This window comes from Culex pipiens, chromosome 2 (assembly GCF_016801865.2).
Source record: "Culex pipiens pallens isolate TS chromosome 2, TS_CPP_V2, whole genome shotgun sequence".
NCBI classification, from domain to species: domain Eukaryota; kingdom Metazoa; phylum Arthropoda; class Insecta; order Diptera; family Culicidae; genus Culex; species Culex pipiens.
Genome location: NC_068938.1, coordinates 124,628,563 through 124,685,014, shown reverse-complemented (window position 1 = coordinate 124,685,014; position 56,452 = coordinate 124,628,563). Strand labels below are relative to the sequence as shown.

General features: G+C 37.4%; 2 protein-coding genes across 4 annotated transcripts; one reads left to right on the top strand and one right to left on the bottom strand.

Moving 5' to 3' along the window:
* Positions 1 to 5,609: 5,609 nt before the first annotated feature.
* LOC120414990 (synaptic vesicle glycoprotein 2B-like) lies at positions 5,610 to 48,985 on the bottom strand. 3 transcript variants are annotated; one of them, XM_052707551.1, is made up of 5 exons: positions 48,963 to 48,985; positions 7,929 to 8,085; positions 7,338 to 7,866; positions 6,306 to 7,274; positions 5,610 to 6,188 (listed from the first exon to the last, which is right to left on the bottom strand). In XM_052707551.1, the coding sequence occupies exons 2-5, from the start codon at positions 7,963 to 7,965 to the stop codon at positions 6,005 to 6,007; spliced, it is 1,719 nt and encodes a 572-aa protein (XP_052563511.1). In that variant the 5' UTR covers positions 7,966 to 8,085; positions 48,963 to 48,985; the 3' UTR covers positions 5,610 to 6,004. The 3 variants fall into 3 exon arrangements, with proteins under 3 accessions (XP_052563511.1, XP_039432281.1, XP_039432282.1); XM_039576347.2 differs by lacking the exon at positions 48,963 to 48,985 and adding an exon at positions 39,081 to 39,239; XM_039576348.2 differs by lacking the exon at positions 48,963 to 48,985 and adding an exon at positions 30,398 to 31,156.
* On the top strand, positions 17,240 to 24,716 carry LOC120414991 (uncharacterized). The gene is made up of 4 exons (XM_039576349.2): positions 17,240 to 18,132; positions 18,194 to 18,397; positions 22,522 to 23,678; positions 23,793 to 24,716. Exons 1-4 carry the CDS (start codon positions 18,036 to 18,038, stop codon positions 23,877 to 23,879), a joined length of 1,545 nt encoding a protein of 514 aa, XP_039432283.1. The 5' UTR covers positions 17,240 to 18,035; the 3' UTR covers positions 23,880 to 24,716.
* Positions 48,986 to 56,452: the final 7,467 nt, after the last annotated feature.

The following is a 56,452-nucleotide window of genomic DNA, read 5'->3' as shown; positions in this document are numbered from 1 at the left end:
AACGGGGTCACGATTTAGTTTGACACCCCTTTTACACGGAGTTCACATACACTACCAAACGTTTGTTTTGATAGTGTGCGTGAGCGCCGTGTAAAAAGTGACAGTTCGTCACTTTTTAGTTTGACTTTGACCAACCAACGGGGTACAAACTAAAAAAGTGTCAAACGAAAAAGTGACCAACCACCGGGGGTTGAGTGTACAACCACGGACGAACGGACATGACACGGGGTTTCAAAAAGTGAAGCAGGTTTTTTTTACTTCTTCTTGGCTTAAACCAGCGCAAGCGAGATCGCTTATGTCAAAATCATCGCGCCACGTGGTTTAAAACGTAAACAAAGCAAACTCATGTACATTTTTTAAAATGGTCGTATGAATTTATATTAAAAATACCTATAAATGATTTTTTCGGCAATTTTAGGGTCCATGATAAATCACATAGAATCATAAAGACAAACTTAAGGCCAAAAAACTGTTTCTAGCACTATACTAATGCTAAATGTTTTAAATAATTATTGCATAAGACATTTTGAGAAATCATGCTTAATCGCTCGATGCTACTTCGACAACTTGAATATAGATGGCGCAAATGATAGTTTGCTTCAGAAATTTGAAGAAAATTTGTTCCTGGTGTCATGTCCGTTCGTCCGTGGTACAACTTAAAAGCTTCTTGATTCAACTTTTCAAACAATCTCTAGAAACAGTATTGCGCCCACGATTGCGCTTATCAAAAAGCCTAATAGCTTCCCTGGAAATTTGTTGAAAAAATACCGTTTCACGGAATTGTTGTAGGTTTAAATTGAACTTCATGATTCTTTTTATTTTTTTCGATTTTGATTTTGAATATTCTCGCTTTTGCAATAATTGTAAAAATAAATTAACTAGAAATTTGTTTTCGAATAAATAACCAACAAAAAATGTCTTCACCTTTTCGATTGTAATCGCCATGGCTCTGCGATGTTTCCCAATTCCACGTTTTTTCCACAGAAAAATTTACTCGATTCAAGGTAGAACGAATTTATATTCAGATGTCAAGTGTAATGCGCATGTATAGAGTTATTTACGTGCGCATGTATTGCGTGTACGTACACGAAAAAAAGTGAGGTTAAATTTTGTCCGGCCAGCAAAATCAAATGATGCGCTAGTGTGCGTACGCGAAACGTCATAAAGCTCTATTGCGCGTATAATAATAATACTAGGGACTTACATAGGGAAATGAAATGTTCTGCGAGAAATTTCAAACACCCAAAGTAGCGATGGAATAATCATCATCAAAAGAAAATCAATGGACGTTCATCAAGAGAAAAATCCGAAGGGAGCATGGCTCTTTTCTCTCGCGCACGAAAGATCGGCAAAAGGAATCTAAAAAAACATCATCTTGATTATTCGGTGGAACATCTTTGTCACTACTACATTTGCAAGTGTAACGTCACACGTTAAAATCTGACCTGTCACATTTTGTAGATGTTGATTTTTTGCGATTATTCCATCCCTGACCCAAAGTCATATAAATTTAAGGTTGAAAAACTTGTTGTTTTGTGTTGGCACTTTGCTTGTACCGAACAAGCACAAACATAATAAAAACTACCAGATTATTATCAACAATAGTTTTACAATACTTTTAATTGTTATAAGTCTCGTATTTTCACAGAATTATTTTAAATTGATTCCAACCTTGTTCTTGCATGATCTTGTTGCTCGATTGAAACGCCGATTTGACAGTTCGATTGGAACCCTGAGAGTGACATTTCGCCTCTCCATATAGGCTCTCTAGAGTATCCAGCGTTTTAAGCGAAAATGGCGTTCGAATGGTGAACGCCCGAAATGTCAAAATCGCGCAGTCACAGAGAACAGATGTACATCTTGGTTCTCACTTGTGTGTAAACCGTGTAAACTTAAAAAAATGCGTTGCATACAATCTTGCATCAAAGAAATTAGAATGTGCAGGATACGCTTGGCGGCGCCACCGTCGCGGCTGAGAATACTTGACTTAACAATGAAAAAGGCTCAATAATTTCGAAAGAAAATAAATGTTGCTAAAATTATTTTTCAAGCGACAACTTAAAATAGTCCCTTTACACATGTTCTCTGTGGTACATGGTAGTTGGCACAGTTTACAAATTTGAAACAAATATTCGTAGAAAAAACGTAAAACTCAAAAACGGTGCATTTTACATCAAAATCTTAAAATTTCTAAACAAATGCAAACTATAGATTTATCATTCAAATTAAAAAAAAACAATTCGCCCGTAATTCACTGCACCTTAATTTTTTGCTTCAAATCAATTTGTTATTTTTTTTTTGTCTCGATATTTTTGTTTGGGACAAATGTTCGCCATTACGGGGGTTTTCTTCCGGACCCCCTGAGACCGCTCTTGGTACCCCCAGGGGTACATGTACCCCCCAAGGTCCCCAGGTTGAGAAACGCTGGTAAAGCAAACATTATGCTTTATTTTAAAAAAAAACGCCAAGTAAAAATATCCTAGGATAAAACAGAAAAAAAAACATCCATAGCCATGAAGCACGAGTCTATTACACAAATTCAAACATAGTTTTCGCGAATTCTTCATTTAGAATAACAGGAATAACGATGAGAAACGATCATTTTGAATACATGAAAAAGGCTTTTGTCAAATTTTAACTTAACTTAAATTAATTTCCCGGTTTGTCAGTCGAATTCCCGAGTTTTTCCCGGTTTTCTCCCGGTGGATAAAAATCCCGTTTTTTTCCCGATTTTCCCAGTTTTTTCCCGAGGTGGCCACCCTGTTTTAGTAATATGCTCCAAATACACTCAAACCCCGATGGTTTGACACCAACTGTTGTCAAACGAACGGGGTCACGATTTAGTTTGACACCCCTTTTACACGGAGTTCACATACACTACCAAACGTTTGTTTTGATAGTGTGCGTGAGCGCCGTGTAAAAAGTGACAGTTCGTCACTTTTTAGTTTGACTTTGACCAACCAACGGGGTACAAACTAAAAAAGTGTCAAACGAAAAAGTGACCAACCACCGGGGGTTGAGTGTAGTAGTTTATGCAACAAGTTGCAAAAAGAAGATTTTTTCAACACGAGTCATACATTTATCCAACGAGGTTCACCGAGTTGGATAAATATGACAAGTGCTGAAAAAAATCAATTTTTGCAGAGAGTTTCATACAACATTTTTTGCAATTCCAAAAAACACCCTTTGAGTGGAATTATAAATCAAATGTTCATGTATTTTGTCAATTAACCGTGTAAAACAAAATAATGTTGAAAAGTATTACTTTTCGAAACAAGTGCTGAAAAGTTTAACTTTTCAGCATCCGTTTCAGTGCTGAAAAGTACAACTTTTCAGCATTTATTTTGAAAAGTTTTGCTATTCGATTCTGTTATTTTTGGTACAGAAAAGTAGGCTTTTTCGTCGTTCAAGAATGACAGGAAAAGTAAGGAGTTTCACGACGGAATTGCAAAAATGTTATTTTTTAAACAGTTAATAAACCAAGCACTTTTATCACAATCGCACACTTGCTTATTAAAATTTTGTTTGAACCACCAAAAACTAAAAAAAATCTGTCACAAAAATCCTGCCAAAGTCAAACCATCCACTTTAATGACCCCCAGGTCTATTGTGGTCTCGGTTGCAAGTTTCTGCTCGAACCTAGGAGTCCAAAAGGCTTGAATGGGGAGAGCACCCAAACCTATTTTTACTCCAAGGAACCTTCCACACAAGGGTTTGAACTGCCGACCTTTGGATTGCGAGTCCAACCGCTGCCAGCGATTCCACCGGAGCAGGCTTGGTTTGATGTTTAGTTTGTCTTTATAGCAGGGAGACGAATCCCACACCTGGAATGACTAACGGCCTAACAACAACCAAGGTCGGGACCGAGATGAGAATCGATTATCCGCTTACAAAGCGGACAGCATAATCATTCGGCCAAGCCTGCTGCCCACAAGAATCCTGCCTACACGAATTGAATCAAATCAAATAGGCATCATTCCCGATTGACCAATTGGCGGCCATCTTTGTTTTAGAAAAACATTCAAAATTTTAATCTTGATTCAGAATGTTTCAATAAAACAATGGTTTTCTTTGTGTTGTTTGTAGAAGCATTTTACATATACAGCAATTCCATTTGAAAAGAGCCTAAACCAAAAAAAAAGTTCTCCGATCGGGCTCAAAATTTTTCTGGGGGTTCCTTGGCCAAAATAATTAGACCCGTATTTTTTTGTTTGGCCATTAGGGTGGCCTACATCGTGCTAGGGTGGTTCAAAAAATGGCAATTTTCGTCATTTTTCGCAAAAACCATTTTTTTCTAAAAATCATATCTCCGCGCCATTTCATCCGATTTTAGCTGTCTTAGACGCAAAAGAAAGGTGATGAGTTTGGCTATTTGGGAAAAATAGTAAAAAGTTCCAAAAATCTAGCTTAACTATTGAAAAAGTCGTATGAAAACTTAAAATGGCGTTTTGACCGTGTCTGGACCAAAGAGCCTATGTCTGAAAATATTTTTATCGGATTCCTCGGAAAATTTCACATAACATATCAAAAAATTGGCGATGTCGAACCGTACGTTTTGGAGATACGATTTTTTGAAAATAAAAACTGCGTTTTTCGACGCGCCACGCGCAAAAACGGGAAAATGACGAAATCGGCAAAAAATCAACTTTTTCCACTAAAACTGCGATAACTTTAAAATTTCAGCGATGACCTATAGATGTTATGGTACCAAAAGTTGCGTCTCTCAATTACGAAAATTTTGGTACCCAGACATGTATAGGTCATCGCTGAAATTTTAAAGTTATCGCAGTTTTAGTGAAAAAAGTTGATTTTTTGCCGATTTCGTCATTTTTCCGTTTTTGCGCGTGGCGCGTCGAAAAACGCAGTTTTTATTTTCAAAAAATCGTATCTCCAAAACGTACGGTTCGACATCGCCAATTTTTTGATATGTTATGTGAAATTTTCCGAGGAATCCGATAAAAATATTTTCAGACATAGGCTCTTTGGTCCAGACACGGTCAAAACGCCATTTTAAGTTTTCATACGACTTTTTCAATAGTTAAGCTAGATTTTTGGAACTTTTTACTATTTTTCCCAAATAGCCAAACTCATCACCTTTCTTTTGCGTCTAAGACAGCTAAAATCGGATGAAATGGCGCGGAGATATGATTTTTAGAAAAAAGTGGTTTTTGCGAAAAATGACGAAAATTGCCATTTTTTGAACCACCCTAGCACGATGTAGGCCACCCTAATGGCCAAACAAAAAAATACGGGTCTAATTATTTTGGCCAAGGAACCCCCAGAAAAATTTTGAGCCCGATCGGAGAACTTTTTTTTTGGTTTAGGCTCTTTTCAAATGGAATTGCTGTATAGTGATATTTTTTTTATTTTAATTTACTATTTCTGGACCCTGAATTCAGAACCATCATCGAGACCATCATTGACAGTCATTGCCCCAAGAGTGAAAGACACCATCACCTAAAGCGACTCCGAATTCTAGGGTTGTGCAAAAGACCCGTCTCGAAGGAGACTCCAACTTAAAAATCAATGCAGATAGAAAGTGGCTCAGGCAATGATTTAAAATTTTGTTAAGATGTGATATTTTTGTTGACAGAAAACAATACTCCAAGTACAACTTTTAATGCATGACTTTATTGTTTAATAATCTTCCTCGATGTGTTTAAGTCAACTTGTATACATATATAATGTTCTATTATAAAAACCTAGATTTCAGGTCAATTTTTTGCACGCCTGGATGTTGTTACCACTATTCATTGTACAAATGGTTTTCTTTTTTCAAAGTTGTATATCCTAATCCTAGTTTAAATTCTTTGATTGCAAGATCTGTTTTGAGAAAATTGGAGATTGCAAAAGAGAAAGATGATACAAGTTGTGGAAAATATAAGATAGATTTTGAGGAAAGATGAAGGAATAGCGATAGAAGTTAGAAATTGGAAAGAAAAGCTGTGTTGTTGGTTTTCCCTAAGTTAGTTTTTCATTATTCGCTGCCTTATCCGTGGTGCGGTTAGGAAAGTGCCGTCCGGGTGGTGTTGGGCAAGAACAGGCACATCAGGCCACCGCCAGCCAGCAGAATCGCCACGATGAAGGTCGGCGCCGGACAGTACAGATCTAGGAGCGTTGCTATCACTACGTTTCCGATGATACCACCGAGACGGGCCGCCACCATCGAAATGGCCACTCCAGTTGCTCTGTTGGGAGAAGAATTTTAGTTTGTAACGGGGTAGGATAGTGTAGTGCGGACATGAGACCGATGGGCAGTGGGGAGGTTATTGATTGGCATGGATGGTGCTTCGTCGGGAACCTACCTGAGATTCGTTGGAAAGACTTCCGTAATGAGACAATCGAGGGAAGCATTTCCCATCGAGATTACGCCACTGAAGATAGCTGAGACGGCCAGGTTCTGGTGTTTGTTCGTGACGAGATACATCGAGGCAGAGCAGAGACCAGCGGACATTGTGCTGAACACGAGGAAGAACTTTCTGCCCAGCTTGTCCATGAACAGAACGGCGATAACGTTTGCTGGCAAGGCGGCCGCTACCGTGATCAGTGATTCGAGGAAAACTGTGCTTGGAATGGTTGCGGAGCAGACGCCGGTGTCCGAATGGGAGCCCATTTTGACCACGTAGTCTGTGACCTGACACACGGAAGCCTCTTCCACGTCCGGATGGGCTCGAGTGTACTCGTCGAAGCGGTTAAACAACTCAGGGAACCACATCATCAGCCCGTAGTAGCCAATGTGGAATGTAAAATTGATCGTGATCGAGATTGTGGTGAATTTCACAATCGGCGACATGAAAAGTTGCTTGCTGTTGTCCATGATGTTGAACAGCATTCGTTTGTACTTGTTCTTGATCGGTTTCTTCACGTCTTCAAGCTCACTCTTGAGCTTTTCGTCGATAATCAGCTCCTTTACCGGGTAGTTGTCCGCCGATTTGCCAGTGTTGGTGACGTAGATACCGCGGAAGATGGCCAGGGCGTCCTCCATTTTGCCTTGGGAAAGCAAAAACTTGGGAGATTCTGGTAGATAGAGGAGCAGGCCGGCCACGATGAAGGAAGGTATCGAGCAAACCATCAGGAAAATACGCCACGAGTTGAAGGTGAAGGCTGCGGTGGTGAAACCAATGTTCGCTGGAATGATCAACCAGGCCAGCCCGGCTACCAACAGGTTACCAATGGTCCAGAAGGCAGCCATGAAGCTAAGCATGGAGCCACGCTTGGCTTTCGGTTGGAACTCGGCAAAGTAGGACCAAATGACCGGTCCACTACCTCCCAAGCTGTAAAAGGGTAAAATTCTTTAATAAACTGATCTTTGGTTGAACAGAGCAAGACCAACTTACGCGGCACCGTTGAGGAAGCGAAACACCATAAACGTTTCGTAGTTCTGCGAGAATGAGGAAGCGACAATGCAGAGGGCATTCATGATCGAGATGACGATGAGGACCTTCTTTCTACCCAGCGAGTCGGCAACGCTTCCCCAGACATAAGCTCCAACCATCATGCCAATGAAGATAATCGAATTTAGCCATCCTTTCGATTGAGTATTCAGGTCGAGGTCGCACTGCGCCGACGGCAGGATGAAGGACATCGAAATGACGTCCATCTCCTCGCTGGTGCTTACGAGACCACATATTGCTAGTAGGATGTAGTGAAATCTGCCATAACCAGTGAGCTCTATCGCATGCTCGAAGTCAGCCTTGCTGGCGAAGCCCCGCTCGGGATCGAGCGACGCTTTGTCCTGCTGTTGCTTCGAGGGGACGATCTGCAGGCCAGTTTGCTTGCTGCCACCGTTCAAGTCCACCGGAATCGCAACCGGGAGCTCCTTTGTGCCGACGCCGTTTGCTACTCGATCGTCTCTTACATTGGTATCTGAAGGCATTGTTTACAAAATTAGTTTCTAAAAGTTTATACCATTGAACCTTTGAACTTACACTTTGAATTGTTGGTATCGGTTTCACTTTCTACCATCCTATGTAGAAAAGGGCTGGTTTTTGTGCGCTGTCCTTCCGGTAAGAATATGAAAAAGGTCAATCAGAAAAGAAAGCTCCTAACCACGCTACTCCACACACGAGAGTTTTTGACGAGAGTCTATAAAAGAGAGAGAAATATAAATTATTACTTTTTTTGTTAGTACCTGTGATGATGATGGAGGTTGTTTTAATCTAGTTTGATCCTTTTTGATAAAAAAAAATTTAGTTCGATTAGGCAGGTCCTACCTAGTCAATTAGATTTCAAAAACACTCTTTGGAACAAATCTTTTAGGAAATTTCAGACCACCCTTCTGCTTCCCCCTTGTGAACAATTCTACAGTTTTGCCTTCCTCACCTCAATGAGGAAAGGCTATAAAGTCACTCGAAAAATGAACTTCTTAATTCGACCTCGTAGACCCACCTTCACGTATACCTACCGACTCAGAATCAAATTCTGAACAAATGTCTGTGCGTGTGTCTGGATGTAAGTCCGTGCACCGAATAATATGTACACGATTATCTCCGGACTGGCCGAACCGATTTTGGCCGTTCTGGTCTCATTCGATCCATCTTGGACTCCCACAAAACCCTAGTTAATATTATGAAGTTTAGAAAAGTACTTCAAAAGTTATGCTAAAAAATCGATTTTAGCTAAGCTTCGGAAAATTGTAAAAAGTATGGTTTTTGTAAGAAAACCCGTCATGCTATATATTGTTAGAAATGTATTTGAAAGAACGTTCCAACGCGTTCAAAAGATTGAAGATCTGACAACCCCATCAAAAATTATGAGCACTTAAGTGGTATTTATACACTTTTTTTTAACCGGATCTTAAATATCTTGATGAAAAAGGTGTCCGTATCTATCATGCGACCCATCTTTGGATAGGTAACCAAAAGACCTTTCTAACGAAAAAGATTGAAGATTTGACAACCCTATCAAAAGTTATAAGTACTTTAGTTTTTTTAATACACTTTTTTTGGCCGGATCTCAGATATTGATAAAAATAAGTGTTATTTATACACTTTTTTGAGGCTGTGTAGTGTATTCACTTTATGAATGCGAGGAAGGCGCCAACCACCTGAAGGTAGATTAAGTAACGTTTTTTTAATAGGTCATATAAACATATAAAACACAATAGTTATAGGACATTTTCAAAAAAAAAAAAAAAGAATTGTATAGAGCGTATCGCCAACAACTTGAACATTAAATTTTGAAAATGTTATCATCAGAAAGATCAGAAAATAGTTGTTGAGATGTTGGATACTTTTTCACATGAAAAAATTAAACATACAGTGGTTATTTCACCCCAACTGTACACAAAAAAACTACATATTCACTTTTCTGACCACAAATTGACTTTCTCCGGTCAAGCCCTCGTGGCGCAGTGATTAGCGTTGCTATGGGGCGCGGGTTCGATTCCCGCCTTATCCTCCTGGCCTTCTATCGGATGGGGAAGTAAAACGTCGGTCCATTTGCGTAAAAGAGGTGACTCACCACACATAACCTTCGGACGCCTAGAAATGAACAGAAACTTGCAACAGAGACCACAAAACTTTTTTTCAGATGGCCATATCTTTGAAACAAAAAAAGATTTTGAGTGTTGTTTTTAATTTAAAGTGAAAAAAAACAAGACGTTTTCTTTTGAACCAAACTTGACACTATCGCGTGCTTTGGCGCAAAAGATGACCTATTGAGTTTTGCAACGAGTTTCATACAACATTATTTTCAACTCTGAAAAACACTTTTGGAGTTGCTGTTAAACGTTTGCTTCCCCGCCTTACTTTTCGAAATATGTACAAAAAAGTTGAGCTTTTCATCGATTTCACTATTATCCTCTGTTTGAATTACACAAACCTTGTCTATTTGTAAAAAAAAATCGTTTTACAATTACGTTACGTGACGTAAGTCTAATGAATTTTCATGATCGGAAAACTACAGCAATTAATTGAGATTATCTGTTTGGCGAAGCAAATCGAATGAATAATCCATCATTTGAAATCTAGCTTGATGTAGTTACTGAAACTTCAATTAAAATCAAATTAAATCTAATAATTCCTGAGCAAACAACGAAGTAAACTAGTGGATAAATGAACCTGGGATCCGACCTTCGAGAGGGCATCGGCACCACCCTTTGCAACGGTAATCGACCATGCTTCTCCATCAAAGTTACCTGTCAGCATGGCTTCGCCATCTATGATGGAAAATCTTCCCCTGATGGCGCCCCACCTCAGACAGAGCGTCGCGACGCTTCCGAATCGGCTCGGGCTGCTGGGATTCGATTTGTTTTATTGTTTTTTTATTGGGTGTTTAAAATGGCGGGAAATGTTGAACCGGTGTGAATCTTTAGCGTTGAACTCAGCCGAATCAACGTTTTGCGTGATAAAAACTAGATTTTACAACTTTGTTTGGCCGAGCACGGAAATGGTTAGAATTACGCTGTATTTTTGTAGATTAGAGGTTGAGTTGACTTAGTGTTCTACGTAACATTCCGTGAAGACAAACCAGCTGGAACGAAGCAAGGGTCACGTATTGTGTGTTCCAGCCAGAAGTCCCGAAGGGTAAACAGGTGGCGCGAATCGATGAATGAATTTTTGCAGTGACCGATTGTGCGCACCACTTGTTTGAATGACGCGTCAAGCTTAGATTTGTTGCGCCATATTTTGTGCCCATTATTCTGAGCCGTCGACCGGCAACGTTGGCAGTTCACGTGTCCGCTGAAAGTCATGGGGAGTGTTGTTTATGAAAGTTAAGTCAATTAACCAGTATTTATTGTAGTTATTTTCCTTTCTTGTAATTTTTCGATTTTTTGATGACAATTTAAAACATTTTTAATAGTTATTACATATTTTTTTTTCGAAACTCCCCCACCTTCAACCATGACTTCGAACTGCAGGGTGTAACAATTGATTTTCTTCGGTGGCATGCTCGCAATGTTCTGCTGCTGCAGTCCCGGTCATAATAGACGAGACGTGGCGTCGCATGGTGAGCTGAACTCGCTGACAGCGTCGGCGTCGTAGGGCTGTTTAATGGATTTCAATGAACGTACAAGCGGGGGCGCGGTGGTGATGGGCAATGCATTTCGTGCATTGTTCCGCTATTTGTTGTTGCTGATTTTGTTGTGGTTGGTCGGTATCGAGAACGCGCAGCTATCGTTTGGAATTTCAGCTGCGAGATTTTTCACATCAACTCTGGTTTCCTAGATGGTGTGTGTACTGGTGGAAACGTGAAACAGATTTGTTTATATTTTTGAAACAAATTCCAATGGTTAGGAGAGTTGATCATCGTGGTGCAGTTGGATGAGTGTTACAAATATTTTTGTTCATATTGTGATAAACACCCCCTTCAAAGTCGGCCCGAAAAATCAGGAGGTACAAACAATATTTTTTTGAAAAAAGTTCAACTTTTCAATGGAAATTTAGATGCAAAAATCAATGTAAAATGCATTTCCCTTCTTTAGAAATATTTTTAGCATGTTTGGGTTAATTCAAAAATCTTTTTAATTTTAGTGAATTAACCATGTGCAAACCGCATAAAGATTTTTTCGCTATAACGTTTTTTTGTCAAATCTTAGATTTTTTGAAAACTTTTGATAGCACATTCCAGATTTTTTAAAAGGTCCTATAAAAATATGCAATTAGCGAGTTGTGGCGCTATAACCACGGCAAATAGTGTCCAGGGCATTCGTGGAAATACAATGTTCCATTGTAGAGGTTCCTGGAGTACAGAACCTTCTTAGCATGGTGCTCCCAACGAATAAACCAAATCTCGAAGCGTATGGTGGTGTGTCCCACGCTTCCTTGAGAGAACCTTAGGCGTCATCCATAAAGTATGCAACGCAAAAATCGGCCAAAATTAACCCCCCTCCCCCATACGTCACACTTTGTCACGCAAGGTTGAACCCCCCCTCAAAAAGTACGTCACATTTTGCCAGACCCTCCCCCCTTCTTTTCGATGGGATTTTTTACAGTTTTTATTTCTTTAAACTCTCATAATTTTGGCATGTTTGCCAATTTTTAATATGAAAAAAAAAATAAGTTGTCTAATTATCCTTTTTTTTTTAAATTAACATTGCGATATAAAAAAAAACTTTGTATCTTTTAAAAATTAGAAGACCTGGTATAAAATTCAAATATTGAAAAATCTAGAAAACTGTTTTTCACAGCTTTGAATCTTATAAATTCAAACCATTTATAGCAGTTTTGTTGTAAACACCCTGCCTTCCAAGCATTTGTTTTTATCGAGCAAGAATTTGCAAAATATTGAAGTTCCAGCTGAATAAAAAAAAAGTGACTATATAATCAATTAAAATGTGATACTTCTTAATAATACTAAGCAAAAAAAATTTTGAAAAGAGGATTTAATTCAATTGTGTATATTTTGAATTCATATTATGCAATCATAAAAAAAAACCGAGCGTGACGTCACAGTCTCGCAAACCCCCTTCGTCACATCTTGTCACACCTACGATAATCCCCCCCCCCCTCCCCTCCTAATAGCGTACGTACTTTATGGATGACGCCTTATTTGATTTTATTCATTTCAACCGACTGTTCATATTGAACTTATCAGCTTGTCTGTAAATTGCATGTAAAGGTTTAATTCAGATAGTATTTATTTCTGAAGCATATTCAACTAAGAATAGATCTTGCTTATTTGGAGCCTAACATTTCAAAAGGGCACACAACTTTTGTAAACAATAGTGTATCCCTTTCACTCGTATGACAGTTTGCATAAGGTGTGAGAGGGATACACTCTTGTTTACAAAAGAGCAATTCCAGCTCAAACCAAGAATTTTCCTGGTACTTTTGTACCCGACCCTCTCCGATTTCAATGAAACTTTGTAGACATGTTATCCTAGGCTTACATAAGCCATTTTTGTGTATATGGAGCCAATAGTACTCGAAAATAACATTTGAGGAGGGCTTAAGGTATTTAAATATTTTTGTATTTCGTAATTTAAAAATTACTGTATCTCGAAGCCGTTGCGTCGTATCACAAAGTGGTCAAAGACAAACTTGTGGGAAATTGGACGGATTTTCTGAAAAAAAAATACACTGAAACAAAAATACACGCCACATCTATGAGATTTTTTGGTTTTTAAGTCTGAAACTTAAATTTAAAGGTGATGTCACGATTTTTCTTCGCTCAAAATTTTTGAGGAAATAGTCTAAAATGTTACCAAAAGACTGACGAAAAATGCAGGATGGTATGTCTCTCCTAAAAAATACAAAAATCATTTACTAAAACTGTTCTTTTGAAAAAAAAAACGTAAAACGTAAACGTAAAATTTTTTTTAAATCAGTAGTGGGAATCCATTCTTCAGACAATTTTACATAAAAGTCTCCATATTGACCATTGTCCTATGTTCAATCCGTGGGAAGATACAGCAGTTTTAAAAATAAAAATGTTGAAAAATGGGTTTTTTGGTGGTTTTTGGCAATTTCTATATGACAGACTTGGTTTTTCAGACTCGTAAATATTTTTACTGGAAAGCTCGTCCAATTTCCCATAAGTTTGCCTCTGACAGCATTTCAATTGGATGTAAGGGCTTACAGATATAAGCTTAATTGCATTGCTAATAACTGAAAATAGAATATTTTTTTCAGTGTGGTAGAAACTAGGATAGTAAATTTGCTTACGTAAATATAAAAACGATATGAATCAAAAAGCTGTCAAAGGCAAACTTATGGGAAATTGGACGAGCTTTCCGGTAAAAATATTTACGAGACTGAAAAACCAAGTCTTTCATATAGAAATTTCCAAAAACCACAAAAACCCCTTTTTTCAACATTTTTATTTTTAAAACCGATGTATCTTCCCACGGATTGGACATAGGACAATGGTCAATATGGAGACTTTTATGTAAAGTTGTCTGGAGAATCGATTCCCACTACTGATTTTTAAAAAAAATTAGGTTTTGATCACTTTTCAAAAAAACAGTTTTAGTAAATGATTTTTGTATTTTTTTAGGAGAGACATACCATCCTGCATTTTTCGTCAGTCTTTTAGTAACATTTTAGGCTATTTCCTCAAACATTTTGAACGAAAAAAAATCATGACATCACCTTTAAATTTATGTTTTAGACTTAAAAATCAAAAAAATTCATAGATGTGGCGTGTATTTTTTTCAGTGTATTTTTTTCAGAAAGCCCGTCCAATTTCCTACAAGTTTGTCTTTGACAACTTTTTGATACGACGCAACGGCTTTGAGATACAGTAATTTTTAAATTACGAAATACAAAAATATTTAAATACCTTTCGCCATTCTTAAATGTTGTTTTCGAGTACTATTGGCTTCATATACACAAAAATGGCTTATATAGGCCTAGGATAACATGTCTACAAAGTTTCATTGAAATCGGAAAGGGTCGGGTACAAAAGTACCAGGAAAATTCCTGATTTGAGCTGGAATTGCTCAAAAGTTTTGTGCTCTAATGAAATGGAAAGCACGATTTGTTGGGCAACAAAAAAAAAACGCTATTAGGTATTTCATCACACACAGCATTACAACATTATTTCTGCATGATTTTTTTCCATTTCAGCTTTATAGAAACCAAGACTAAATTTGTCTTTAGAGCAATTTTATTGTTACCATTAATTGATCCTTACACTCATTTTGACAATAAAGTTGCTGTTCTATACAATTCTGTTGAAAAATATTAATCAGAAACAAGATCAGAATAGTTTACGTTAAATTTCAAATTTCGTTTTCCAAGAATTTTGTGACCCCGGGATATTGGACGTTCTAACCAGGAAGAATTTCATCACAGTCATTAGTTTCTGCTTTGAGACGGTTTATGACAAAACCAGACCCATTAGGAGGTAAAAGAATTTCACTTGACCTGGTTTGCCGTTAGAATTTATAGCTTCTGGGGCGTTGCCGGAATTGCACTCATGCAAATTTATAGCTCAACAATGTTTCAACTTTATCATATCACTGCCTCCAAGAACGGGTTTACATTACAGTACACGCAAAAAAAAACACACACACAAAATTAGCATTGTTGTATGAAAGTTTTGCTGTCTTTTATCACACACTAAAAAAATATTAATTTTACATCTAACTGAATCTAAAATATGATGTAAAAAGAAAGCACGTAACCTAATAATCAACTTAATATTACATCTAACGAAACGCAATTACAACACGGGACGAAAAATAATCCCTCAGTTTGAATTGGCATAAAATTCTAGCTCATGTGATGTAATTTCCTGTCTCGTTTAATGCACATAACTGGAGCATTCAACCTTATTTAAAATTCAAGCAAGACGCGCAATTTTACATCAAACGACACAACATTCTACACGTTTTAAGCTGAAAGTACCGCTTTGTTTCGCAGCGTGTACAGTCGTGTGGTAGCCATCTTGCTCGAAGGAGGGAAAATTCAGCGGTGTAGAATTCGAGATAAAATCGGTAATTTTTAAAGTGAAAATGCCCCAAATAAAATGTCCAGCGTGCGATGTGTCGTTCAGTGATGTTGACGAGTGCTTCCGGCACGTGAAAGTACACCGAGCCCGAGTGATTAGTTGTCCGGAATGTGGTGTGAACTTTCGATCCCTGGAATCGTTCAAAAAGCACTTCCGGCAGCGACATTTTACGAAGCCGGTTGGTCCGGAATTACGGTGTCACGTAGATGGTTGTGGATTCTCCGACCAGAACTTTTTAAAAATATCCAAACACGCCTCGGTCCATATTCTCTCCGGACAACCGGTTTTCTGTCCTTTAGGTTGTCGGACATCGAAACCGTTCGCAACGGTGAACGCTCTACGTATTCATCAAATGTATTATCATCGGAACCAACCAAAACTACCCACGCCAACTGACGAGACCAGAGGCTTACCGGAAGTAGGCCAATCAAGGCAGGAAGAATGCATGGAAGTGGACACTGTGGTTCCTGAAACACAAGAATCTTCACAGTCTGGTGATCTGCGTCGCATGGAAATGATTTTTGGAAGTTTATTTTTAAAGTTGCTGTCAAAGAACCATGTTCCGGATGCGGCTATCCAAGAAATAGTATTAGCGCTAGGGGAGGTTGTGCTGGTCCAGTCCAATAATGTGCGAAAAACGACCAGAGCAGAAACTAGTTCATTGGACACCGACGAGACAAACCGGAAATGCGTGGAACCATGCCGAGATACGAGTGTTCTGGGTCGATGTTTCGGTCCAACCGGTTTATTCCGCTCTGCATACATGAGGAAAAAGTTTTTTCGTACAAATTTTAGATTCGTGGAACCGGTTCAAGTTCATCTACAGCGGGACAAGGAGCACAACGAGTGCTTCTACTACTACGTTCCGATTCTTGAAACTCTAAAATCGATGCTAGAAGATGAAAAACTGTTTGACGTAGCGTTCCGGGACCGGAACACACGACCAGGGTACCTGTCGGATTACTGTGATGGCCTGAAGTTTGCCAAGAGTGATTTCTTCGGTAACAACACATTGAACGTATTCATTTACCAAGACGCGGCCGAAGTGGTCAATCCCCTTGGTAATGCAGCTGGCCGCCACAAACTACTTTGTGTTTACATGGTCCTGGGAAATTTGCCACCGCATCTGAGGAGCCTGACTGAAAATGTCCAATTAGTGCTAATTTGTAGAAACAAAGACTTCATGTATTTTGGACCAAATCGAATCTTCCGGCGCCTCATTGAGGATGTAAAAGTACTCGAAACCGAGGGGATCGAGGTTAGCCGCGGATCGGAGAATGTTCGTGTTAGAGGATCGATTTTCACCACCCTCAACGATAACCTTGGTGCGCACCAAATCTGTGGACTAACTGAAAACTTCTCGAGAAGCCCTCATTTCTGTCGATTTTGTTATATAAATCATTCTCAATTTGATGCAGACTGCTTGCACCAAGCAGCACCAAGGACACCGGAAACACACTCGCAGGATCTACAAGTAATTGAAGCAAACCAAGCCGCTGTACCGTACCAAGGAGTAAAAAGGAACACAATTTTCAACGAGCTGATCCACTTCAACTTATTCGATTTTGGAGCGCCACCTTGTGTTGCACACGACCTTTTCGAAGGATGGGCAAATTTCGATCTTTTCCTTATCTTGCGAAAACTGGTAGCGGATCGTGTAGTTAAATTGAACTATCTGCAAGCTCGAGCTAATTTCATTTTCCAAAAACTGAAAATCAAGACAAAAATTGACCTGGATTTGACGCGCAAAACAAAGACAATCAAAGCTAAAGCTTGCGATATTTGGCATTTTATTCAAATCTTACCGTTAGTTTTGCTGAAAAGTAGTATTGATAGCACAAATCCGTTGTGTAGAATGGTGCTATTGATTAAGAACATCACAGACGTGGTAACATCACCGATAATCTCAACTGATCAAGTGTATCTTCTCGCTGCCCTGATAAGAGAATATCTGGAACTGAGAGTTGGTGTGTTCAATGACCCACTCAGGCCGAAACACCACTACACCACCCACTACCCGAAGATGATTCGCTGGCTCGGGCCGTTGATGTCATACTGCACATTGTTTTGTGAACGGAAACATTGTTTTTTCAAACGGGCCGTTCGCAGCACGCTAAACTACAAAAATGTGCTGAAATTTTGCACGGAGCACCACCAATACTACCAAGGTGTACTAAACGAACAGGGTCTGCGATTTGAAGACAAATTTGCCCTTCAAACGTTTCTGGAAAATTACAACGACTTGCCATCGACAACTAAAGAGGAATTGAGCGCTTTTGGGTTGCTGAAACCAGAACTTATCTATGTTGAAAGCGGAAGTTATCAAGGCTACAATTATAGAAAGGATAGCTTTTTGTTCGTGAAACATGATGATTACTCCGAGTCGATAGTATTTCTCAAATTGAAATTAATGATTTATGACAATGAACAAAACAGCATCTACATGTTTGGCGAGAAGTGGTCAGTCGTGGACATACACGAACGAGGAATCTTACAAGCGAACCAAAACGAGGAAGAGATAATCTGCCAACCGATTGAGAATTTCATTGATAAAACGCCCATTCAATCGTTTATTGAAAACAACACAGAATATCTATTTATTACCCACGCACTTCCTCTGCAGTAACAGCAGCCGAACCATGGAGCAAATAACAATCTTCAAGATCTGCGATCTGCACATGAACAACCGCCAAATGATTGCCTGCCAACCGAATAGAGAAAGTGTTCTTGATCATGGTAAATATTTTCTTTTGATCTACATTTTGAATTATCTAAATTTTCCTTTTGTTTTCCACAGGATCTTCAGCTCTACAAAAGCAAGTGAACCGAATCCTTCTCGCCGCGGACGGTTGCGAAATTACCACCGATTTGGTCTTAACAGCGTGTCAAAGTCAGCTGCTGATGTTGCTGAGCCAGGGCGAAGCATGGATGTCGTTCGGTTCTAACACCGTTCCGGTAGAGGAAACGGCAAATTCGCCATTCCGCGTCGAAGTACCAATTGGTAAGTTTGTCAAAAAACCTTCAAACGATAAAAAAATATCTTCCATTTTTGCTGTTCGTTTAAATATTTGAGTATTAACAGTCTTACCTGAGATCAGATCTCTAAAGTAGCAGATGATAACAATGTGCGAAATAAATTTAAGTAACGTTAGCTGAAATGGTATTTTTTATGAATTAATCAATCTTCGTTTGTTTACTTTACCTACCTGCACGGTAAACATAAAAAAAATACGGCGCTCACAGATTAATATACCCAGTCATGAAATATTCTAGCAGAGCTGCTTCTGCCAGAATCCTGCTAGATTTGTTCTAACGTTTCAGCTAGAATGCTGTTAAAATATCCAGCTCTGTTAGGACTCTGCTAGAATTCTGTCAGAATGCCGCGACTGGGTTTCATCAGGCAAATCAAACAAAAATACGTACACGCTTACTTGAAGCTTCTCAAATATGACTGTTATTTTACACATCTTGTTTGGCTTATTTATTAAGCGCGCTGCGCCAAACCGAAGTGCGCATCACTCCTGTTTAGCCATGCCAGATATACAGATAAATCTGTATTTTACTGATTTTTTGATCCCAAAAATTGACTTTGAGTGTGATGATTAAAAAACTTAAATCTGCTCTAAAAATCAAGCATAACATTGTAATAGGCCGGAGCCGAAGTGTAAACAAAGAGTCTATCCTGCTCGTTCCTAATGTAAACATCAACTGACGTGAGCAGGATATACTCTTTGTTTACACTTCGGCTCCGGCCCTATTACAATGTTTTGCTTGATTTTTAAATATTTTACTGCAGTTTTAAGCCTATTAATCATAACACTCAAAGTCCTAACAAAGCTGGATACAATGTTTTGTCACAATTCGTCTTGATACAGATAAAATACAGATTTATTTTTAGGAAAATACAGTTCTCCCATAAAATAATCTGGCATCGTTGCTTCTGTTGCGTGGAACAAAAAATTAGTGGTTTGTCGTTAGCGTGTACATCAGCCTGTGGCGCCTGGGCGCAACAGCTTTGACAGATTGTGCCGGTATTTTGATTTTTGTTTGCTTTCATAATATTTACTAAAGACAAGAGTGTGCCACTTAAAGGAACATTTTTTTTTTTATTTCGTAACGTGTGCCGGAGTTTTTGCAGTTTTTGTTCTGGTGTACGACCGCCCAGACCGTCCATCTATAGCTGATTAAGCAACTGTTGTTCAAATCGTCCGATCAGTCCATCAGTTTGGTGATTTGTTTCCTCAGGTGATTATAATTACGGCCGAAAGTAACGACGAACAGGGCCATTAGACGCTGATTAAGTTGTTGATTGACATTGCCGAATATGTCCCACGGTTTCTGCGGCCGCAGCCTCAGACAATCTTCGAAATGCCACGGTGCGCAATCGTTCGGAAAAGTACATGTCCTGGTTAGTTACGCTAGGGATGATCGACTTGAAGGACGACGAGAGGTGGTCCGCGTCGGCGTTGGATCGCTTGACGTGTGGTCTTGGCGGAGGGGTCATTCAGCCGCACATAGTCGCAAACATTTGTAAACATGTTAAACAGTCCGGACTGGAAGCAACGGCACGCCGCTCTGATAGTCGTCCCGGCCGCACGCTGAGCTGGAGAACATCATGCAGGATGTTATGGACATGCTGCTGAAAACCCACACCGAGGATGATCTACCGGACAATGATCCGCAAACGTTATATCTGGACGTGGAATCTGTAAAATCTTGGTCAAACAGCTTGAGCAGTACCAGTGGTGATGGAACCGGTCGTAATGACGGCCTCGATGGAACTGGATGTGGCCCTGCTCGACAAAGACGAGGGTAGTACGTGAATGGAGACAACGACTCAGTTTTTGAATCCAGGATCCTCGGCGGCCTGGATTCGATCCCAGAAGGTCCCGGTGGCATGTTTCGAGACGAGTTTTTTTCTGATCACGCCTTTCGTCGGACAGGAAGTAAATGTTGGCCCCCGTCAAACCTAGAGGTTAGGTCGTTTGCTCAGTCCAGGTGTAGGAGTCGTCTCCATGAGTCCTGTCTCGGTGGAGTCGCTGATAGGCAGTTGGACTAACAATTCAAAGGTCGTCAGTTCGAATCCCCGGGGAAGATGGAAGCTAAGGTTAAAATGAGGTTTGCAATTGCCTCCACAATCAAGCCTTCGGACACCTAGTTTCGAGTAGGAATATCTCAATCGAGAACGCCAAGGCAATGCTGTACAGCGAACAATTAGTATTTTTTTGTGAACAGCAGGAATTTGACCAAACAAACGCACCAAATGTTTTATGTTTTGATCTTGACGCTACTAAGGTTATTTTTCAAAAGGAAATGAAAAGCCAAGGTTATATCTTTTTGTGAAGTTACCTTCGAATAGTCTAGCAAAAAAATATAATAGGGCCATTTGTCGAAGTGTTAATAAAGAGTCCATCCTGCTCATTCCTAATGTAAACATCAACTGACGTGAGCAGGATATACTCTTTGTTTACCTTTCGACACTGGCCCATTTACATTGCACAGTGGTCCAGATCGCAAAATTAAGTGGAAAATGGATTTTCCGAAAAATGGTTAAGTTTTGGAGCTTTGGTGTCTTCAGAAGAGTTGTTGCATATGGAAAGGGGCAACTTTTGGTTTGGTTGAAAATTAGGGTGGTTAACGATTAGGGTGATTTTAAAAATCTAACTTTACAGGAATATTTTTGGGAATTTTTTCGTCTTCTAGAAAGTTGATGGGCTTGCCAATCCAAGCAACTTTGTCGAAGACACCAAAATTTTATCTCGTAATCTACGCCTTCTACGACCAAATTTATAGAAAGCATCTGAGCAAACCTTCAAAAATCAGTTTTTTTAACGTGGCAATTCAGGGTTAAGTTTTAGAGAAAAGTGGTATTCGGGACACTTCTAGAGCTCTAAAAAACAAACATTTTTATAATCTGACAAGTCAATTTGGACTTAAGGGTCAAAAGTTACAGCGATTTTAAGGTAAAAAAGATGCAAATTTAAAACTTAAATATCTCAAAAAGGCGCAAGCCAAATTTTAAGCACTAGGTTGCATTTGAAAGAGGAGATCCAGCACTACAAACGCTGAAAAAATCTCAGGGGTGTTTTTCTTTAAACTCGAGATATCTTCATTTGAAAAAGTCTAATTTTCAAGGGAAAACCTTATGGGACCACCCTAACGAATTTCGAAAATTTTCCAATTATATGTTTTTACATGTAATTTTGCCCGCTGAATCTGAATCTGCCCTCAGAATTTACTTAAAGTGTCGAAAAATCGATTTTTGGTCATATTTTGGGTTTAAATGATAATTTTACATGGAAACCCAAAATATGACCAAAAATCGATTTTTCGACACTTTGGTTCAATTCTGAGGGCAGATTCAGATTCAGCGAGCAAAATTACATGTAAAAACATTTATTTGGAAAATTTTCGAAATTCGTTAGGGTGGTCCCATAAGGTTTTCCCTTGAAAATTAGACTTTTTCAAATGAAGATATCTCGAGTTTAAAGAAAAACACCCCTGAGATTTTTTCAGCGTTTGTAGTGCTGGATCTCCTTTTTCAAATGCAACCTAGTGCTTAAAATTTGGCTTGCGCCTTTTCGAGATATTTAAGTTTTAAATTTGCAGTGTCCCGAATACCACTTTTCTCTAAAACTTAACCCTGAATTGCCACGTTGAAAAAACTGATTTTTGAAGGTTTGCTCAGATGCTTTCTATAAATTTGGTCGTAGAAGGCGTAGATTACGAGATAAAATTTTGGTGTCTTCGACAAAGTTGCTTGGATTAGCAAGCCCATCAACTTTTGAGAAGACGAAAAAATTCCCAAAAATATTCCTGTAAAGATAGATTTCCAAAATCACCCAAATCGTGAACCACCCTAATTTTCAACCAAACCAAAAGTTGCCCCTTTCCATATGCAACAACTCTTCTGAAGACACCAAAGCTCCAAAACTTAACCATTTTTCGGAAAATCCATTTTCCACTTAATTTTACGATCTGGACCACTGTGCATTGTTTTGCTTGATAGTAGCATCCTAAAGATGAAAATTCTGTTTTAATAAAAAATAATGTGATTTAAGCAGATTGAGATATTATTTGCAGATAGTAGTACTATTTTTTCTCAAAATTTATTTTCCATTACAGGTGACAGCAACACGATCGGCGAAGATTACAATCTCGAGCTAGCTGATGAAATCATTCTTCTGGAAGGAGGACACACTCAAGATGCTACGGAAATGAAATCCTTTAATTTGAGTGACCTACACGTGAAGAATCCGGGGTTTGACGCGCCGATCGGAGAATTTCCGGTGGCTCTAACATCACCATCTACGTCTACGTCCACCGTCCAGAAGGCCGCCGTCACTGCTCGTGCTGCCGACGAATGTGAACCCAGCAAAACCGATGAAAACCGATCGCCCAACGTCCCGACGAAGCGGCCGGTTGAGCAGATTAGCATCGTGAAGCCAAAGAGGAAGCTTACTACAGATATGAAGTTTCATAGTTTCCAAATAGATTGGACAAAAGTGAGCGACCGGCTTTTGAACAAGTTCAAAGATCATCAAGAATTCGTAGACAAAAATCCCGATAAACCCGTTCCGCGAGAAGTCCGAATCACCAACGATGACATCAATGATTTGATCCCAGTTGTCGTTGAACAGCTCCGAGCGATCGATACGGACATTTCAGCCGACGTTATGAAGTCTGTAGCGCTACAAATCACGGGAAAATTCCCTTGCCTCGATTTTCCCGACGACGACGGTTTTAAGGACGGCAAGGGTTTCGTGATGATCAAGTCGAAGTTAATCAACAGGAACAGTTATTGCAAACGATTCAAGGAGGGAAAAGTAGTCTCGTCGTCGCGATCCGATCGATCAAAACAATTGAACGCAAAGTCCGGTACGCTAAAGGAGTATTGGGAAAACACGGCAGCTGAATGTCCCAAAGCCGCACACTCGATCCTGCTGCGCGATGAACCGGATTTGCTGACTGATTCTGTTCTGGAAGAAACGCAGCCTTTCGTGCGAGTTCTACTGAACAGTCAAGACACGCATAAAATGCTGTCGAAGTGGCCTGTTCTGCGACGAGCAAATCTTCTTAAATTTCATTTCGAGAAAGCAACCGGCCGAAACCTCAACGATCTGTCCAAGTATTGGAATGCAAAAAAAACTAAAATGATTGATTACTCTCGAACTGTAAAAAAAACTGTTCCACTCGGCGGCGAGGCAACGACACTTCAAATCTGCACATTTTTGGCGTTTCTTGTGGGAGAAGAGATCAACAAGCTGATCATCAACAAAGAGGTAATCATGCGTAAATTAAGAATAAAATGCCTTGTTTTTGTCGCATTGCTTCGGAATACTGCATTAAACATTGAATGCAACAAAAAACTAAATACTTTTTACTATATATTTCAGATGGGCACAAGCATCGACGATATTTTCACGAATGAGGCCAGTCCAGTGATAGTGGGAATCGGTGAGTCCAGCCATATTTTTAATTGATTAATTATTAACAAAACACAGCTCTATAACTAGGTTCAGAACTTCCTCCAACGTTTAATGCACTTTGTGTTTTTGCTCGACTTTCATGTCTGTTTGTCTGTGGTACAAAGGTTTTGAACTAATAAATCGCCCTGATCTTATTTTGGGCTACATCCCAATTCAAATTGATGGTTTTAGATATTACACCGACCAACAAAATTTCTGCGCAGGCTCAACTGAGGAGAAGTATGAAGTTTGAGTTCCTCAGAAACAAGTTCACTTTGATTTTTTCAAAAATATTTTGGGCAGGGCCGAATGGTTTTTCTCCAAAGTTTGTTTGCCGGGTCCGGTGCTGTAGTGGCTAGCGTGGTAGTCTCTCACCACAGTAAGGCCTGGGTTCAATCCCAGACGGACCCGGTGGCATTATCGAGACGAGATTTGTCTGATCACGCCTTCTATCGGATGGGGAAGTAAAACGTCGGTCCACTTGCGTAAAAGAGGTTTTGGATGACTCACCACACATAACCTTCGGACGCCTAGAAATGAGCAGAAACTTGCAACAGAGACCACAAAAGACCCGGGGGTCGTTAAAGTGGATTGCTTTGCTTTGTTTCTGGGGACCTCAAGCTTCATGCTTCCCCTCGAGTTTAGCCTACACAGACATTTTTGTCAATTTTTGTTGGTCAGTGTTATGTTATGCTCCATTTAAATGTTCTAATACACTCAACCCCCGTTGGTTGGTCACTTTTTCGTTTGACCAACGAGGTATCCGTTCCTTGGCCAAAGTCAAACTAAAAAGTGACGAACTGTCACTTTTTATACGGGACACACACTTACTATCAAACCAATCATTTGATAGTGTGTGTGAGCTCCGTGTAAAGAGGGTGTCAAACTAAAAAGTGACCCCGTTCGTTTGATAACAGTTGATGTCAAACCAGCGGGGTTTGAGTGTATATTAGTTTGCAAACCGACAGCAGAAAAAACGCGATTAACTGAAGGCACCTTTGATGTTCTGGAAGCGGTCGAGCAGTTGATGGCGGTGTATTACGTGTATAATTTTATGTACTTAACCGAAAGTTCTAAGTTTCTAGAACTCATTCAGGAATATTTCCTAAAAATAATCCCCCTTCGAGGCTCCAAAAGCCAAGCGACTCGCGTCGGTGGAAGACAGCGAATCGTCAAGCGTGTGATTCAGGCGCTTTCCACACACGAACTAGATGCCGCTGCCACTGACGAATAACACGACTCACACTTAACTGGACTACGTGGCTCGGTCACTACTTTTACTTTTTTTACACTTTATTTTCTTTACCGTTACGGGTCTGCCTAACCATAATTAGTGATAAATAGTCAGGATGAGAAAATATTACTAGCTTCAAAAGCAAAGTCACCACCGCTAAACATTGAACTCAATCGAATACAACTACTTAAGAAATAAACAGTTTAAATGTATAATGCATTCACCTTATATTTCATGATATTGATTTGGGAAATTATGAGAAACAAGATAATTATGTCACTCAAGCTTGAATTGACACGTATTTTATTTGATTTGACTAGCAAGAAGTTGAGCAAAAAATGTAAACAATCCACCAAGAAAAGATACATTTTTGACTCGCTTCTTTCTTGATGTACCGTAAACTGGGGTCAATCGGGACACATGGGGCGAATTGGGACAGCAGTTTTAACCATGTTGGAGCACAATATTTTGATTCTTCTAGTTGGTTTCGGTTAGAACAGACTCAGACCAACAAAATGTGTACATCCATTTCCAAATTTAAAAGCTTTAAGTGCTCTAAAAACTGCTGTCCCTATTCAGACTGTAGTCCCGATTCGCCCCAGATTACGGTAGATCAAACTATATTTCACTTAACTTTTTACACATTTTTAAAATTCTAGGATTTAAAGTAGCCCAGTCAACTCAATCGGAATTCTGAAACGGAATTCGGTTCGAATCGTTTACGTATTCCGTTTAAAACGCAACAACCGATTACCGGTTGTTGCGTTTGAAACGGAATACGTAAACGATTCGAATTGAATTCCGTTTAAGAATTCCGATTGAGTTGCAATTTTATTTTTGACGTAAAATTACATTTGCATCCAAATTATGTTAGATGTAAAATTACATTAGCTTTATAATTATGTTCGATGTAATATTACATCTAGAGAAAAGATCTCTTTTTATGTCGTGTAATTTTCAATTCGATGTAATATTGTGGGTAATTTGACGCTCCAGTTATGTGCATCAAATTAACAGAAAATTACACGATTATTTTTTGGTGTGTTGCAACAACGACCCAGCAACAAAAAAAAAAACAATATCAAGTGCAATGAAGTAGTAAAATAGTAGTTCCGCTGCGCAAACTTGACCTTGTCGCGCCGACAGCATGCAGATTTGCCCCGCGTTGATTAGGTTGTATGCTAGTTTTAGCCGGTTCGTTTGAGCTGCTGCCGCCGCCTACGCACTCAATTTGTCGATGAAAGCTTGCTACAAATGCTCATTCATAGGATATAATTAAACCATTGAATTAGCCATCTTTGCGTGATTGGATGAGCATTGCGGAGCATCTTTTGTACAGGGAAGCTCTCGCGGAACAATCGAGAGAAATTCTGGGCATTGTTTGGTGGGGTAATTTGCCAATTGAGATTGAGTGGAAGTACAGGCGCAATTCATTTCGTTAGAGAATCTAAGGAGCCCGTGCAATAACTGGCGAGCTACTCTGCACAAGGTACGATCGAATCACAAGATTGTCAGAGAAAGCAAGCAATTGCCGGAAATGATAATTGGTAATTTTCTACAAATGAAGACTAAACAGTGATTAGTCTGGACCGAATGATCGTCGCAAATTGTTCTTTTCATTTCTAGATATTTACGTCGCAACAGTGATTTAATCCACAAAACTCATGTAAAGGCCAGATCAGATTAAATTGATCTTCTGTATATAAATTCATTCAAATTTTGTCAAAATTAAATTGATTGGAAAATATTCCATTGCTGGTACTTTCTAAATATATGTCTTGGTCATAAATTTAACTTTAGTTATCACGAGCGTTAGTCATCTGACAATTTGCAATTGGTCACATGCTGCCATGGCCAATATTTGCAATAGACAAGAGAAAAAACAGAAAGACGTGAGCTTTGCTCGTGTGAAACATTGCCAGCAGGGTGTTAATCGATCAGCGTGACTTGCTATCGTTTGTTTTCCAATTTTTGATGAGTCAAAAGTATCACTGTAAAACAATTGATTTGTTGAAATATCCAATATATTAAAAAAAACAATAAAAAAAGTAATTAGTGCAATATTTTTATAGCATTGGTTTTTTTTTTAAGTTCCCCAAAACGGAAATATTAAGATACAGTCATCCCACATATTTGGAACACCCACAAACTCGAAAGATTTTGGCGGTAATTTGTCAATAGGGTGCAAAATCCAACTTTTCAGTCAAACCTGTAATTTTTAGTTTTTTTAGTCCATATTTCACTAGTAAAAGTAATTTTTTAATCAATATGCTGCATTTCAAGACAATTTAACATGCGCAAGGATCTGTTTTACACGCCAAAGATGATGCAAATAAACACTTCAGTGGCCAAAGTGACTAAAAAATATACATTTTTGGAACAAAAAGTTTTTTACGGGTTAAATCCCATCAAAAAATCAAATGCAAAGCACCAGCCCCTGTTAAGTTCAATCAAGCTTATAGTATGCCCACCGTTACCAGCCCCTGAATGACCGCCAAAATGTATTTTTTTTACATCCTACTGAGTATGATCATAGTAGCTGCTTATAACAGAAATGAGTTAAATATCGAAGAATTTTGAAAGTTGGCAGCTATTTTCCCACTAAAATAGGCATACTTTTTTCTGCAAAATTGTTCTTCATTTTGTTTGCAACAATGCTACAACATTAGTTTTTGAATTCCGAAATGACAGTTTATTTACCAAAAAAATTGAAAATATTTTTTTAAATAACACTATTTTACACCTCATGATGGCGCTGGGACTCAAGTAATGGATCGGTTTAATGGCCTATCTATAATCACTTAAATTTCACTTAGCTTAGGAGTTTGAATCAATGGAAATGAATCTGATCTTCTACAATGAAAAGGAATAAAATTAGAAACTTGACGTATGGTTTGGAAAATTTCAAAATCTACGGTAAGTTGACGTTTCCATATCAAAGGTAAACAAACAACTGCATAGCAACGTATATCAGCCCAGCAAATTTTCTAAGTTGATTGTGGATGACGGCCGTAAGTTGTGTACATTTTCTAAGTTTTACTTTACTTAACTATTCTAAGCTAAGTGATTGTAGATAGGCCATAAGGAGTACTGTGTCTGGAATATATTTTGGGAACTAAGAATTGATATCTTGATGAAAATTTACATCTTTGTTCAGAGTTAGACCGAGATTTTAGACGTATTTTTGAGATTTTAGGTGATATATTAAGTTTTTTAACTTCAAATCGAGATAAAATCAGTTTTCACCGACAGAATATTTCGGGAATCGATTTTTCTGACTAAGAATAGTCCCCCCAACAACCTCCAGAAAGAATTTCCGAGGTGCATGCAAGTTGCATAATAATCCCCTTCTTACCCACCGTGATTTCATTTTGCAAAATCTCCAACACCCAACAGCTTTCAATTCCACCCCTGTTTACGGTGCCACGGAAAAGCAAATAATAAAATAATAGGTACTCATAACATTAAACATTGAAACCGTTCATCATTTACAAGATAAGTTGATCATTACTCCTAAAGGCTCTGTATTATTTTTTTCACGATTTTTTTGTGTCTTATCTTGTTTTATTTTTCTTTGTTTAATTTTTTGTATTTAAATATGCATTTGTCTTGTTTAGTTTATTTTTTTTTATAGTATTTGGCTTATTCTACCTGTAAAATTACTTTGTTTTTTTGTGCCGGAGGAACAGATTTTTTTTTATTTTATCAGTTAATACATTTTCTAATAGAATTATCGATGTGGCAAGTTATCCGGATATCCGAAATCCCAGCTCTATTGTAAAATCACAACCAATGTTGAAAAAAAAATTTAAAACCATACATAAAGTCACATAAAATTACAAATTCCAACTCAAAATTTTTCAAAATTTTGAGAGTTCTTCTTTTAATGCTTTTTGAAGATTTAAAAATAGTTTAAAAATTGATTTTTGCCGAATTTTTAGATCGAAGCCAGTCTAGAGGCGAAGTTTGGTTGTAGAGAGTTAAATTCAGTTTATGAAATATCAGCATGTGCCAGTTGTACTCTTCTAGAAAGTGCTGAAGGATTTTTTGTTTGAAATCATATCTGTCTCGAAATTTATAAAATGTTTTGTACAATCATTCATAAGTTTAATAGCAATAGGAAAATCGTTACCATTAAGTATCAACACCTGCAGGATTCTTTTCAAAACTACTTGTAGAAGAAATTTTTTCAAAATGTTGTTAGGGAAATAACATTTAGATATCTTCGAACGTTGACGATGATAATAAATTTTATTAAAATAATTTGGGAATACCATGTTTTTAATAGAAAATAAAAAAAGGCTGCAAAACACAAAAGAGGGATCTTGGAGTATTTAACTCACTACACCCAAAGGAAATACATAGCTTAAAATCTGCAACAGTGGATTTGCTACAGAAAATGTTATATTTTATAACAGTTTTTGCAGCAAGCTCATAGCTCATTTTTGCCCGCGCGTAAACATGTCAGCGATCTGCAGTTCTCACCAACACATATAAAGCTGGCGCGTCTCCGAGCAACACTCCAGAGAGAAGAATATGTTGGTGCTCGGTCCCTCTCAATTCATCAAGCGTCCATGGCGCGGTGGTAGCGTGTCGGATCATCATCTAAGAAGTTGATGGTTCAATCCTCGTTCTGTTAGGATTTTTTTATCAATACAATCATTCTGCCGTCGGTAATGTCGATTATTGTCGGTAACGGGCAAAAAGGTCATACCCCTATAGCGCAAAAAATGCATGAGGACAGATTTCATGCAGATTCTGATATACTTCTCATGCCGCCATGCATCACAATCTTGCGACCGCCGTTTGGGTGTACAGATTATTTTGTTCCAAAACATCATAACCACCTATCAAAAGAGAGGGGGAACTTTAGCAAATCCAATTAGGGACCATCCATAAACCACGTGGACACTTTTTTGGTAATCTCTTACCCCCCCCCCCCCCTCGTGGGCAATTGTCCATACAAAAAAAAACTTTTTTGTATGAATCGTGGACAATCGCCATACCCCCCCCCCCCCCTAAAGTGTCCACGTGGTTTATGGATGGTCCCTTACTACTCTCACCTGATCTATTCTAGTTCATTTTCTAGTTCATTCATTTCACTGTCACTGTTTGAAGACAAAGTAACCTCACTTGATTACAATGTAGTGAACTATTTTCTAAATTTAAACGACACATCAGCTGTTTGAGGCGCCGTAAATCAGTGTCAATGAACTTATTTGAAGCATTCGTGATACCCAGAACCATTTTTTACACTCCTTTGACTTGCTCCTTCATAATCGCCTCGAAACTCACTTACCCTAAATGCGCAAACCAGCTATTCGCCAACAGTGACAGTGACCACTTTGTGAGTCACTATCTGCAAAATTTTAGCAAGTTATGTTTGCCCTTTTTCTTCCAAATCTGCTGCTTGGGGAGGTTTGCCGCGTGCTACTTTTTAAAAAAGACTCACTTTCACCACTTAACACTATTATGGCGGTGCAGCTTATTAGTCCTAATCGATTCCAAAGTCCGCAACAACGTGACTGCCGACGACGACGGTTGACGGTTCGGTTTGGACGTTAACATTAACACTGAGCCTCTCGAATTTGGGATTCGGATTTGGGTGGGCTTGTGCTGGCTTGTTGTCTCTCTGTCTGATAGGGATGGAGGGATGGTTGGCAAATATTTTCCTTCCTCGGATGCTGTAATCTCTCGTACAGACAAACACTAACTGCTTTTCTTAGTCATTTGCATAGGTGATCGCATAGGTCAGATAACAGGGTGAAGCCACATAAACGTCCCAAGGGTGAAGGTTCTCCGATGCGATTTGTATCTTTATCACTTGGCGAAGACGATGCACACAATTCACACGATCAATCAAACGTTCGTTTTCACTGGAATACTCTCAGTTGCAGAAGGTATCAGCTATAGTAAGCGACAACAACAATGTAGTAAAGAGGAAGAAGCTTTCCGAAATAATAATAAAAAAAATAACTAACTCATCTACTAAACACTGCTAAGCTTCTTATCCTTGAACCTAGTGCCGAGAGCTGAGCTACTACTGCTGCCGAGATGTTGGCTCGATGAATGGATCTACTAAACTGAACTGAATCAATAATAACAACAAACATATGAATTGCCATTCTCTCCTATACTACACTCCTACCCAACCGTTTTCCAGTTCTGTGTTATTATTTTTTCTCTTTATTATCACATTATCATAACCGTCGGAGGGACTTGCACCTTACTGGACGACGATCAACGGCTGCGCTCTGTGTGTACAAGAATATCGAGCAGATTGTACTCTACTCCGAGAGAGGAGAGTGAACAAGATCGAGGGAGAGAAAAACGCTGCTGAGATAAGCCGGAGGAACAGATTTTCCCGGCTAGCTAGACTACAAATACGGAAGAGATGTTTTCACCAGAGCACGCGATCGCGCCAAGTAAAGTACGCGATCGACTAGTAGTAGAAGTAAGAAGATAGTTCTGACACCCCGAACTGTGGGATGTACGGCAATAAACCCATTTTAATCATATTTCTATGTGCAGCTCATCAGAACTTTGACTCTCAGAAGGCGTTTTGCATATTTTGTGAAGCAGTAAATATTGCTTTCATGGAATATTATAACTTAAGTTAGCGAGTAATTTCCGTTTGACAAACATTAAGAAAAAAACTTGTTTTGATTGTAAAAGACTTTATTATTTATAAAAAGCTTGGCACACTTTGTAGGCATAAAACAAAAATATATTTCCCCTATTAAATAATGTTGATTTTTTTTAAACAAGACCTATAAGTTAATTACCAAAGATCTCGATTTTGTCAAAAATGGAAAAAGCCAGCGCAAGTTTTATTTGGAATCTTTGCTTGCTGATATTAAAAAGAAATGTTGGCCGCTCGAATTGATCAGAGCCAAGGTACAAAGATTTTACAGAAAATAAAGACGAACATTGTTATTTTTATTTCAAAATAAGTCTGTAATTTTTTTAAAGGTCCAATATTTTCAGTTTTTTTCGGGTGTTTTTTAATACCCCTGACTCAAGGCAGTTTCAAAAACTCCCAATAAGCAAAAACTGGAAATTTGGTTTATTGGACCCTTTCAGAAAAAAACTCCAGAAGTGTTATTTTTCAATACAAAATCGTAAAATCTGCACTGATTTTACTGAAAGGGCTTTGTTTTGACCGCAAAGGCGCCTACTTTGATTGAATTTTGATTACTGATTTTTTTCTATCGATTTTCATACAAGCTCAAATATTTCAATTTCTTAGGCCAGTGGTTCTCAAACTGTTTCGACTAATTCCCCCTTCGATTTTTTATTTAGTATCAATTCACATGAAAATTTGTGCACAATGATTGAATTTTTCACTACAAAATTAAAAATTCTTGTGATGAAAAACAAATTCTTAGCGATTTGTTTTAACAGTTTTTCATTATTTGGTTATGTTGGAATACAAAACCTGATTTAAAATATTAAATAAATCTTAAAAAAAGATCTCCTTAAAAAAATAAAGAGCACCTCATATTCGAAAAAATCCCAGAACTCGAGAGAATTATTTAAAAAAAAATTAAAGCCCTGCTCATGTTTGAAACATTTAAGACAGGTTATTTTTGAAAACTAGAACAAAAATATTCATGACTTGTTCATGTATTTAATAATAAGGAAATTCAGAGACATCGATTTTTTCAATAAACATTAATAAATTTTTATTTTGCGCCGAATATAGGGGAAGGTGGGGCAAGACGACCATATGGGGCACGAGGAACAATCGCTAATACGGCCGTAATTTAACAATTTTGATTATTTCCAGTATGAGGAATTGTTGCTAGCAATGCAATTAGCTGATTCTACTACCACATAACCTCTAAAACGAAGTAAACGCCACGGAGCATAAGATTAAATTAAGTTTTTTTTCAAAACCTTTGTTTTCCTATAATATTTGGAAAGTACAAAATAAAGCAAAATGTTATTTTTCCTAGATCAGTAGTGTTCATTCCAATGACTTGCACCTATTGTAAAGTATGATTTAACTTTTGATTATTTTTGTTGATAGCATTTAAAAAATCTTGTTCAGGTGGGGCAAGTGTACCATACGGATTTTTAGTATGGAAAAAAATACGAATTGCTGCTTTTATTGGGAAATAAAAACATTAAAATACTTAAAAATTGATAAACAATTGTCACAAAAAATTGTCCATGCAAAATGTAGTGATATTAAGAAAATTTACTATTTATTATCGAGGCAATATTTTCTTTTTCTTAAAATTGATCAAATTTTTAGTAAAATATTATTATTTAATCAAAAATTGAAAGAAACGTTCCAAAACATTCTAATCTGATGTATTTAAGTGATAACAGTTCAATTGTTAGCAAATTAACATGTGTTTTCATGCATTGTTCCTCTTGCCCCAACGGGTTGTTCGTCTTGCCCCACTAGTAGAGTAGAACGCACAGAAAATCAAAAATTTTAAAATCAATTTTTTACATTAAAAAACAGGAATTTTTAAACACTTGTTCTATCAAAGCCTAGAATAAGATGATAATAATAAAATCCGACAGATTTTTGATCTTTTTTAATGGGTCATAGCGAGCATTTCCTTCGCTTGTTACACTTGCCCCACTTTCCCCTATCCAATATATAAATATTTTATACATTTTAAATGAAGAAATCGGAAGGAAAAAATAAATTGTCAAATGAATTCACACATTTCACGAGAAATAAAAAAAACATAGTTAAAAAAAGATTAAGGATTTTAGAAAAACGTTCAAAAACAAAAAAATCAATTGCATCCTCATTCCCCACCAAGAATGACCAAATTCCTCACCCCCAAGAAAGACCATATTCCTCACCGGTTGAGAAACACTGTCTTCGGCCGTTGATTTTCTTGCATGGATTTGACTTGAGTTTAGGCCGTTGCATGCAGAATCGACCACCAAATGTTCAAAACGATTGCTATTCCTTACTCCAAAATGACAGTAAAACATGTGCAAACAATGTTTTTTTCGACAGTTTTTGTTGGAAAATGTTTGTTAAGTGTTCATTTGACAGTAAAAACAATTTTGTAAAAATAGTTGTTTGAAATACTCATGTTTCGTACAGTTTTACATAAATAAGGTAATTTGTACTAAATTTCCATGTAAACATTTTTAACAAGGTTATAAAAAATGATGAACTAGCAACATTTAATTGAATGCTTTATCAAAAATTAATCAAATTTTGTAGTAAATTTGTTAGGTTTAAATTTGGGAAATTTTTTGATACACTGTGTATGGATGCTTTGATTGCATTGCTATTTTCATAACAATTTGAAGTTTTTAGAAGAAAAAGTTTAAAACACATTTACAACGGCACCACTGACCATAAAAAAGCAAGGGAAATATTCAGTAATATGGTCATATTTTTACAACAATGACTGGAAAACATCCTCATTAGGTTGGTTCAAATCCGAGCTTTCTCGGGGCTACCCCCTGTAATCAGAGATTGACACATCACTAGGCTAAATTCAAAATTTTCTCGCGGGGTTCCCGTGGTCAAAATGAGCTTAAGTTTGGAATTTAGCCTAGTGATGGGTCAATCTTTGATTTCAGGGGGTAGCCCCGAGAAAGCTTGGATTTGGACCACCACCCTAATCCGCATTTTTAGATACAAAATTCACTGAGGAAATGAAAATCTTCACAGAAATTTCGATAACATGCGCCGTTTAAGATATCACAGCCTTAAACCTATGTCTGAAACTGTTCTAAAAGTTTAGCAAATTTTCTATTAGTTCGCCAAGAAAGATAGAAGATTGAACCTCAAATTACTTAGAAGATTGTATACCTACTCAAATTACATAGCTCCAACACGAAAAAGAAACAGAAATTGAGTTTGTTTTATCATCAATTTGCAAATGCCAATCTCACCAACTTTACGTTCGATTTTCAAGGTAAAAAAGAATAAAACGTGATTTGTTCTTAGCTAACTGAGAAATTAGGGACTAAGCGTAAGAAAAAAAATCCACTTTGGTGGAAACAGATTATAATGTTGAAGATTAGGCAAAAAAATACAAAATAAAAATAATTACTTAACTTCATAGAATAACAATTAAAACTAGAAAATTACAAGTTTTTCTTGTTCAAATTGGCTTCCTGATCATTGAAAAATAAAAATAATGTTTTTAAACATGTTTTATAACCTAAAGTTTACAAGTCGTTCATCCATCTAATTTAGCTTGAAAAAAATATGTAATGAGAGATAATATCTAGTAAAAGTCACGTTTTGAACGTCATGAACTTTAAACAATCAGAGCGATGAATGAACTGTCCGATTGCGTTCAATTATAAAGTTGTTTCTGTGCACTAGGAAAGTGCGTGTCCGACAGCAAAAACATTGGTATTGTTTCAGTTTTCATCGGGTGTTAATTTTTTCTCACCTGTTGCGAAGATTTGTGTAAAAAAGAATTTAACACAATTATTGATATTGACGCATTAGAAATAACATGGCTGTTTACGTGAGTTTCGACTTATTATTATAGTTATGAAAATGGAAGTATAATTGAAGGCGGTTTAAGGTCAAACTATAAGGTTCAATTACCAATCCAGTTTTATTAGGTATTAAAGATACTTAGGTAATCAAAATATTGAGTTTTTGATGTTAGTGATGAAGTTATTTTCGAACGACACAGATGAATCATCTAACGCCAAACATCAAACGTCCTTCTCAAAGCTAAAATGTGACAAAACCCATTAGCAGGGGGGCCTCGTAGTAAGTTGTACACTCTACCAATTACGACCCTATTCTTGTATAACTCTCACTCGGATGATTCAAACCCCGGACAAAAATTCATCAAAAATGAAAATCCCCTCACTTATTCACGCGAAAAAAAGAGCCTTGAACAGAGCAAAGTAAACAAACAAATTTTGACCTGCGATTTATCTCCGCGCGTTTTTTAAGCTTCCGCCGTGCGCCACTAGATTTTATGGAAGTGGTATGAAAATGGCACTGTTTGTTGGCCCAATTAGAGCTGTTAAGTGTGTAAATTGGACAGATTATATCTAATGTGAGGTATAAACATCGCGATTGATTAGTCACACAATCACTCACAGTCTTCGCTCTGGGACTGCGCTTGACGACGTAGATGATTTCCAAGGAATTCTGTCGTTTTGACACGGTTTCTGGAACAGGACTTGAAACCTCACAGTTTGCTATCAACTCGAACTATCAACTATAAATCTTGCAACAACGTTTTCAGAAATGTGAAATATGTTCTTGATTTTTTGTTGCTTCTTTCCGAAGTTAAAAAAAAAACTTAATTCATCTTAAGGCGCTTTGGAAGGATGGCGAAATTTTTGCCTTCCTCATCTTACTGAGGAAGGGCTATAAAATCACTCAAAAAAAGAACTTCTTGATTTGACCATCTATACCCACCTTCACGTATACATATCTACTCAGAATCATGTTCTGAGCAAATGCCCGTGTGGATGTGTGTAGGTGGGTGGACAAAAAATTGTCACTCGATTATCTCCGGATTGACTTAACGGATTTTGACCGTTTTAGTCTCATTCGATCCATCTTGGGGTCCCATAAGTATCTATTTAAAATCAGCAAGTTTAGTTAAGTGCTTCAAAAGTTATGCTAAAAAACGATCTTTACTACATTTCAGAAGACCCGTCGTAGATTTTCTATCATACCTTACCGATGTGTTAGAAAGATTGAAGTTTGAAACTCCTATAAAAAAATTGAGTATTAATGTTGATTTGTCTAACATGTTAAAGGCTAGTACGCAGATCGGAAGGGAAGGGGTCAAGAAACTGCTTTACGAACAGCAGAACAAAGGAGAGGGAGAGATTTATTGGGGCGTTTTTTGACCCTCTCTGGCTTGCTCTCGCCGCCGCTGCTGCCATTTGATTTTTTCTTGACCGGTTCCTTCCGAAGTGCATATAGGGGAACGATACCCTTTCTCAGCCTATTTCTATTATCGGCCTATCAGCACTTTGATCATGAATTACAGCTTAAATAAAATGTTTTTGACTGTTCCAAAGTAATAAATAGCTCAAATAAAAGTGAGCAAGCAACTCATCATTGTTGATACATCTGAAAATGTTGATTTAATAGCGGAAAACGGCAAAAGTGATGAGAATTGGTCGAACGGCTTAGTGTGATTAAAATGGGTATATTTCCGATACCGCTTAAGGGGGAATGTTTCTATTTTGACTAAATGTATTGACTTTATGAATGTGAGGAAGGTACCAACCACCTAAAGGTGGACTAAGTATCGTATTTATAGTATTATTTATCACATCATAATTTTGAAAGAATGAAAATGAGAATGTCTCAGATTATTCAATGTGCACATTTTCTTTATTTCAAATATTCACATTGAAAATCATTTCTAAAGATTTTGAAGGTCGAAGATTTTTTTTATTGATTTCACTTAGGCCGTTGCAAATATTTTTCAAAGTTTATGACATCCCTCCCGCCACTCCCCTTCAAAATTGGTCAAAAAATCAGGTATGAGAAACACACATTTTTAAGTATAACTTTTGAACTATTTATCGAAACTTAAATTTTATTGAAACTCGGTCTATGACATTATTGGTACACGGATAGAAATCCTGTAAGCTAATCTAGTAACTCTGTGTTGTTGAATTCGACAACATGGAAATGTTTCCAAAATCGTCAACATTTTGTTCGATTTTTAAAAAAAGTTATCAATTTCGAAAAATTGCAGCGAAATCGAGAAAAATGTTGACGATTTTGAAAACATTTCCATGTTGCCGAATTCAACAACACAGAGTTACCGGATTTGCTTACATGATTTCTATCCTTGTAACACACATACAACACAAACGGACAGACAATTGTTCAGTTTTTGATTCTGAGTCGATAGGTATACATGATGGTGGGTCTGCGAGCTTTCTTAAAAAAAGTTCATTTTTTTCATCATAGCCTTACCTCAGTGAGGAAGGCAAAATATTGTAGTGGTGCACCAGGGCACCATCAGGAAAAAATATCTTTTCCAAAAACTCGTTTTCTTGTAATTTTGTTATTTAGTTGTTCGAAAATGTTTCGAAATATGTTTAAAACTACTTTTTCTGTCCTTGAGGACATATTTCTGTGCCTAAGTTATAACATAAACATTATTTAATTTACAAAAAGGTGGTTAGCTGGGATCTGTTTGATTTTTTTATGTCTCTTGAAAGTGTGTTGTTTGTGACAAAATTCAAGAGAGATTTTTTTTCGGTAAACGTTGCTAAATATTAGCCTAAAATTGTTCTCTAGATACAACTGCAGAATAAAACCTTTCAAAAATACGACCATTTGGTCAATTTACAGCCTAGAGACAAGTAACATGTGGAGGTGTTTGGGCCCAACCACGTCAGCAAAATGTTTTATCTAAGCTGATTTATGGAACAATATGCAAAAAATACTACCAACTAACGTAAAAGCATTCATTATAATAAATCTGATCGCTAATTTATCACATCTAGACGTGCAGACTTTAGATAAGCCGCAAATCCTAGAGTACAGCAAACTTGCCCAACTGCATTCCCTTGTTTGATGATTAAAATTTCTAATTTCAGCTGAACCCGTTTGCTGAACCTGAACCTTGCCGTACTACGGCGTGAATATTCAAATTTATCGTACAAAGTGAAGTGGCGCTCCGGGCGATTATTCATTCTAAATCACTTCTTGATATGATTTAAATCTGCGCAGCAGCAATGTACCACCCCTTGACTAAATTACCCCTTGTACTATCGAGAGATAATTGCAGCAGGCTGCGGCCGACTGGGCTGGGCAGGGCACCCGCCAAACCTGCCTCGAATATGTCAACGCCTGCTACTCAGCACCACAAAGTAGTGGAATTTTTTCCCTCCGAGTACTTGATTTTGCACAAATAAAAAATACTAAATAATGCAATACTCCAACAGGACCTGCCTGGATCAAACTAGGAAAAAGCTGAAAAATCCCGCAAGTTGCACGTGTTCAAATCCGGGTTTAGAATCGCGGTCTGGAAACTCACCTGGCTGTCTTTACGCTCCCACTGGTTATGGCAGATTATCACTACTTCCGCTAGAGATTCGTTACACTTGTGACTACCGCTCAACTTGGGGACAACACCACTAGGGGTATTTGAGGTTTGCAAGCAAACCACAAAAAGTAAGACGGTAACCGGGATGGTCATGCGCTTTTATAGTCACAATCACGAAGCAGTTTGCCACGGGGATTCGGGATGCTGGCTGCCGCGCACGCTACCGGCGGCGGCCAACATCACAATAAATCTGCTCCCCCATCAAGATAATGGCGTTATCACTGTGCAAACGGTTCAAATCTTGCAGAAGCTGGTATTTTTTACCCGCTGTTTTTGAGAATATCTGACTTGATAAGTTTAGGGAAGAGGGGGCAATTGAAGAAATTTTAAAGTATCTGATAACGATCATACCATAATATAGACGATTATCTCCTATTGGCTGTGACGTAGTCGCTTATCTTTAAACTCATTGAATAAAGAGCTATTTTCGCAAACTTTTTGGGTGAGTAATATATTTGCCAGGATTGTAAACGATGTAAAAAAATAACATCATATATCACGTGCCCGGAATATAAATACTAAAGCTCTGAAAATAGTTTTTTATATGGATTTGAACTGTTAAGTGAGAAAAATTACACATTGAAATAAACTTACTTCTCGCAAAACAAAGTAAATTTCAAAGTGAACAATACGGTGAAATAAATTTATAAATATTCCACGACACGAATAATAAAACTAATAATAATAATAATACATGTTCCAATAAAGACAGCTAAAAGTTCAATCCCATTCCCCAGAATTCCATTCCCCAGAAATCCATTCCATTGTATTTTATTTCATAACAGTGATCAGTTTAAAATTGTGAAGTATTCAGATTTCGCCTTATTGTGATAACTGCTGACAAAAGTTGAGTTCTTTAAAGAAGGGACAACTCTCTTCACTGTCGTATCCGTGGACAAAAGTCAAAATTCCCCTTTAAAGTTGAATTTTCCCCTTAAAGTTGAGTTTGTTTCTTTAAAGATGGGAAAAACTCTCTTGTCTGTCAGTACTGCTGACAGTAGTTTAATTTTCCCTTTTAAGTTGAATTTCACCTTCTTTAAAGAAAAGAAAACTCTCTTGACTGTCGTAACTGCAGACAAAAGTTGAAAATTCCCTTTAAAGTTGATTTTTGCCTCCCATGACTTGTGATAATTGCAGCATGCTGGCAAAAGTTGAATTTTCCTTAGCAGTTATCCTTAGTAAAGAGAGTTATCCCTTCCTTCAGAATGAAAAAAAAAAATCAATCAGTGTCAGTAGTTATCACAAGTCACGATGTCTTAAAGCGATTCTAACAATGAATTAATGTTGAAAATTTAATATCATTATGCCAATTGACCATTATGCCAAATTACATTACGCAAAACGGCGTTATGCTAAATGGCATTATGCCAAATGGAAAACTTAACATGTTTTTCATGGTCCTGAACATTTCTGGGTAATGGATCATTCTGGGGAATGGGATTCTGGGGAATGGGATAGAACCGCTAAAAGTTGTTTAAACAAAGTGCCATTGCGCTCAGAAAATGTGCGTGTTAAGTGAAAAGAGCAATAATTTAAATTAAATTAATTTAAATCTCTAAGTTAAGACTTTTAAGATAAAGTTTGATAGTGAAGCCATGAAATTCAATTCAGTAAGATTTCTGTTTACTGTAAATAATATTTATTTACCGTGGTACGGTTATTTTTCATTGATTTTACTGAACTTCAGTCACGGTGTGTTTCCTAGAATAAACTTAAGATAAAAAATTCGGCAAGTCTGATATTTGGCACCATGAAAGAAGGGCTCTTTCCCGACATTTTGCGGGGTCTGGCAAAATATTTCATCGGGGGGTCTAGAGCAACTTTTTTTTCGATTTCATAGGATTTTTCTTCAGAAAAGTCGATGGAAATCGATGGGTTCATGTTCATATCCATAATTTTTTTATGAATGTGCCGACGAAATATTTCGCCGGACCCCGCAAAATGTCGGGATAAGAGCCCTTCTTTCATGGTGCCAAGTATCAGACTTGCCAAATTTTTTATGTTAATGTTCTCGGAAAAATACACCGTGCAGTAGTTATTTTACCATAGCTCAATATGTTTGATAAAAAAACAACTGACAGCTCAGCAGTTAAATCTCGGTGGAAAAAAAATACCTAGTAATGAGTTCCTGATTTATTCTGAGGAGTAGAACGAGGTTAAAGTACGTATCAGGCAATGCAAGCCATTTTGATACTTAAATTTTACCTTTTAAGCTCATGAAACTGTGTTTAAAAATAATAAAGTGACACATTAAAGCTTGTGTATGTTACGGACAATGGTCACTTTTGGCCATTTTTATTTAATATTTGAAGTTTACAAAATAAGGTTTAATTAATAGATTAACGAATTCTTTGAAACCTTTTAACAAATGTTTACACAGCAAAAAATTCGATGGTAAAATCGCATTCAAAAGCATGCACATCACCTTCAATATGCATGCATAATGCAATATTTATTTTACACCCAGCACTTTTACGCGCAGCTGGATTACTACTTTTTTAGCTGTGAGCTTTAGCCGGGTAAAGGTATGTTAAAATGTTCATACAATTACTTTACTGCCGCTCAAAGCAAGTCCGTGCCATATGGGTCATATGCCCATTGGGTCATTCCATCTGAAGCGGAACAGCATTTCAAAATTACCCTCTCCGATCCTGCTCAAATTTGCCAGAGCTGTTGATACTATCAAAACATGCAAGAATCCCGAATTTCATCCAAATCGGACCACCCCCTCCAATTTTGTACCTCCCCAAAAAACGACTTTTTGGCGATTTTTGACCAAACCTCCTAGTTTCAAACGACGATAACTCAGGAACCACAAATCTTAGAGGGTCGGTCTTAGACTCAATTTTGAAGGAAATTGGACGTAGAATCCATTTCCGTGATCAAAATTTTGATTAATTTATGTTTTCTACCTGTATTGCGCAATTGAAAACTTGAAACGGCCGTATCTCAAAACACCTTAACTTATTTTTTTATTTGACCTCACCATCGTGTTCCCCGGACAATTTTACATAAGAATCACTTATCGACAGAAATGAATATGTTTCATTCCAGAGATATCGAATTTTAAAATTTTGTGTTTTCGAGATTACCTACATCAGCTTCATTCGCCGCATCTGCTAGAAGCACACAGGCGGGCTGATCAATAACTGCTACCTGGCCATTTATTGAAAAAATCTTTCATCATAAATAATCTTTATCAAATTGGGCAAAAATTGACTGTATAACACTGTAGGAAACTGGAGTTGATTCACTAATGTTTATCTGCTAAAAAAAAAATGAATGAAGTGAATTTCTGTGCTAACCCACAGGACAGAGCAATAACGACACACAGTAAAGGGCAGAATTGGATTCCGACGGAGCGAGCAGGAAAATGCAATTAATCTTGTTAGTAACACTGAACAATAAGTGCACGATACATTACTGAGTAAAAAATATGACCTAAAATTAATAAAATTTGTTGATACGTTGTACTCTAGTGAAGGACGATCACAAGGAGTAGGAAAAGGATTTCTGGAAAGTATAAAACTGAAAAATGTAAGAAAATCACAAAGATTGATCTGCTGCAAAGCGGCTAATTCCCCAAATTTAGTTGCGATGATTTCGACACCGTCCGAACAACAGTATTATTTTTTTTCTTACATCATTTTTGGATTCTTTTAATCAAATGGAGCTGGCTCACAATATAAAAATTGATTTAATATGATCAATCTTTTAAACCATAAATCGGATTTGCCAAATTGTGGTAAAGTGTCAATAATAAACTATAATAATAATAATAATAATAATAAAGCAGGTTTTGGGGTTTTTGCTGAATGGCACTATTTTGCTACCGCCCATGATGAAGGCCCTAGTCATTGCCTCGGAGGTACTCTAAAACGGTTAGCAACACGTAAAATAACCCAATAAATATTTCTTTCACAAAAATAGATTGATCAAGGTAGGTATTAGCCATTTGAATAAATATTTGCGTAAAATTATAGAAATATAAATTAAATTAATCATCTTCCATAACACCAGGTAGCAGTTATTGATCAGCCCGCCTGTGTGATTCTAGCAGATGTGGTGAATGAAGTTGATGTAGGTTATCTCGAAAACACAAAAGTTTAAAATTCGATATCTCTGGAACGAAACATATTCATTTCTGTCGATAAGTGATTCTTATGTAAAATTGGCCGGGGAACACGATGGTGAGGTCAAATAAAAAAAATATGTTGGGGTGTTTTGAGATACGGCCGTTTCAAGTTTTCAATTGCGCAATACAGGTAGACAAAATAAATTAATCAAAATTTTGATCACGGAAATGGATTCTACGTCCAATTTCCTTCAAAATTGAGTCTAAGACCGACCCTCTAAGATTTGTGGTTCCTGAGTTATCGTCGTTTGAAACTAGGAGGTTTGGTCAAAAATCGCCAAAAAGTCGATTTTTTTGGGAGGTACAACATTGGAGGGGGTGGTCCGATTTGGATGAAATTCGGGATTCTTTCATGTTTTGATAGTATCAACAGCTCTGCCAAATTTGAGCAGGATCGGAGAGGGTAATTTTCAAATTTGCACTTTTTCGTGCACAGTTGAGATGGAATGACCCATATGTGATTTCATCAATTTTGAAGTAATGATGCGGTTTAGTTCAAAATCATATGAACTATCAGAAAAACCAATAAAATTGTGTACCGTCAGTGGGGGTGACTATGGGTCAAAAAACGATACACCTCTCGTAATTTCTTAATAACAAAACAATTTAAACAACATCGAAAATCTTTCAACGTAGATTTGTTCTTAGATAGTTTACTGACATTTTCCCAAAATATGGTGGATTTTGATGAACACTACCTTAAATGCCAATAGTTTGAAAATTGACCCAATCTCACCCCTTAGAGGGGGTGACATTAGGCCAAATGAAACTAAAATGATGCTCAAATACAACGATATGGTAAAAACAAGTCATCCAACAGTGTTTCTTGTTCGAGGGAATCGTATTGACATGCTACACCCAAAGGAAAAATATTGCTCAAAATCTGCAACAGTGGATTTGCTGCAGAAAATGTCACAATTTATAACATTTTTTGCAGCAAGCCCGTAGATCATTTTTGTCCGCGTGTACACATTACAGCGATCTCCAGTTCTCACCAACACATATAATGCTGGCCCGTCCCCGAGCAACACTCCAAAGAGAAGAATATGTTGATGCTCTTTCACTCTCATTCCATCAAGCGTTCATGGCGCGGTGGTAGCGTGTCGGATCATTAATCAAGAAGTGTGTGGTTCAATCCTCGTTCTGATAAGGGTTTTTTTTGTAAAATACAACCGAAAAGCCGTCGGTAATGTCGATAATTGTCGGTAACGGGCAAAAATGTCATACCCTTATATCGCAAAAAATGCATGAGGACAGATTTCATGCAGAATCTGATATACTTTCATGCCGCCATGCATCACAATCATGCGACTGCCAGTTGGGTGCAGTTCGGGCAGAAAAATCGGGGGTCATTTTTTTTAAAAAAGCCCTCCATATTTCAATGGAAGACGTGCAAACAGCTGAAAACATTCCAATTTACTTCCCCGTCCGACGGAAGGCGTAATCAGATAAACTCGTCTCGAAAAATTTTACCGGGACCCTCTGGGATCGAACCCAGGCCGACTGGGTGAAAGGCACGCTTACCCCTACACCACGGATCCCAGTCATACCATACCATTCCGTACGTATTTAATTTGTACTCTTCAGTTTGCGGAAAAATCTCAAACCTATCAAAGTCACCCCGTTTTACGGTACTACTTAGTTCAAAGAAGTCAGCTTAGCATAAATTCATCTTTATTTGGGGTAAAAAACAACCCCCAATTGAAATCTTGGGGAAATATACCCTTCTCTCGGCCCATTGTAACACCCAAAGTTAAAGACCGAGCGGATAGTCCTCCCGAAAAGAAACGTAAGGAAAGTACTATTTTGCGAGAGAGCCGAAGGTCTTGGGTTCGAGTCTCAGAACCGGCTCTTTTTTTTTAATGGATGAACATTTTTGGAAAACCCATGAGTAAAGTACTCTCGGTAATTTCGGGATTTATGCTCTACGTCCGCACACAGTACCATTTTACTACCGAACCGTGCTCTTTATCCTCTCATATGCCGATGCCTAGTTCTGGGTGCATGAATTACAGCTTTCATAATGTGAGTGTTTTTGACTTTTTCAATGTAATAAAAGCGACTCTCTATTGTTGATGAATTTGTATTTAAAAGGTTGTCTAAATAGTGGCAAACATAAAAAGTGTATTCAACTAAAATCGAATGATAAATAGCTCAATAAGAAATGAGCAAGCAAGTTTCTTTCAACAGTTTTACAAAATAGGTTGTGTAAATAGTAAAATCAGCAGATTGGATGGAGTTAAGAGCGAGTGCTTAATATGCAAAACACGCGAGAATTTCCCCACGTTTAGCTTGTACGGGTTAATCTTCGTACAAATCTCAAACTAATGGAGAAGCATGGTGTTCTGCAACCATTTCTCATGAATAAAATACGCTTGCGTTTTCCAAATCACGTCGTCAAAACAAAACGCCACAAGAACCCGCGTATTTCAGCAGCAGCTCATAAATCCACATAATCAAATAAGAACTGTACAAATACAGCCAACATCTAAATTTGTCATAAAGCTTCTAATTCAATTTGACTCAATTGATAAAAAGGATCGCGAGATTATTCATTGTTTAAGATCTCCGCTCTCTTTTTCTCTCGTCTGTACAACCGACGTCATAAATCTGAGTCTGGCTGAAAGCCACTGCAGAGTGAAGAGATATTGTACCTTTACAACTGCGTTTTCGAGTTGAGATATATGTGTTGCAATGGAGTGCCGAGCACACACGTTTTGCCACTCTCGACGGACTTGGTCGATCCGGACACTATCGCTAACGAACGCTCTTGGATGCTGGATCGAAAGTGTTGCTTCAAGTTTATACAACCGCTTAAATCCAGATCAGACGATGTATCGCGAATAGTTTCGTTGAAACGAATAAAACATCGCTGAAATCTGCTTGAGGTGCAAATTTTTGATTGTGGATGATTTAATTATCACATTATACATAAGAACAATCGTGGTGAACATCTCAAAATTTAAACCATTAAAGAAACAAAATTTCTTTAAAGCGATTTCAGGCAAAAACACAATCTACTGGAACACGTGCTGTTGCTTGCTGCTTGTTGCCACATGGTCATGTATCCAAGTCATGGCCAACGATTTATTGTGGCTTTGCAGAAGAGACACAGACTCAGAAAAAGAGAGAAGCTTCTGGCCACAATAGTGCACACAATGAGCAATTCTTATCAATGTGCGCGCAGACAACGGCGAGGACTAAACCGGGAAACGTGGGTATAGCGTAGTAGGCTTTGCAGGAACCAGTAAGAACTAGATAAAACCAATTTGAGAGTACGTTTAAGTTTAAGCCGTCAATCTGAAAATCTGATCATCACACTTAAATTCTATGTGTTTAATTCAGATTAAGAGATATCTGCTCCAAACTTTCTAAACATTGAAACGTGACTGAATTACAAAGGAAATAGCCATGTGATGTAAATTAAATTTAATGGACCGAAAGTTGAAAACTCCTCCACTTTGGAATTAACCATCTACAACCCAACCCCGCCTCTAGGCGGGCTTCGAATTCGCCAAAAATCCATTTTTCAACCAACCAAATATAAAACAAGAGAAGTTAAGGTTTTCGTAGGTTTTCGTAGTGCTCAAAATATCCTCCTGAACACGAAAAAAAAAGAATGGGTTGTAGAGGGTTTATTTAAATTTCAGCACATAACTCATTGAGTATTACTCAAGCTCAATCAATCTTCATCAAATTTGATTGTTGTTTATCCAAAATACCGGCTGACCAGAATATCGAAAAAAGGTTCATAACCTGAATAGGGGAAAGTGGGGCAAGAGGAACAATCGCTCGTATAATCGTTATTCTTACTATTTCCAATATTTCTAATATGAGGAATTGATACTAGCAATGCAATTAATTAATTCTACTTCCACATAACCGCCAAAACGACGTAAACGCCACGGGACACGAGATTGAATGGTGTTTTTCAAATCCTCTGTTTTCTTTCTTTTTTGTTTTGGAAAGCCCAAAATGTGACTTAGGGTTCGTTTTAAAGTTCATTTTATCAAAATGTCATTTTTTCAAGATCAGTAGTGACCAATGAATTGCACCTATGATTAACAATTTGATTATTTTTGTTGAGAGCTTTTAAAAAATCTTGTTCAGGTGGGGCCAGTATACCATGGAGCAATTCTCTACCAAAACCGGAAATGGATTTTATTTGTATTTTTTTATTTGGCTCAAACTTTGTATGGCCCTTCCCTATGACCAAATAAGCTATTTTGCGTCATTGGTTCACCCATACAAGTCTCCATACAATTTTGGCTGCTGTCCATACAAAAATTGTATGTAAATATTCAAACAACTGTAACTTTTGAGTGAATTTTCTGATCAATTTGGTGTCTTCGGCAAAGTTGTAGGTATTGTTGAGGACTTTTGAGAAAAAAAAATAGGTACACGGAAAAAAATCGCAGATTTTTTAATCAACTGTTTTTCATTAAACTTTTGAGCCATAGAGAAACATGGTCAAACAATCTGCCGCCGAGTTATCAATTTTTGAAAAAAAAGCGATTTTTGTAAAAAATCGAAGTTTCATGCAAAAACAAATTATGTTTTAATGCAAAATTGAATTTGCAATCGAAAAGTACTTTTCAGATTTTTTGATAAAGGGCTCTGTTTTCAAGATATAGCCACTGAAAGTTTGATTTTAGCGAAATATTTGCAGTATTTTGATTTTTAAAAATAGTGACCATGAGTGACCATTTCTAAAAATATTTTTTTAAGTTCAGAAAATTTGCTAAAAAAATGTCTAAGAGACATTGAAGATTGGACCTCGGGTTGCTGAGATAGAGCCGCTTTCAGAAAAAGAAACACGAAAATTGAAGTTTTCTAAATCTCACCAAAACAACCCACCATTTTCTAATGACGGTAGAGTAAACAAATAGTCATGTTTCGAATTCCAGGACGTTCCAATCACCTTCCACAAAACATAGTTTTTACAATAAATACTTATCCAAATAACTCGACTGATTGGATTTTAAACTATATAACAATTACATTATGATTATGGCAGGCCATGGTTAAAATTTTATAAATTGAGCAAGCGAGAATTTCTATATCTATTATAAAGTTTATTCTTATATTGTTTCGGTGTTAGACAAAAAACCCCTTTTAATAGGTACCTTTGTACACTGCCGGAAATTTATAATAAAGGCCAAATTTTATTTCAAGTTTTTGTCCCACCCCTTACATTTTTTTCCAAAAAATCAGGGGACAAAAAATTGTTATTGCTAACAATTTAAATTTCCACATAAACAAAAATGACAGATCGGAAAAAGGTGTGACATTTGCTAGATTACCTTTTCAAAACAACCTATGCGCCATAGCTTTCTTATGTACATAGGACATTTTGAAAAAGTAAGCGGGATATTATGATGTTATCTATATTTGCCAAAAGCATAGCTGTAATAATGGTAAAGCATATTGTAATACTATTTGATTCAAAAAATTTAATTTGTGATGTTGGGAATTTCTCATGTAACTCTTGTGCTACGGCGGTAAACTCGTTAAATATAAGATCTACAAACCTTAACGTAAATGAATTTGGTTCAATTGTGGAGGGAAAAGTACTCAGTAGTAGTAAAACGAAATATAGCAGCCAGTAGTAGTAAATTTGTTCATAAATCATCGATATTTTCCTGCTGAACCCAGTTAAGGGCGGACACTGTACCAACCTATTGAACTGCTTCCAACTACCGACACCAGTTGCATCTAGTAACATCCAGTTTGGCTGGAGATTTCTTCGGTTGAAACTCGATAATCACTTCACTTTGCAACGCTTTTCATTACACGCTGTTTGCCCGTGCTTTTCTCTTGTTGTGCTCTAACTTTTTTCACTAAATTCACAGATGTTGCTGTCACTTCCCGTTACCGTTGCACCATGCTTTGCTTTCGCGCGCGCACCGGAAATAATTTGTCACGTGGCTCGTTACACTTCTCTCGCGGTAGAGCCTCACACCGTCAGTTCTGGATGCAACTTCGGATTCGATGGGAGACTCCGGTGCCGATTCTGCCACGACTCGTTCGACACTGCTGCACAACACAAGAGACAGGCCCGCGTTGAACGTGTTTTCGATTAGCTAGTTCTTGGACTGTTGACGGCTGGTAGTGCGAGACTATTATTTTGCCAAAAACGCACGTAATGTGGTTCAGACACCAGCCAAATGGTGGCCGATGACAATTACTTACTTTTTATTTTCGATAGAGCACTACAACAAGCGACTCATTCAGAGACATTCGGCGACGGGTTTCGCGTCGTTTTTCGCGCAATTGGACCGAAACAACAATACAGCCCAATGTTTGGATGGTCAGACAGACTGGCAGGTGGTGGGACGACACCCGGCGAGAGTATCGGATCCGCTATCGGATAATGCAGCAATTATTCAGCTGACTTCGATCGAGTTTTGCCGTGTCACAGGAGGTCACAGGAGGCCACGAGCAGAATCGCAAATCACACTCGGTGTCAGAATTCGGTTCAGCAGTATTACTTTGGGGGCAGACGATCAAAGTAGCCATCGACTTGGTCGCACCGTATCGTTTCATGAACTGATCATGTAGCCCCGCAGTAGGCGTTGATCCACATATCGGTGACCATTACCGTCGCCGTCACGACCTCCCTGCACCGTCCGTCCGTCCGTCCGTGCCCTTGTTCCGCGGACAATGATGGCAACGTGGACGGCTGATCGTACGCTCATGCTCTCCATACAGAACTTCCACACAACACACTGTCATATCCAATGATAATGGACATCCTTCAAAAAGTCACCATTCTATTTCGCGGCCATTATATTATTGTTGGACCTTTTTTCCCGACCTCCTCCACTTCCACCACAATATAATCATTTCTCTGGGCTCTGGCTCTTTCTCAGGTTCAATGTAGTGCCGCCGGAATAGTATGTAGAAATCACATGGAGTGCACTTCAACGAATTTACACGAATGTTGTAATATCTGTCTTCCTTTGCGCCGAGACCGCGAAAAGAATCTCAAATATCAAATTAGGCCGAAATGAGTTGAACCAAACTGACCTTCAATTATTTCAAGTTAACGTAGCACATCTTAAAAGCCTAAAACAAATATTATTTGCGCTAAAAGAAACGGAGCCCATGGATTAGGGTAGGGTAGTCATCAATGAGACACTTTTGGTTTTCAACTTTCAACGATTTTGCTAATGTTTCCATTAGCATGTTTTAATGAGCTTTTAGTTGCATTATCTTTCTTTTAATGTGTTCTAACATTGACCAAAATATGAGATCGATCCGACATCTACAGCCAGAGTTATTCAACTGTCTCATTGTAGACGCACTTGGCAGGAACAATGAGACAGCTGGGGAACAATGAGACACTTTACGAAAATCAAAATTTTTCTAGCAAAACATCATGTTTTTGTATTGTTTCATTGCAAGTGACTTGCCTTGAACATTTTAGAGCAATTTTGCCAACATGAAACTTTTAATAACAAAAGGTACACTAAAAAGTATTGAAATTTTGTAAAATCCATATATTAATACCAAATAACTTAGTATTTTTGGTTAAATCAAGTTTAAACTCTATAAACATGCCAAAAATCACTTTCAATTCATGTTTTGAAAGATTTCCATCGATTTTGAAAAGTTTATTGAAGAAAAATCAAAGTGTCTCATTGTTACTCATGGGCTAAAATGAGTGGGGAACAATGAGACAGCCCTGGATTCTGGGTATATTCTAAATTTTGGCCAAATCTAATGAAAGGACATTATAGCCCAACTTAATCCCTATGGAACGTCGAAAGAAATTTGAAGAAATATTAGTTTTGGTGTAAATGGCAACCTACGAGCGAAAAAGTATTTTTTGTCCATAATTTACTTTTACACGCATAATCAAACATTTATGAATTACTTTTCAAGGGAGCGCCCATAACTAAAGCCACTAATATGGCAGACGTGTATCCAGTAGACACATCTTTCCCCCAAATATGAGCCTGATTGGTTGAAACTACGACTTGTGAGAGCCATTTTATCATTGTTCTCCGTGTCTCATTGATGACTACTCTACCCTAAATAAATTCCTTTGGAAATAGGGGAAATTCTCGTAAGTTTGGCAGGTTAAGCACTCGCTCCTAACTCCATCCCATTTGCTGATTTTCACTATTTAAACAACCAATTTTGCATAACTTTTGATATAAACTTGCTTGCTCACTTCTCATTGAGCTATTTATCACTCGATTTCAGTTGAAAACGTTATTAATTAGCTTTAATTGAATGTCAAAGTTCTGACCTGCCAACATTAGAGGCACGCTGGAATTAGATGCTGTTCCCCTACCAGGTTGGCGAAACATCTTATAATTCAATCATTTTACGTGGGCTTCACCTTTAGGTCATATTGTTTACCAGCTGAATTAGTATGGCTCCAGGATTGCTAAGAATTTGCTAAATTGATTTGTCAATTAGTTCCTTAAACACGACATGGCCAATCTGGAACGCTCATCGTTTAGCAGCATTGAAATTGGATACTATTTCCGTTGCACCTACAAGTTATCACTTTGAGCGTGATTCCATTTTTAATGTTGTTTTTTCGATATCTTTTGTGCAAAACAATTTTGTAAAAATGGCTCTTGAAGCCATTCCATCCGGACCGCGACGGCTACTCATAATTATTCGATGATTGGCCCCCTGTAACCAAATAAACCTAATGTGTTTCCCTGGATTTCAGTTTTCAAATTTATAAAAAAAAATGTTCAAGATCTTTGTTTTGATTTATCAAATAGATTAAAGTTCTGGTATTATTTTTAATGAAAATAGAAGGGTAGTCAACTGAAAATAGTTTCCTGCGTTGGTATTTAGCACATTTAGGCTTGCTTAAAAATATTTTGAATTTTTCAAAAATTCTGATGTAACAAACAATCCGCAAAAAAAAAATGAGTAGGGGAGAGTGGGGAGACTTGATTCCCTTTTTTTGCATCGCATATAACTCTGTAAATTTCTCACAAAACTATGATCTTTTTGCATGAATTGAAGGCTTAAACATTCAACTATGTTTGGCTGATAAGAGTATTTCATCAGAAAAACTCTTAGAATAATGCCAAGCGTTTTAAAAAAAATATTTTCAACCGGCATTTTCAAAATGTTGGGGGTAATTTGATCCCCCTTTCAACATTTTGAAGAAATCTTAAGCAAAATATTTCGTATTAATCCAAACTTTTAATTTTCTATAAGATACAGCAATTTCACATTGAACATGTACGTTTGTATTCAAAATATAACAAGTTTAGCATGTAAAATATTTAAAAACTTAAAATTTTCTTTTTAGACCAAAATTGAGCATGTTTACAAAAGCTGGTGATTTTTGTTTACAAAACTTTTGAAAAATGGTTCAAACTGCAGTTAGTTTTTTTTTATTTATATTCATTCAAATTTCTTTTCCATGTACATTCATTCAGTTAAAATATTATTGAGTTCCAATCACAAACGATGACTTTTCACCTCAATTTTAAATACTAGCAACTTTCATTTATTCATGAAATATTGTAGCTTTCGCTATTCAGTGATTTCAAATGTAGGAGGTCCTACATGTACAAAAGGGAAAAGGGATACCTTAAAACTAACTTATAAACTATATAAAGAGCGGATCAATGTAGCTGAAGACTGCAATGATTTTTGTCGAAATGCATCAATTATCCTATTGGACATAACATCCAAAGTGTCAACTTCGGCTAATTGATGAAGTTCACTGGTGCTGAACCAGGGAGGAAGTTTCAGAATCATTTTCAGAATTTTGTTCTGAATCCTCTGAAGTTTTTTCTTCCTGGTTAAGCAACAGCTTGTCCAGATCGGCACAGCATAAAGCATGGCAGGTCTGAAAATTTGTTTATAAATTAACAGTTTATTCTTGAGACAAAGTCTAGAATTCCTGTTTAAAAGTGGATACAAACATTTAATATATTTGTTACATTTAATACTACAGTTAGTTATGTACAACTATACTGAAGGAAACTATGTACGAAAACCCAGCCAAATTATTTAATCTTAAGGCTGATTCCAGTGACTGTAAAAATGCAGGGATCAAGTCTCCCTAAACGCACTTTTTTAAACAATTGATTGTAAAAATAGTATGACGATAAATTTAACGTCAAATGCGTAAGGGTTTTGGAGTTGATATGTTTATCAAACAATTCATGTATAAAAAATATTTTGTTTAATAATTTTTGAGTGTTTTCTATACTTATCAAAACTAAGAAAAAAGATCTCTTGGAAGTTTTTTGCAGCACTTCTTCGAAAAATGTGTGTAACTCAATCTAAACATTTTTTATTTTTTTTTCTTTGTTTTCTACAATGTGTTTTAGTCAATTTCGCACAACTTTCTAGAACAAAGCTAATTGTTTTACCCACATGCTGACGAGATACAGGCTTGTGATCAAGTCTCTCCGGGGATCAAATCTCCCAACTCTCCCCTACGTAACAAACGTTCGTATTTCGTCCTCCATTAACATAGATTTTTTTTTATTAAAATTTACTATTTAGGCATTCATGAAGCAAAAAACTCCTGATGTGTTTTTTTTATATTTTCAATGGGGGAAGCAAAAAAACACTAGCGTTCAGTGTAACGTAAATGGGTCGTTCTCCGCCGTGTGAGTTGGTTGCCCCGAATCCTCCTCGATTTGCGTGAAACTTTGTTCTAAGGGGTATTTTTAGCGGAGTCGAAGTCGGAGCCGAACATTTCAGATAACCCGGTGTCGGAGTCGGAGTTATCTAAAATTCAACAAAAATAATATTTTTTTAATTTTTCAGTATTTGTTATAATGCAGGTTAATTCACAAAACTTCTTATATTTTTAATTGTTTTTCAAGGCCGCATGCACTGCTTTGCCCATTTTTTAATTATTTTTAAAAAGAGGATTATCAGATGCCGTTATGTTTTTGAAGCATTTTTATTGTGGTTGGAATGCTCTAGTTGTGTTATTTCACTATGATTACCAAATGATAACCTGTTAATCCTCTCAAACCCGAACATATAGATCATAACTTAAAAAAAATAGACAATATTGGTTTTGTTGTTAGAAATATTTAATCGATTCTTGACCGCATCCTTTTGCCTCTACACTCAACCCCCGGTGGTTGGTCACTTTTTACACGGCGCTCACACATACTATCAAAACAAACGTTTGGTAGTGTGTGTGAACTCCGTGTAAAAGGGGTGTCGAACTAAAAAGTGACCCCGTTCGTTTGACAAAAGATGGTGTCAAACCATCGGGGTTTGAGTGTATTAGTGTATCCTTTAAATTAAAATTTAACCAAATTTAATCCAGTTCTTTCTGAAAAAAGTACTCCCATAGTTATTTTTACCCCGATAGCGAATGTCTTGGAGGTTTATGTAAATCAAAAATTTAAAAATTCACGAGGTACATAAAGATTAAAAATAATAAAGGTCTAAGAGAAATCTACGAAACAAAAAGTGTAACGCCACCGCGTAAAAAGTAGTTTCTCTGTAGTACGTAGTACGTAGTATGAAATAGATTTTTCATAATGTATACTGCCGTTCTACGCATAATTGTCCCATGTCAGTTTTGAACGATTTTGGCTTTATTACATTTTTAAGTTTAGTTTGATGTGTACTTTAAGAAAAACACATAAAATCTGGTACTTTGTTCGGAAACTCATTAAAAACAACACCAAGTCTGTTTGTCCCATCGTTAAACTTCTACGCATAATTGTCCCACCAAGTATTTTCTTACACGGAATCACTAGTTTTACTAAGCACTATGTCTTGTTTACCTGTTGTATAGCAAGAGAATCACAAATAAGGGTGATAAACTGCTAACTGGGGTGATTAGGGACACATAGGGCGAATAGGAACCCACGGGACAATTATGCGTAGAAACACAGAAATCTGTCGAAAAATTTCAATCGCGTTTTTCTCAGTTGCACTTTTTTGAACATGGGACAATTATGCGTAGAACGGCAGTATATGTCTCACGTCATTATGACGGGAGGTGATTATCATTGCAAACCAATGTACAGTCATCCCTCATATTCGGAACAGTTTACAGATCGGCCAATGTTCAACAAATCATAGAAAATCGATAATTGATGATGACTTAATGATTCGCTTTTACCTTCATTTGAAAGCTATTCATGCGATCTTTCGAAAGCTGTATCGAACAACTGCAAATTTTAACTTTTATATCAAGTTTTTGAAGAAAAACTTTGACCCTTGAAATCCACAAATTCGGAACACTTTTTTTCTTACGGATGTAAACAAACTTCTCTCCATAAGTACATAATTATTACAAAATTATGACTTCACGCACTGAAACCAACGAAACTCAAGCTTAGTTATGTTTTATGAATGGTCTGATAACTTTTTTTGTGAAAATATCAGTTAAATTCAGGTGTTCTACAATTGTGGGAAGCACAATAACATTCCACAATCATGGAACAGGCAATTTGGAGGCCGAATTTTGCTGCTCTGATTGAAATAGTCTTGAAATGAGGTTTTTTTGTTCAAAAATTACTACTTTTACTAGTGAAATTCCAAGAGAATGTCCAAATAAAGGTCCTAAAAATAGTAGGATCGACAGAAAAGCTGCAGTTTCCATGTTATTGACAAATTACCTCAAAAGTGTTCCGAATTTGTGGGTGTTCCGAATATGTGGGATGACTGTACCTAAAAAAATGTTCTTAGAAAAATAGCATTTTGAAATATCTGTGGCATAGAAAATATTTTACCGGAGGCGCACGATCACTCGTAAAGCTTCGTTTTAGGTGAAGAATCAAGAAGTATCGCGCGCCTCCATTTAAATATATAGAACATTTTAAAATTAAAGTAAATCAAATATCCCTGAGTAAAAAACTTTCTAGGTCACGGATATTTGAAAAGGACTCCTTAAGCATCCTTTCCACGAAGATTTTTTTAGATACATTGATTTACAATTGTAATCTCCTTCAGCCATGGCATGATGTCCATAGAAAATCAATGGAACTTTTAAAAATGGTTTCGATTAAAATTGTACTTCTAAATCCTAGGTGACATGATAGGCAGGGATGGTATTTTCTCATTTCCTCGCCGATGGCCGAGGGCTTTTAGATATCGTTCCTCGCTCAAATCATCAAATTTTCGGCGTTCTCCCAAAACTGCATCAAGAGAGCGAAGCGAAAACGACGCCGATGAAATAGCGAGCAACGAACATACC

Excerpts from the sequence above, each read along its gene's own strand:
- LOC120414990 (XM_052707551.1), bottom strand. The coding sequence starts at position 7,965 with ATGGTAGAAAGTGAAACCGATACCAACAATTCAAAGT. Across the intron at positions 7,275-7,337 it reads CGCTTCCTCAACGGTGCCGC|CTTGGGAGGTAGTGGACCGG; the intron begins GTAAGTTGGTCT and ends ACCCTTTTACAG. Across the intron at positions 6,189-6,305 it reads GTCTTTCCAACGAATCTCAG|AGCAACTGGAGTGGCCATTT; the intron begins GTAGGTTCCCGA and ends TTCTCCCAACAG.
- LOC120414991 (XM_039576349.2), top strand. The coding sequence starts at position 18,036 with ATGGAGCAAATAACAATCTTCAAGATCTGCGATCTGCACATGAACAAC. Across the intron at positions 18,133-18,193 it reads AGAAAGTGTTCTTGATCATG|GATCTTCAGCTCTACAAAAG; the intron begins GTAAATATTTTC and ends TGTTTTCCACAG. Across the intron at positions 23,679-23,792 it reads AGCTGATCATCAACAAAGAG|ATGGGCACAAGCATCGACGA; the intron begins GTAATCATGCGT and ends TATATATTTCAG.